A 72,089-nucleotide genomic window follows, 5' to 3' on the forward strand; every position below is an offset into this window, starting at 1 on the left:
TTCAGTGCTTAAATCTGCACTGGACATGTTCAAATCCCAGTTAACCCCAGTTACGTTAAAGTCCCCTAATATTAAAACGTTGTAATTAGAAAAATCGGCCGAATCAGAGATGAGGCTGAGAGCACGACCTAGCGTGGTAGAAGCAGAACGAGGCGCAAATTAATAGTTCCCGATAAGCAAATTTGGTCCTTTCGTGACTCGAACTTTAACCCAAACGCATTCATTTATCTCAAAGTCAGACCGCTGCAAGCACGATAAGGATTTCCGCACAGCCGTAAGTACGCTTCCCCTGAGGGTAGAGGAGGAACCTGTCGAATACCGGTCACATACAAAGACGTGTAATTGAAGCAAAAGTACTCAGAACTAGATTTAGAACTGGTTAGCCAAGTGTCAGTGCTACATAAAATGTCAAAATTCGATGCCAAACCTGTTGTAAAAACGATATCAGACTTTGTCCGCAAACCACGCGCATTGTTTTAATAATGTCGCTCGTTTGATCGATGACACTCGGTCGATCGAAGAATGAAACCGAACTGGACAAATACCGATCCCCTCCTCAAATAATCAATACCAAGCCCTCTCGCTGAAAAATCGCTCTGGGACCTTATAGGAAAGGGTGCCGGAAACTGGGTATACACACCCAGTAAAATAGGGCAGATTCTTCTTAAATCTGACCTGGCTAGAACATAATATTATTGAACATGTATTTAAACAGAGCTTAATTGCAACCATATAAGTATTTTAAACTAAATACATTAAATACGTTTTTTAGACTTGGCACTGGCAGAGACTAATTGTCCACACTGAAGGACAAAGCATAAGATTTGTTTGAATTGTTTATGATAGATGGATTGGACGACGCGTGTATTATGATTATGAATGCTTGCTGAATAGAGTTTCGCTGAAGCTTTTATCACACGGAAGAACAGTCCTCGACTTGGTATTCCTGCATAAGATCATTAATGGTGCCATTGATTCTTCATGGCTTATTAGTAAAATCAATTTCCATGTTCCTTTCCGCGCGACAAGACAGCTCACCTGTTCTGATATTTGCTCACCACGCCGTGTGTCACCTCTTTCTCGTCTACTGATATTACATAACAGCACTGTGCCACCTCAAGTTGACATCACCACCCCGCTGCCTACATTTCGCTGTCAGTTGGTCGAACTTTTGGTCACTTCATAGCGCGTCAGTAAGTGTGCATATCTACCTATGAGTAGGATTTTTGTGTACGAGGTTTTATTGTACGAGTTGGTGTACCTAAGAGGAGGCCGCTCGGCCGTGTTAGGGCACCCGAAAAATAAAGATTCTTATTATAGGATTATTTTTATTAAGTAACTGAACATTCATTTATTGAAAATTGATTAACATGAGTTTGAGTATTTTACTAAGCGTGTAAAGTAACTACACGTGATTTTGAACTTTTTTTCAGAACAAACTAGACACAATCGTGTTGCCCAAGCGCTATATTCAGTTCAGGTAACTTACCTATATCAATTATAAAGAAAAATGTGCGAATAACCGATCGCGGTCGACCTATGTTAAACCGTCTTAAAAACACTTACGAAACCATAACTTGAACTGGAAAAAGTTCAAACATGAAAAATGTAATAGGCAGATTTATTAAGCAGCGGGAATAAACAAATCTCTCTGGAAGCGAATTCGCGCCTACAAAGACATTATACACATGCAATAGACCATTACCGTATTATATTAAAGCTTGCAATGCTTTTAACGATACCCCCCTTCAGAAAAGTTTTCCTTCGGTCCGTACGTCAGACCACGCCTTTCCTGCCAAATCTAGCGGGGAAACGTAATTGGTGTTTATGTCACTTGGCGTTAATTGCGGAATTGGTGTTTACGTCATGTGCGCTGGCATCACCTGACGTAAGCAACAATTCCGTTTCCCCTGAAAATTTAACGAATCAATTGAGGTCACATGGCATAACGAATCAATTGAGGTCACATGCAGTTTTGCCACTAAATTTAGCGTGACATATGACATCGCATAACCTTGCGTCACGAGATATATAGACACCAGTTCAGTTTTTTGATAAGTAGAGCAGGAAGTTCTTGTCACTTGAATTGACGTCCCGAGACATTTACGCCTATTTTTACTCCTCTTCAAAGTATCAGAGAATTTGAAAAAAAAATGTTCTTCACTTTTTCAGACGACGGTTTAATGAGTTTTAAATAATTTTAAGAAATCAGACCTTGTATCCGGCATTTTATGCTTTTAAGTCTTGAGATAAAGGCTTCTGCTAACTTATATTTGCATTTAATTTTGTTCTTTTTTTTCATTTTGTTAAGCATCTTTATAACATTAATTGTAACTAAAAAAGATTGCAAAGTCTTAAATTCGAAACACCCTAGGCAAAGTTTGCTCAAACAAAATAAGACTGTATTTAATTACGGTTAAATATATGCCATCTCTGAAGCAGAATATTATTATGAATTTAAGAAAATATAACTTAATTAAATACATTAAACTATTCTGTTACGAAAGCTTGCAAACAGGAAAAAAGTTATTTGAGAAGACACTTTTCTTAATTTTCGTCTCCCTTTTTTCATGTGTATCTCAACAAGGGAAGACTATTCCCACTAGCCGTTAGTTATATACACGTTTTAAATCATTATCATTACCCAAACATTTGCTTTCTCCAGAATGAGATTCTTTCGCCTAAGAGTTGCCTACCAAAAAACCGGGTGAACTTTGATATAAGCTAGATTTTTTTTTGTGATTCTGTGCGGAACCCAGAGGGCGCTGCTAGACGTGCGGCAGCTTATCGTGCGCGGCGAGAAAACCGAACCAAGGCGGATTGATTTTCCAGTGTGCAAGTCACGTGAGAAAGGATCATACGCGGTTGACTGTCGCACGTCCAAGAGCACCCTCTGCTGCTGGTTCCAAATCGCAGATTAACGTGTGTCAAATTTTGATATTTCATTACAGACAATAAGAAGGGTACATATTTCATTTTCCTTTTTCTAGAATGCTAACGACCCACAGATTAAGTTACACCCATAAGTTGGTAATACCAATAACAGCTATTGCGGCACTTTAACGGTGTTCAGACAGAACAATGAAGGTTGCATTTTTATTTTTTTATTTGATTTTTATATTCTTCAGCAGCAACGCGTAGGCTGGGGACATTCACAAAAACACTACTGCATGAAGCAGCACATATATTTCTTTGAAAAAGCCAGACGTGGAACTCTGTTGACACGTCTTTGGCAATAATTGGTCAACATATATAACTCACTTTCGAATTTGGGAAACTCCAACACTATGGTATGCGAACTCTCACTGGTGCTCCACCATTGACGAGACATGAAGGGAGACTTTAGTTTAATAGCGCAGAATCAATTCACTGTGTTTCAAGTTATGGTGACGTTTGTTTCCTGTCACATTGAAAGTTGGAATATAGTAGCTACATTTTAAGTTTCATCGTTCTTATTCAATTATGGAAAAGTTTGGCATATTTGAATTCCTGAACTCTAAGAAGTAGTCCAATTATAAATATTAAAGTAGTCGGTTATTTACTGGAAATGTTCCAAAACACGCATTAAAAGAAAATCAGATTATAATTCGACATTCCGTCTAGCAGAAACAGATGATGAAAGATTTTAAATCAGTAGGCTTTGAAGACATTGCATTCACTTCTTTGCTTTAAAAAGGTGATATTTTGAACCGATGGTATACTGGACCTTGAAATGTTTTTTGAGTAAATATTTGAACGCTAGGATCAGATTACACATCTCACCAAGAATACAATATTATAATTAGCTTTCTCCGAAACAATTACACACTACTCAGTAAATTCACGAATAAACATACAAGGCTATGTAAGCCGTACTTTAGCTCATACTATGATTATACATTTCCAACAAACAGTACAGAGAGATCAGAAGACTAAGATTTTAATGTTAAGCTGCCCAGCTCCCCAAACGCGAATGTATTTTAACCGATGCGTGAATATCAAAATTCAAACACAAAACGCCTAGAAAACTGCTCTTCAGTCTGGGCTCTCGTCAAAGATGCGAAAAGGTCAGTCGATCAAACAACAACCTTGTTATTTAAGGTTTAGAAATATCGGGGGTTTAACCACATTGGCTCTTGCTGCAACACAATGTTTCTTTCGCCGTGATAAGTTAACATCTAAGTCTCAGATTGAAACTTTATTTCACCAAGTTTATTGGATTTCTGGTCATAATACTGAGCAAAGGTTGTAACCAAAAATACAGATGTGAAACGAGCAGGACTGTACAAACAATAGGCATTGTGTGGCACACGCACGTCTGGCGCGCTTGTGGAACCTTTACATGTCTGTTGTTATTCTAACACGCACTTTAGTTGAGTTATAGAGCTTGTAGTAGACTGCATATATACAAATAATCTTGATTTAAATCGTTAAATGATTACCAAGAAGTATAAATATTTGCGAGATGTCACTTGTTTCATCAAAGAATGTAGCAGAACTGGACAAATACCGAGCCCTTCCTCAGAAAACCAATACCGGGCCCTCTCACTCAAAAAATCACCCTGAGAAATTATAGGAAATAGTAACGGAAACTGAATATACACAACCAGCAAAATAAAGCAGATTCTTTCTAAATTTGACTTAGCGAGAACATAATATAATTGAGCATATTCTTGGACAGAGCTTCATTGGAACCATATTTGCCTCTATTAAACAAGATATAAAAAATTCAGGTTTTCATACTCGGCGTTGGCAGGGGACTTGTTCACATTGGAGGAACAATCAAGTCACTGAACATTCAGTTAGTGATAATTGATAAACATGAATTTGAGTATTTTGTATTAAGCGCGTAAAGTTACAACACATCATGTTGAACTTTTTTTACTAATCAAGCTAGACGAAATCGAGTAATTACCTCCACAAGTATAAACCTGTCTGAAATTTAAAAAAAAAATTGTTCGGATGACCAATTGCGGTTGACCTAGGTTAGACAATGTTAAAACACACTTACGAAACCATATTTTGATTTGGAAAAAGCTCAAACTAAAAAGAAATTGTAATAGGTAGAGGTATTAAGCTTTTGGGATAAAATATTTCTCAGGAAGCGAATTCGCGCCTACTTCGACATTATACAAATGCAATAAACCGTTGCCGTATTATACGAAACCTTGAAATGCTTTTAGCCATATCCCCCCCTCCCAGAAAAGTTTTCATTCGGTCCGTCCGTCTGATGACGGCTTTCCTGCCAAATTTATCGGGGAAACGTAATGGGTGTTTATGTCACTTGACATCAATTGCGGAATGGTTGTTTACGTCATGTGGCCAGACATCACCTGAAGAAAACAATTCCGTTTTTTCTGTAAATTTAACGAATCAATTGAAATTACTTGGCATATACATCAATGTAGTTTTGCCGTAAATTTAGCATGACATATTCTATCACATAACCTGGCGTCACGAGATATATACTCCGATTAATTTTCTTCGCTAAGTATAGCAGGAAGCTTTTCTCACGTGAATTGAAGTCACGAGACATATATACCGATTTTCTTTCCTTCTTCTGAATATCGGTGAATTTGAAAAAAAAAGTGTACTTCACTTCTCCACGCGACGAATTAAAGTGTTCCAACATATTTAAGCGATGAGACCATATATACTGCATTTCATGCTTCATAAATCTTCAGATGAAGTTTGCTGCTAATTTTATATTTCCTCTACTTTGTAAGTTTTAAATTTTGGTAATCTTCTTTATAAAATTAGTTTTGGCTAAAAATGATTGCCACGTATTAAATTCGAAAGTCTCTAGGCAACGATTGCTCAAATCAAATATGGCTCTATTTAATAACTTAAATTTAAGTCATCTTCGAAGCAGAGTTTTATTACGGATTTAAGAAAAGGCAGTTTATTTAATATGTTGAACTACTTTGTTACGGAAGTTTGCAAACAAGACACCTTCACTATGCAGAGGTAAGATATGTATTTGAGAAAGTCTGCGATTAGAAAAAATGCTTCCACCGTAAGAATAAATTTTGGTTTACCTCTTATAAGAAACCGATTGTTTCGTTCAAGTGCTTTTTAAGCTATCAATACTAATTTTTTTCGTGACACTGTAACACGTGAGTAAGGGGAGCACCAACGGTGCTCATTATTCGGAGTCAATTTCGCATCTTGGGATGATCTGAATATCACTTTCAATAAAGTTTAAATGTTATTTAATGCTCCTGCATATTGGGGTGAATGAGGATATAGGACAAGCGGAGTGCTTCCTAAACTACGGTCTCTGAGAACACGGCAATGGAGTAAATAAAGCTACAGCCGACAGCCCGGAGTAAAGTTGCTATCCTATTGTGAAGGCTGTAGCACGATTGCACCGCGAGCAGAATCCCTGTAGCAAAAGCCCGCCTCATTAGCTCCACGTTTTGAAAACCCCGTGTTCAAATACCCCGCACCATATTCCTACTCTGCCAAAAGCCCTTCGTCACTGCCCCCGCCCAACCTCTTTGTGCTTGAGCCACCATTTTTTCATGTCTTAACCAAAACTGTTGAGGGTCCACAAAGGACATTTTAAGTTGAAAAGACAGTAAAATTATGTGAACTTTTACCACTGAAATTTTATGATGACGTACTGTGGCCAACTGCATAAACCTGCATAAGCAGCAATAAACTCCACTGCCATAGAGGTATAGGGTAATTCCATGTGAAACGTCCCAGACGTTACGCTCGACCACCTCCGATTTCTAAAAAAAAAAATTCATGGGTTTCGGTCACAATGTCCGTAGCCATACCCTAAAATAGTTTTGACGAAAAAAAATTTGTGATGACGTGAGCGCGATTTTAATTTTTGAAAACAGCGTGAAACTAGGCATCACTCAATAATTTACGAAAAATCAGCTCTTTGATGAAATACCCAACCACATTTTTTTCTTAAATTTGCACAGTTGTCGGCTTACAATGTGGTTGAGTTTGTGCAGTTTTGTTTAATTTAAATATTTCTAAATAATGCATCATTTTATTCAAAAATAAACATATTTGTTATTTTATTAAAAAATATATAAATGCTCCCGGGACCTAATATAACTGTTTACTGGTTGCCCTCTAGGTATATAACCTATAAAATATATTTTAAACTGCTGAATTAAACACCTTGCAGTAAAACAAAAATCCTGAAGTTGCCAAAAAGTGCGTTTCGACGCGTAAACAGCCACTTATTCCACCCTGAGGTGGTCCTAGTAAAAATACAAAATATGGTGGGTTTGGAAGAACGATTGATCGTCTTTTTACTCTGAAAGTTTAATGAGAGTAATTTTTGTTTAAAGCGAGAAAACAATTTTTGAAGTTGAACTCTCGCACCACTACCCGGCGTCGCTTCTTAACGCCTCTTCCCCGCACAGCACGCCACCTGCGACGATAGCCGAAGCGATTAGGTCCAAAGAAACAACGGAGTTCGCTGCCCGCTTCCCCTCGTCCCTCTTTTCTGGCTGTAAGGGAAGAAACGGCGGGTATCGTGTACTAATCGGGGGTGCCGCCAGTGCGTCGCCATAGCAGGCCCGTTGTGCCCTTTGTACCCGAGGGCGGCTCCTCACACTCCGAAACGCGATGCCTAATCGACGGGCGGCATCAGCTGACGTGGACTTCTTCATGCCATGCCAAAGGTCCCACGGCGACCTCCGATTCCTAAAATAAAATTAATGGTTCTTCACCATAATGTTTGTCGTGCTTCTCTAAAATATGTTTGACGATAACAAATTTCATGGGGTGATGGCGGTTTGAACTCGTAAAAAAGGAGTGAAACTAGGAGTCATTTATTAATTGATGAAAATTAAGATATTTTTATAGAACAGTGGACTAGTTTTATTCCTAAAAACCACATGGTATTTTGATTGCTGTGTAATAGGGATCATGGATATTCGCTTGAAGCAATTCTTTTTTTGAAGTTAATATATGAGAATTTTAGCCTTTTTGAGTTTGGTTACAAACTATCTCGTTGCTGCAGGTGATTAAACATCTTATTGGCAAACCTATGAATATTATGCACAAAAAAAATGTTTCGGGCCGTACAACTAAATATCTTGTGGAAAAAAACAACTTAATTTGTGCAAAATGTCGTTCTGCCGTTTAAAGAGCCGTCAATTCTGCCTTGAGGTGGTCGAAAACAAAAAGTGAAACATAACGACTTTTACAGAAGAGTTTATTGCCCTTGAATGTTTAATTAAACTAATTTTGTTTTAAATACGAAAAAAAGAAACATTTTGAAGTTGAGCTCTTACGTCGCAACCTGGTGTCGTTTCTTGTACGTGCCTCTTCTCTGCACAGCACGGACACGTGCCTTTGTTTATTCATTATTTCCAATGGGTCATGTAAAGATTCCCGCACTGACAATATGGACCGAAAATAATGCCAGAAGCGCAATCTTGGCTTGTGACGATGCTTCAAGCGTCCGAGTTAACATACTGAATCAGCGCGTTTCAGAGCTTTGATCACTCGCCTGTCGCCTTCATTTCGCTCCAACTAAGCGCGAACCCGATCATAGTTCCGCTTTTCACCGCAGCATGCGTGGCGTCTAGAGTTCGCGGCGATATTATCGTGTTTCAGACGTCCACGTCAGCTGATGCCGCCCGTCGATTAGGCATCGCGTTTCGGAGTGTGAGGAGCCGCCCTCGGGTACAAAGGGCACAACGAGCCTGCTATAGCGACGCACTGGTGGCACCTCCGATTAGTACACGATACCCGCCGTTTCTTCCCTTACAGCCAGAAAAGAGGGACGAGGGGAAGCGGGCAGCAAACTCAGTTGTTTATTTCGACCTAATCGCTTCGCCTATCGTCGCAGGTGGCGTGCTGTGCGGTGAAGAGGAGTTAAGAAGCGACGCCGGGTAGTGGTGCGAGAGTTCACCTTCAAAAATTGTTTTCTCGCTTTGAACAAAAATTACTCTGATTAAACTTTCATAATCAAAAGATGATCAATCGTTCTTCCAAACCCATCATATTTTGTATTTTTACTTGGACCACCTCAGGGTGAAATAAACGGCTGTTTATGCGTCAAAACGCACTTTTTGGCAACTTCAGGATTTTTGTTTTACTGCAAGGTGTTTAATTCAGCGGTTTAAAATACTTTTATAGGTTATATACCTAGAAGGAAACCAGTAAACAGTTATATTAGTTCCCGGGAGTAATTATATTTTTTTTTAATAAAATGACAAAAATGTTTATTTTTGAATAAAATGATGCAATATTTAGAAATATTTAAATTAAACAAAACTGCACAAACTAAACCACATTGTAAGCCGACAACCGTGAAAATTTGAGAAAAAAATATTGTTGGGTATTTCATGAAAAAGCTGATTTTTCGTAAATTATTGAGTGCTGCCTAGTTTCACGCTGTTTTCAAAAATTAAAATCGCGCTCACGTCATCACAAATTTTTTTTCGTCAAAACTATTTTAGGGTATGGCTACGGACATTGTGGCCGAAGCCCATGATTTTTTTTTTAGAAATCGGAGGTGGTCGAGCGCAACGTCTGGGACGTTTCACCTGGAATGACCCTATACTCATACGCAGAATTATAGACTTTATCTGCCTAGATGGATGCAAATATATTTTAGGACGACGTAATAATTAAACTGGTGTTTGGTGATGTATTCATAATAAGCATGGCGCCATGAGCTCCGGGTTAAGAGTTTTGAAGTAACCCATTTCGTCGGAGCTGCGAATCCGCGTGTGCTTCAGAGTCGACGAAAGCTTTAGTCCAATGCTTATTCATAAAATTTGTGACTTTATAGAAATATTTTGCCATTGACTGATATTTTCTGCTTGTTCTAACTTACAACGTCACAAGACGTGAATATGGATATCGTACGCCTGAAGGACGGGAAGCTTTATCCATTTATTCCTTACCTGAGTCACGGGAACGATATGATTGTGTTAGGCAAGCTGGAGTGCACCGTTACTCCCTCTTGGTTAAACGTAGAATGCTCCGCCATCGCGCTGAAGACCCGGCGACTTGACAAGTGGGATTCGCGTCATGGGCTTCTGAAACTAGGGCTTTTGAAAGCGGGGCGAAAAGGCCAGGGTATTTGCCGTAGTGTATTTCACACGGGTCGTTTGACATCGGGTGCTTTAGTGCACCACCCATTGTGAAACAGAGCATGAGAATACGGAGTGCATGTTCATCTGCTTCTTCCGGAGGGGTTGCGATGATGTAAGAACCCCGAGCACTTATTGGGTGATTGAAAACAGTCTGTAGACCTCAAAGCGGGTAACATTGAGGTCTACCCACTATCTTCCCAATCAAAGCTAATCAGAGATGGGCATCGTTATGACTTCACCGCAACTCCTGCATAAGAAGTGGACAATTTGACCTCCGTATAAGGGTGCCCGTCCGCCGACTTCGGCTGAACCACAGAGTTCGCTGGATGCAAGTCGAGACGGGGTCTGTTGAAAATATTGAGGCGTTTGCAATGCACTGCTGAAGTAAATTCATAAGTGTCCAGTCCGCAGTTCCACCTCGAAAAGATATCTACTCTGATTGAAGATAAAGTGAGTAGGCAGGCGAGCTGGTTGATGCTCCACATTTTTTGAAAAACAGGAGACGACGGACGAAAAAAGGGGACTACCCACAAAACGTCTCAAACGCAGCTACTAAACTTTATTGGCACAGTCGTTTATATTATTATATAGCTTCTCTCTCACACGTCTCCCGGAATTACACACGTCACTCGGACTTTTAGCCAGGATACACCTCGTCTTGACATCATTTGAAACCACCGCACTTAGAACACAGCATTGCAAACAAACCCCCATTGTCCTAGCCCCCAATGTCGGACTCAACGCACCACACCTTAAGACAAACACCAAGGCCCAACTGGCATCTGGTCCAAAGGCCTTACACTAAAACTAATGAAACAAATATTAAAAAAAATTAAAAAATTATACAGCATTAAAAACTTTCGGGTCGCATCCTGTAGTGTGACAACAATTCAAACCTCCGATCTCACTTCATACGCAGCATTGCAAACAAAGCTACCGCTGTCACAACCCCCAATGTCGGACTCAACGCACCACACATTAATGCAAACACCAAGGCCTAACTGGCATCTAGTACAAAGAACCCACATTGAAACTAATAAAGCAAAGAAAAAAAATATACAGAATCAAAATTTTTCGGGACGCTTCGTCTAGTGTGATAACAATTCAAAAATCCGTACTCACTTCCTACACAGCATTACAAGCAAAGCCCCTTTGTCGCAAAACCCAAGGTGGGACCCAGCGCAAACCTTGACACAAACTCCAAGGCCTAACCCGCATTTCGTACAAGGGCCCCACACTAAAACTGATTAACCAACACACACACACACAAAAAAATTACAGCAGCACATCTCTTGGGTCGCTTTGTCTAATGCGATTGACGGCTGCCTGCCTAATACGATTGACGGCATTAGACGAAGCGACCCAAAAATGTTTGCTGCTCAAATTTTTTTTAAGTGTGTGCGTTGGTTTATCAATTTCAGTGTGGGGCCCTGTGTACGAGATGCGGGTTAGGCCTTAGACTTTATGTGAAGGTGTTGTGCGCTGAATCCGATTTTGGGGGTTGCGACAAAAGGGCTTTGTTTGCAATGATGTGCACGAAGTGAATTTAGAGGTTTGAATTCTTATCACACCAGAGGAAGTGACCGGAAAGTTTTTAATGCTGCATATTTTGTTTCCCTTTTTCTTTATCAGTTTTAGAGTGGGGCCTTTGTACCAGATGCCAGCTAAACCTTGGTGTTTGTGGGAAGGTGCGGTGCGTTGTGTCCGGCATCGGGGTTGTGAGAAGGGCCCGGGCTTTGTTTTTAATGCAGTGTACGAACTAAGCACGGTGGTTTTAAGCGAGATCAAGACGAGGTGTACCCTGGCTTAAAGCCCCAGTGACGCGTCCTGTTCCGGGAGACGTATGGGAGAAATGCTGTACAAATGACTGTGCAAGTAAATCTTAGTGGCTGCGTTTGAGACGTTTTGTGCGTCGCGCTTTTTTTTCGTCCGTCGTCTCCGTTTTTTTCAAAAATGTGTAATATCAACTCTCACGGCTCAGATATCGTAGGTAACTATCCCAAACGGTGACGTCCGGGAACTGGTCAGTACTGGGTATAGCCCATCACACAAGAATCCCCGCATCCCTTACCTGCCCTTTCCCTTCAACCATTTCCCCTTCTCTTCACCATTGCCTTGCGCCATTTTTTCTACAAATATAGGTGCCAAGTTTAATAAATTGTGTTGCCAATCTGGAATTGTGTCAGTTAGCATTTTGTGTCATGTTACTGCAATATTAGAATTGGGCAGTTACTTACACCCCAGTTTTTTATAAGGTACCGTTTTGCCTAGAGCCTGAATGGGTTTTTGTTATGCAAAATAGTGTGGAGCCACTAGAACATCATTGAATGAAATGGTTTCTATTTTTATAGGGTTATCAGCCATATTCGTGGACTTCAACATCACTCATAACCAGGGATGGGCAAAATACATGCAAATATGTATCGAAATACAAATACAAAATACTTCGTCAAAAATGTATTTAATTATAAATTTAATTACATTTACAAAAACGTATTTAAATACAAGATACAAATACAACCAGATGTATTTAGTCCCCTCCAAATACTTTTCCAAATACATTCCTCAAAATTTGCGTCAGCGACTTCAGGGCACAACGGGTTTCTAGGTATCTCATTTTAATTTTGCTTCGCACACTCGGGAGTTAGTGTGCGAGGCTCTAGTAGCGTAATAGAAATATAATCACAAAAAGTGTAATCAGCTTGGACGTAATAAGTGAAAAAAGTACAGATCTTCAAGCAGCTTTTTTTGTCGATTACATTTTGGTATAGACCAACAAAGAACCGAGACGACCAAGACGCGCAGCACTAGCTAGATAATTTTTTATTGTTGAAACTCGCACCAGTTACGAAAATCTGGGCGACCCGCGCATTTAGAATGTTCCAGGCAAAAATATGGATGGAAATCAGGCTGGAAAGCATCACAAGTTTTCACAGGCACTTATTTAGGCAGTCTGCCTGTGAACGTCGAATTCGTGACTATTCTTGCCCTGGACTAGCGGTGTAATCACAAAGTTACTAAACGCTTGTGCTTGATTGAAAGACACTGCATTCGGTGCAGAACGTAGTTTTCTTCCTGCTCTGGACAGTGCCTTTAAAATAAAGCCGGAGGAGGAAAAAAAAAAAAAGCCCCATGGCTGAATAAAGGAGGGAGACTATAGGTCTGTTCGATTCGGCCACAAAGTTCTGAACTAGTTCTGTCCGAGTTCAGATGAGTGCAGGAGTCGTGCAGCGGCGGCGCACGACCAGTGCAGCCGCCGCGCTAGGACTGGCGCTGTGATTGGCTTTCCCAGCGGAAGCGCAGGGTGTCGTCTGCATTTTGTTTGCTCTTGTTTCTCCACGCCACGTCGTATGCTACAGTTAATTAGTCGCGGTTTGATGAGACCATCGTGTTTCCTTAGTTGTAAAGTATAATAACAGAATCTTTTCTGTGAATATATATTTCATTCGAGAGTACTAAAAACGTTTTCTGCACGAAATGTGTTTCTGTCTCCACTTTTAACGGCCGTTTGGTTCGTGTCGTTTCCGTAAGTGTTCGTGTCTTTCACATTCATTTAGCAATAGTAGATTCATTCCAAGTCTTTCGAGTTTCGCATTTCGACGATAGTTTTGCGGCATCAGGATGATTTTGCGTCGGGAATCACTGGCAGCAGCGCGCGGTCTGTACTGGCCACCTCGAAGACGAAGGCCAAACGAGAGCGTTTTGGCCATGACAGTTATCGACCGTAACTTTGGCGTCAAGCTGAAGCGTTTATCTGATTCCCAAGAATGACCTGCGTGGAACTACCAAGCCAATGACGATTCTCAGCGCTTTCCCCAGGCCAGTTAGTGGTCGGCCACAAATACCAGCGGACAAAGCATGCAGTATTATGCTCAGCTGCGGGACATGCGAGGGCCAATGTACTAAATCCCAGACCTCTGCGATGTATCGGAGTGGTCAGTATGCGTCGAAGAGTAACTAAGGGCAGGTACTATCAAAGTGCAATACCTTTCCCCGTGTTTGTAAGGAAGAATATCAACACTGTAAATCCCCACATAGCATATGTAAAAAAAAAAAAAAAAAATTACGTTAGCTAATATTTTAACACTTACTACAGGGAGCCAGCCCTACGTAAGCAGGTGCCTCAAACGCTTTCAGAATATCATGATCAAGCCAATTCCTACCCTCAGTTATGATTTCAATTCCGAGTCCACCGCGGGTACGTTATTATCATAAGTGAGAGGAAATGCAACCTCCGTATCGGCGTTATTGTTAAACATCGCAGACATTTGAGCAAGAGCTGCGAAAAATGGTACCGCGAGCAGAGACGGACGAGGAGCGTCGTCTGCTACCGCCGTCTGCTCTTGTCGTCTGCTTCTGCACCGACGTTGAACTGACTCCGGAGCCGGTGCAAGAATTTGAGAAACTGGGTCCAAACTCGTTCAGAATTGGAATGAATCGAACGCGCCGGTGCAGCGGCCGTGCAACTTCCGGTTGAATCGAATGCACTAGTTCCTGCACGACTGAACTAGTTCAGCCAGTTCAGGCGAATCGAACATACCTTATATCTTACATCCACATGCATAAAAACATGTATTTTCACCCACAAAATTGTATTTAATTACAATTGTATTTGAAATAACCGCGTTTTAGTATTTAAATACACACGTCAAATACATTGCCCAATTTGTAATTAAATACAAATGAAAAATACACAAAGTATTTGAAATACGTATTTCAAATACTTGTATTTAAAATACTGCCCATCCCTGCTCATAACAAACATCGATCTTTTTTGTAGTTGTTCGATAGTGAGGAGTCACCGCCACCATTGGATAATTTGCAGTCTTTTCCCTATGGACTTTGGATATGTTTCAAATCTTGTCCAACATTGAAGAGTCAACATTAAAACATGATTTGATACTTTTGATCAAACTTAACACGCAATAGGAATTGGAATCCTCTCCTAACCTAGTGTTACGAGTGAGTAACCTGAAACTATTCAAAATATCATAGTTTATTGCGGTAGAATGCGGCTGAGAGACCCCCAATTAGTTGGGCGTCGCTGCATGAAAGATAGCAACATAACCGATAAAATAAGATTTATTTAACATTGCCAGTTTAAAACGAGTGCAGCCCGTTTGTCCTATTATTTTTAAATTCTGGAATATATTTGGCAAACCCCAGTTTTCCTTTTTGATTAGAACAAGATTAACTCAGATCAAATGAGTCATTTTCTTGTTGTTTTTTTTCGATCAAACCTGAACTTTAAATATTTAGTTTATGATGATATGTTTGTAAACATATTTAAACTTCACGAATTTGTGTCCTTAAAGTAGTACCGTAAAGAGCAGATCTTCTGTAATTCTTACGACGCTCGAACAAACCTGGGGATAGAGGTCTAGAAATAAAATATAATCTATAAAAATTCTACTATGTATTCTATCTAAAAATAAAATATAATCTCTAAAAAACAAAATATAATCTATCATCATTCATTTTGGCGTGGCGAAGAAGGTGTTTCCTTTTTTAAGGCATACAATAAAATTTGCAGTGAAGTAGGTGAACGGACATAATATATTGTAGTGTTGGGGCGGTGTTAAGCCTGTATTACACACATTAAAAGTTAACTTTTGGTTCACACTAATGCTATTTCAAACACTTAAAGGGAACTCTAATGAATTTTTTTTCCTTTTATGGGTAGACACTGATGACTTGCATTCTAGAGATGCCTGGTAGTGATCTTATCAGAGCTCCCGATGGCAATACTCAGTGCTTTCTAAAAAGACGTTCATTTTTAAGGAAAACACTCGTAATCAGCTAAAACAATAAACACAATGTTTGTTTTAATAATCTCATTGGTGTTAAGGCATATCTAATTGGCATATCGTCATGGCCCTTCGTTGTCGGGTGAAGCCCTATATTTTGAGCATGTTTAATGCCAAAATATTTTGCTTTAGATAGGGTTAAACGCCACGTTTACCGGAATTTAGTATATACAGAAATCGCCATCTCTAACTACTCGGCTTCAGAATTATTTATTATAAGACAAGGTGTTTGCAGAAAGTGGGCTAACTTCAGATCTAAAAAAAATGGGACAGAACGTGTTCACGTTACTGACGTGCCGTGGAAGACCTTGTCCCTAAAATTGTAGTTATTCATTGAGAGTTGCCATATGTAATTTATTCTCTTTTCACTTGAACCAGCGTAAGATTAAGGAAACGAGCAAGCTTAATTCGACAGGAGCAGAAGATCCCAGTGACACTGTTTTGCATCAAAAAACTCTGATATTGAAAGATCGTGCTCTTAGTTAAGATATGTCCAAGAGCAGGACTACTCTTGGTTTTAGATTAATTATTAAATAAACAAGAAAACTTTATGAGGCGTCAAAAAACCGAATGAGCCATTTTAAATGCGGTCATGTCATCATTTACTTTAAATATCTGGTTGCCTAACAAATATTCAATATACTGAGAGTAAAATAATCTATTTATTGTTAAGTATGTACACTTATTTCCAAATATAAATATAAAGCGGCGAATCGCAGGCTACTTTTGTTGTTTAACCTGATTTTTAGCTGATTACGAGCGTAGAAAAAAATCGCCCGATATTTATATACCCCTCACCCCTTTTAGATTTCGTTAATAAATATAAACGGAACACAAAGGACCCTAAGTTAGAATTGTCGTCAAATGTCTGGAGGCACGAGATTTTCTTGCAGCCATGTTCCATCTGAAGATAATTTGCTCGCTCGTCATTTCTCTCGAACATAATCTGTCATCATCCTCATACGAGCTTAAAAGGAATCCGTTGAATAAATAAACAATTACTCTTGCAATTTTTATTGGCCTTCTATATTATGCACAGAACGTTTTCGACAGCTACGCAGGCGTTAACGTTTAACTCAAAAATAAGTCGATGAACATTGCGCATTCATATTTTTCCCATACACGTCTGGGGGCGTTGTTTTTATCCCACTCATTTATCGTGAGTCTACGTTTTCTGAGCAAAATGCACGAATAAAAAAACCTGGCAGTCTTTATGCAAAGGGGGAAACGTAATACAAAGATTTTATTTCCAGCTGCTACTCACATATCGTGCAGCAAAAGCTCGATTTTTTTTAGTCTGCTTTAGGGTGTCAATTTATAACAACCTGTAAAATAGTTCTTACTTGTGGTACCACATCCTAGTTTTCCTAGTTCTTCTCACGTAGGCTGCTATATAGCAATATTTTATTATTTTACTACGTTTTGCAATAAAATTGAAGATCTATGCCTTCGGTTTATTTTAATTTAAATAAAGATTATTTTGAGGAGAAGTGAATATTATGCTTTTGTTTAATTTTTATTATAGCTCATCTGATACTACCTGGTGGACAGGCCAACATAGTAGCATTTGGAGCGCAGCGTTAGGGCGACAGTCATGGTTTTACAGATATCTTCACTAAGCCAACCTGGCTAAACCTGTGGACAGTGTCATTGCGCTTTAGTTTGTGTCCCAGTTTTCCTCTACATAACTTTAGACCGCGTTTCATTTGTGGCAGAATGATATGTTGAAACCGATCCCGATATAACGCACATGCTTGGAATTCTGCCTTCTGTATGTGAATCATGTACTTTGCGGATCCGAAACATTCCTACATACACCAGAAAGAGGTATTATCATTATTCGTGTTGTTCATTGTTAACCGTACTTCATTTAAAGGGCTTGTTATGCATACTAAAATTTACATTTTCTTTTAAACTATCTGTTTAATAAAAGTTTGGAGGTGAAATCATTGTATGAGTTCGCGGTTTTTATCATGTTCAAAACACATTCCACGTGTTGCGAAGTTAGGCAATGGTAACAATAAAGTTCTATTTTTGCAAGGACCTCGGTGTAGAGACTATAGCTCACGTACTATGCAGATCTGAGAGTTTAAATTTTACGAGGTAAAAACTATTTACGGGTGCGAACGATTCAAAGGATATATTGCTTTTTGTTTATATATTGATCACAGTTATAAGATCCGAATGTTTGATTAATAGGAGTGCACAATAATATAGATTTTTATATTGTACAACCCGGTTTGCGAGCCAATACAGGAGGCATTTTTGAAGGTGGGCTGTGTGTGATAATATTTACGTTTGCGTTAGGCACTGAGTGCGGACTTTTCACGGGAATTGACTATCGAAACAAAAACCTTCAATTCTTCTTCAAAATTACCTATAGGTACTCGAAACGGGTTGAGCAATAAAATTCTAAATACGGTAACAGTAATAAATACTGATATATGGTATTAACATTTTCAAAACCTAGCACCAATGACTAAAACTATATAATCATGTATACATCTCAGGTCGCTAAAAGTTAACCGTTACATCAGTAACTCGATTACATTTAGCAAAGAAAATTTACATGCAAGCTAACTTATAAGCCCAATCTTTATTGAATATCAAAAGGAATAAGCGTCCGAGGGTATTACCTCGAATTACACCTAATATAATTTTACAAGAGGTCGTGTCCGATTGTATTTCGAACAGTGCTTTTTGTATCTAGTAAATTACACACACTACAACACGCCAATATTTTTATTAAACATTACAAAATAAAACATTATTTATGCTATACCTTTACCGCTGTCTCCATTGGTCATAACAGTGCTGGAAGCCTTCCGCCGGGATGACTTTCAGGTCGTCGGTTACGCTCTTCGGGATATTATCCAAAGCAAAAAAATGGAGACCTCTCAAGTGGTAGTTGAGTCGGGTAATAAAACGTGGTCGCTTCGTCTGTGTACTTATTCTGCATAAATTTCCACAGAACTAAGTTGGGAGGCATTGGAGTAACTAGGTCCTGGAGAAGTAGCGCCACCTCCTTCTCTTCGTGCTAGCCGGACAAAAACAGATGCAGGCGACCAAAACCTCACAAGGCTATTAGATCATTAATGTACGTTATCATAACAATCGTCATTTTGTCCCCTTAATGTCTTCGAAGCTTCGACAGGGTCGTAGTAAACCTGCCACACCAAGTCCGCCATGAAGCATCATCGTACTGAAGGCGTTTCTCGCCAATATAAACTTTTTCGGCACTGTGCATGCAGTCAACTTCTCAATCACGCTCATCTCCACAGATCTCTTACAATGACATTGTTCTTATTGCCTACTGGAAAATAATAGATATTTTAAAGCGATAACTCTATTCTCGACACTTCGAAGAGATTTCGTTCATTATACCTTGTCGTCGCCATGCAGGTGAATTAAAAAAAAAATATTGTCTTTTCACTTTGGTGAAGAAGGAAGACCACCGAAGCTGTACTGTGGTGGGAATTAAGCAATGGCCGGCCGCAAGTCGGCAAGCCAGAGTGGAAAGGCTGTAAAGGTGGCCGCAATCTATTAACTACGGCGGCAACCAAACAACCGGCCAGCTGGTTATCTGGTTTCCGTCGTCGCTTATAGATAGTGTTAGCTGTCCCGAGTTTTGTGTCATCATTTCTTTGCTGGCGGACACGATACTGGCAAAACTAGCCCTCAACAGCTGCGCTGTGAAAACCTTCTCTTCCTTGCCACGATTAAAGGGAAGTCGGGCTTCCCGCTTCCCTTCCGCCGTGCCGCACAAAGAGAGCCAAGAGGGCAGCCCTCGCGTCCCGCCGAAAATGTACCTTTTTCGAGTAACGAGCGCCTTCTGGGGAGTTCTCTGCGAACTATAATAAAACAGCAGCCCAACATGCCTCCGCCCGTCAAAACACAGTTTCATTCTGCCGATGTATCGGTTTTCAGTGCTTTTTATACCCTATACTACCGATACTAAAAAACAAAGCGTCAAAATAGACTAAATACGCGCGATGATAGATGATGACAATGTTTCTGGCGCCATTTTGGCAGGGCACTGAGTCCCGGTGTCCTGCGAAAATGGCGGCAGAGGGAGTGTACGCCAGCGCAGAAGGGAAAAGGCCCATTGCGCGGTGAAGGTAGAATTATCATGTCGTGCGCTTCAAAGACTTGTTTTCAAACATTACTTGCGTTATGGAAAATCCTACTTTGAGAGTATTCATTTGCTACGCGTAATGCTGAATGGCTTTAGAAACTTCCACCGCGCTTGCTTACTGACTTCACGGATCTCTTGTGGCTTCGTCAGTGACGTCCACGACGCCAACAACGGCAGGTATGAAAATTAAACACGTTGTACCTCCAACCTCTAGTATACGTGACGGCAAGATTCAACCCGCATTTCGTGACCGTGATATAGATATCGCTTTGATTTCTTCGCAATGTTTGACAAAAAATTCGACTTTCTTAAATGCCTCAAAGTAGAGACACCACATGTGGTGACGCTACTTGCAGCAAACGTCTCTATGAGGATACTCGTCACCAGCGAATTCAGATTTCCACGCCAAAAACGGAGAGGTCAAGGAAAACTGCTCATTTCATCAGCAAAAAGGACGACCATACGGGGAGCCTGGTGCGACTTCCCAGGATGCCGTGACTTCAGGTGGCAAACGAAATGGGAGGCGGATTAACGCTGTGTCCAGTCAATCGGGAGAGTCGCGTGAAGTGCCCGTGCCGCAGTGCACGCGACCTTGGCAGGTGTCCAGAGCGAAGAGCGAATATTGTGGAATCACGTCCGCCCGAGCTGCGATTACCACCGTATCAACAAGAGCGCAGCACTTCGAGTCAAACGAGAAAGCCAGCGCATAAGAAGGGAAGCTTGTGCGCACCGCCCTGTTTTTGGCGGTGTAACCTGTGTTACGTCACTTCCGTAAGCAAGTTTTGGCGCCATCGAACTCCCAGCTTTGCACGCCCTTTCAGGCGCGGAGAAAGACGTAGTTCAATCTCAAAAAGAAGTCGCATAGACCGAGATTCGACAAAAAAGGAGGCTTGGGCACCAGAGGAATGCCGTTTCCCTAACAAGCATTGAGTGATGGAGATTGCCGTGTGACACAGGGCGTTTTCGTGGTGTAGCATCCAAGTGCGGGCATCACCGCACACGTCCCGCCATATTCCTGAGCCTTTCAAGGACCTCAAGATAAAACGTTTTATTGAGATTTGGTCTTGGTGGCACAAATTGTGTGTGGAAGATCCCCTGACTGTTACAACACCGCTGAGTCTTGATTTCATTTTTGTTTTTTTGGCACAACGTTGCAACACATTTTGTCGGTCAATTTTTTAACGTACTAGATTTATTTGAGATGGTCTAAAGAATCGCGTAGCAACTATAGCAAATACAATCTTACATCGAGTCTTCTGCAGAGGTTAACCTAATTCCCATGTAAAAATAGAAAATGCAGCATTGCCGGTTATCGTACAGCGTGGCCAGTTTCATAACTTTTCTCTCATGTTTATGTGGAGGTGTCTGGTTCAGCATAAAGGAACTGTTAGGGTAAACATTACTAGCTTTCCGGGCACCGCGAATGTTTCGTGAGGCATAGGGCATAGATGGCATAGGGCAACTTTTTTTAATTGCGGCATTTACGTCAGTTGGACGTTATTATTTAACTTAGTTTAATATCATCATTTCCATACTTACTTCAATTTAAGTTAAATTTTTAGTTGTATAGATGACAGACATTGAAAGAAGACCCCTAAAAAGACAATTTTCTTGTCCAAATTAGGTGGATTTCAAGGTATCGTTTATTAAGGAACTTTCCTGCTACATTTTAAATGGTGCCTGATGTACGAGGCTGCTTATTCTGATATGAGTCACTCATAAAATTCGGTCGCTTTTGAAAAAAAAGATATCCTTGCACCTAGTTCAAACAGGCTTCGACAAGTTCTCAGCGACTGCATATTTATAACGATAACTAAAATTTCGGCATTAAAGCATTCTAAAAACGCCCAAGATTAAATTTTTTCGCGTCCGATTTGCCTACGAGAATCAGGGGCAATATTGCGACAACCCGGTTCTTTTTGTTATTTTGTGCGAAACACCGAGGGCGCCTTTAGACGTGTGACAGATAATCGTGTGTGATGGGTTCAATCGCGGCGAGGGAGCCGACCGAAGGTAGGCTGATTTGCCAACGTGTGAAAGTCGCGTGAGAAGGGATCACTCGTGGTTGTTTGTCGCACGTCCAATGGCACCTGCTGGTTTCTGTCTCGAATAACAGAAATCCACGTCTGTCTAAATTGTTTTTATTTGATATTATAGGGACCATAAGAAGGCTATACATTTATCTTGCTTTTACTGGTATGCTAACGAGCCACAGATCGATTTAGAGCAATAAATAGTTTATAGCAAAACATTTTAGAACACTTTAAGGGTGTTTGAACGGAACAATACAGGTTCCTTTTTGTTCAAAGTTTGCATTTCATAATCATCAGTAGTCCCGGGAAAGCAAGGTACGGTGACAACAACACGACTCCATGAAGTAGAACTTGCACCCTATTGTGAAAGCCAGACGTGGACCTCTATTTGGCTCATCTGGGACAATACGTCGCCATAATATCGCACTGCTTTTGTAAGTCGAGAATTTCCAACACATCAGAATGCGATTTCTTATTAATGCTTCAGCATTACCTTCACATTAAGGAGGACTTTAGTTGAAGAGTGCTGCATCAATTTACTGCCATTCAAGTTGGGTGATTTTTTTTTTAATTTATTATGTTATTTTGAAAATTGGCATAAATTCTCAATATTTCAAAGTGCTTAACTCTAACAAGTTGTCTAATTAGAAATATCACGATAGTAGGTAGCCTTATTGAGAAGGTTGAAAACATGCATGAAAAATCATATACCTAGATATCGACATTCTGCTTCACTGAAAAGGACGATTAATGCTTTTTGAATCATTATGTTTAAAGATATACAACGTGTTCGCGGGTTTAAATTCATAAGGTGATATTGTGGACGGGGGAAATTATATTGACATCTGTAAACGCTTCTTGAATACATATTAAAACGTTTGTAGCGGATTACACATCTCAACACGAATATAATATTTAAGTTAACTTCAATCGAAACAATACCGTATTATCGAGTATATTCACGAACAAAAGATAAAAACTATGTAAGACGTACTTTACCTCACAGAACAACTAAACATTTTGGACAAACAGTATAAAAAGTGCAGCATGTTCTAAAATTATAATGTCAAGCAGCACATCTCCCTAAGCGCAGATAGATTTTCATCGGTGCGTGAATAAGAAAATTTGAAAGAAACAATGCTACTGAATTTGCGTTTCAGTCTGAACTCTCGTCAAATATGCGAAAATATCAGTCGTTCAAAAAACAACCTTTTCACTTGATGCTTAGCAACCTTGGCGGTTTAGCACATAGGTCATATTTGCAACACACTGCCTTATACGCCGTGAGAAGTTAACATTTAAGTATCGCATTGAACCATCAATTCACAACGTATATAGCATTGCTCGTCCCAGTACTGAACAAAGGGGGTATTCAAAAACAAGCTTAGATATGAAACGAGAAAGATTGAACAAACAATATTTTATGGCCAGCGCGCACCCACATCGGACGCGCTTAGGGCAGCATTACATGTGTGTTGTTATTATAACGCGCACTTTAGTTGAGTCATACATCTCGCTGTCGCCGGAATATATTCAGAGATTTATAATTTATTCTCTGAATTTCCAATAAACAATAATGTTTGTGAGATTTCGCTAGCTCATTTTAAATATGTCGCCCCCTCCCTTCCCCAATAAGAGGGATTAAAATAATATTCTAAAGGGCAAATGCATGGAGCACTATTTTTTTATAACATCTCAATCTTGTATGCACTAATACCTTCCTACTCACCTAAACTTTCTCTACACCGGTTGAAAACATTCTAATGTGTCTTTTTTATTCGCCTTTAGATTAAAAAACTATCAGAAATAAACATTTATTACGTATTTCCGTTGAGCACAACCAAGGACTCAAACCATAACCGAAACGGAAAATCCTTTAGAAACAAAATTTTTTCAGTAACCGTAACCGGAATGAAACCGTTTCTTTTTTAATTTATAAAAGTTGTAACCCTAACCGATATTTACCGGTTACCGGCTTTAACCGATATTAACCGAAGATAGAAATATTAGGTTTTCTCAAGTATGACCAGGAAGAGGGATCTTGAAATGCCGTGGCCATTTGAGAGAGTTACAGTCAGCGAGTGGTGCTCCTGGTAATACATTTCCGTTTTATATAACTTAAGCATTAAGAATACTTAGTTGGAATCAGTGGTGTAACTTATAATAAAAAAGTCTATATTTCTAAATCCGCTAGACTCCTACATCGCTACAAAAAGAAAAAACAACGATGTTCACGACATGCTGTGGCAAGAATGAAGAAACGGGGTAAATTGATCATCATGCAGTACTTCCGCAAAAAAAAAACAAAAAAAAAACTGGTATTCATTTAGTATGAGACGTGCCGCTAGTTACGATTTTGAAACAACATAGAAAGAAAAAAAAATGTCACAGGTTTGACATTGGCGTTTTGTGTCATATGTACATATTTACAGTACTCGCATGTGATCGAGCCGAGAGCGGCGGAAGGAACAAGAAACGTTCGAAGGGTTTCCGAGTTTCTTTTATTTCTCGTAGCGAAGACGCTTTTTTGAACCGAGTGGCAACCGCGGGAACTGCCGCGCATCTCAGTATGACAAGAGAAAAAGCCAAGGGGAAGGATGCCTTGTCGTCGAACGCGCCAACGCACTTTTTCGCCAATAACGAGCCGCCCTCGTCCAACAGATAAGGGATGTCATTTCTGCCCTGCATCCAATCATCTATGCCAAGGCCGGTCTTGCCCCACATGGCCAGCAGCCTCGGCAGTCCCTGTCGCAGAACTCTGAACGCGAACTATTCGAACGTCAGCACGGTGGCGCGAGCATTCACGGAGTCGGAAAGAGATCGGTTCCAGCATCGTCGGAGCCCTCCCCCTGCTTCCGCCGGACGAATAGTTTCTACGGGAATAATTTCTACCAGAGCCACCAACGTAATCCTAATACCTCCAGTGGAGCCCCCACCACTCATTCCCGGAGCGAGAGCCCGTGAGGCCTACTACATACTGCGCGACCTCGCCCAAAGCACCAGAAGTGTGTCCCCGATAGATTTCCACAAGATCCGGCGTCTCCGCCCGTATCGGTCTAACTGTAATTCCATGCTCCCCGAACACCAGCACCTCATTTGCGATAGACTGGAACTCTTCCACGTTGTGTCCACAAGCAGCGGGAAGACGTTTATCAAATTCCAGATGTCCAGGCGCGAGGCCAAGTTTTTCAGAAATCTACCCGACCAGCTACCCAACCAGCCTCGTCGCGGGCGTCGCACTTCTCGTGCTTCCGCAAACACCAGCTAGCGCCCAGCACCAAGTCCAAGAGGCCCCCTATTTCTAGGGTGCCTTCATATGCGCTTCGCATAGAGTGATGCCAACTGCCTGTTTCCCTTTCCTCCACCGCCATTTTGTTCCTCATTCTTTCCCCGTACGTTTCCCGTGCGCCGGAAAGTGGCCTTTGTGTCCATCCGAGGGGAGAAATGCTGGAAATGCTAATCCTCCCTCCGTGGGTTCCACAACGTTGCTCCGAACTTGTGAGATAAGGTGCTTGTTTCCGGGAGGGTTATAAGGCCCACGGATTATCGCCGAGACCAAAATGGCTGCTGGTTTGTCGGCGAGTGGTATTACAATGGGTGGCACCACCCTAGCAAGCGCACCCTAGGAAACCCATTTCTAAGTGAGTCCGGCAGCTACCTTAGGTATTCGAGACCCTCCAGTGCCATAATTAACGACACGGTTTTCTCCTCGACGCTCCTGGACGTTTTTCGCGTGAAGGACGTTCTTGCCTTTGCTTTTTGAGAGGCTGGCGTCTCGGCCGAAATTGACTGTGCTTGATCTTGGACCGAAGAAAACGGCCCATCGGATCCGAACTCGACGGCCACCACCGCCGAGCGTATCCTGGAGTGGTTCAGCAGGACCGATAGTGTCATCGAGCCCCTAGCCGATGTCGGCTCCTTCGACACCTACGATAACGAGGAGGAAAACCACACAAACACAAAGGAACACTACAGACAAGCAAAGCGACGACGAAGACTCCGAGTTGGACCTGGGTAGCAGTGCCTACAAGTCGAAAGCGACGGGAGCTCCGCCGCCAATGCACCCGACCCAGCAGGCTCAAGTCGACTGGGCACTGTTTAGTGACGCATGTAGTTTTCACGGGCCGCCTTACTTCGACGTACTTTTCATTCGCTGCACGAAGGCTTCTTGATCCACGGCTTACACCCCTCTTCTTGACCAGATGCCCAGGATTGATGCCGCCGTAAGCAACATGTTGGTGTCATCATCGAACGCTCCTCATGTGATCCGCGCCTCAAACACGTCTTCCTCGTATCCAAGTCAGCTACCGCGAACCGCTTTGTCCCGTCGCGTCGAACTTGCTCCTTACCTCCTGTCGCCTCACTCCCGCCTTCCTCCGTTATCGAAGGCCATCAAAATGAACCCCATCCCATCGCATGCGTATATGGTGAGGCTCCACCTTGCCGAGGCCTTTTACCGTATCAGGCTTCATCCCTCCTCCCGTGTCGGTTTGTCATTTTGAAATCATTTCACTTTGAAAATTGGAATTAATTTTCAATATCTCAAAGTGCTTAATTCTTGCAAGTAGTCTAATTAGAAATATTAAGAGAGTAGCTGGCCTTTGTGCGGAGGATGAAAACATGCATAAAAAATCATATGGGTGGTTCCATCTGAAAAAATGCAAGAAAAAATATTGGGTTTTCAAAAAATTCTGGAAAAAAATATATGCTGTGGGCCAATTCTTCATTAAAACGAAATGGGAAGCGGTTTTGAAGAAAAAAATTTTGTTCTCGAGTTATGATATTTCATTTTACCGAAAGCGGATTCTGAGATTTTATAGATTTTTAGAGGTCGCACATTTGAGAGTCCCGCTGCGCTCATATATGGGCCGCACCGCTATCGAACTTTTTTCGCTCGTTTTATAGGTTAGGTACATTTTTTTATTCACAACTGAAAAAGACGGCCTTCAATATTTCTTAAAATAAAAATGGTCAAACCTAGTCCATTTGACAAATACTGGCCGAACTTGAGTGATTATAACTTTCGTGTTGCTCAACGTTTTGGCATAGACAGCACATCAAACGAAAGCTTAAGACATTTCCTATTTCGTAAAAATATAATCAGTATTGTTAATCAGGTGTAATACAGTGAAATAAACCTCGGAAGAAAAGAGGAATCGCTAAAGGTGCAATATTCAAAGCCGATTTTCGTTAAAAAAACATTTTTAATTTTTAATTTTTTTATTTTTTGTACTGCCACCTCTTAACATAGTCTTGAAACGTAGATAAAAATTAGAGTGGGTATTTCTTTTTATGCAACGCCATGCGTTTAAAAACATATTTTGCACTTTGCTATGCATGGCAATCTGGAACGTTAGTGATTGTTTTACACGGCTGTATATTATTTGTTGACATCTGACCCATTGTATTTACGTATTTGTAGCAGAAATGACACGTAAGCAGTGTGTTGTGTCTATGTGTGTCAAGCAGAACATAACATGGTATAACTAATCACAACATACGCGTGCTGCGTGTTTGGGCAACCTTACTCTGCACGTCTCCACATATCTAGACAAAAAAAAAGCATTTCCAAGCTATCTTCATATTTCACCTCCTTATAAGCATTACTATTTAAGTAGTAGTAATCTAATTGAATTGTTTTTAAGTAGTGAGTTTTCATGTTTATTATAATTCAAGTGAGGTTATGTTTGCGGTTACATGGCAGCAAAAGAGGCTGCATTATCAGGAAGAGAAACGGCTTAAAGCCTACCCACACTTGCACCCTATCCTCAACGGATTCGCGTGCGGCTATACTCCGTTCAACCCTAAGCCGACAGTGCGGCGGAAGCTATGTTTGCCGGACCAATTAATGGCATACCTGTTATCGCTTGACCTCGCGCTCTGCGCGTGAGTACGCGGAGGAGGGGATCATCAGGCGGTGCAAGGCCGACAGTTAACTTCCCCAACGAGCATGCAGCTTCCACCGCACTGTCAGCTTACGGGTGAACAAAGTATAGCCAACGTATTCGTAGCGTCTAGCGGGGTTCACAACGCCGCAGTCTAATGACGCTTCGAGGTCGACGCCTTTGAGCCCGCTTCGGCGATCTTCCCCTCTCAATGTCTCCGAGGGGAGCGGCCGCTAGACCTTGACAGTTGCTTAAAATGCGATGCATATGGATAGGCCTTTACATTTACTTTGTTTTGTGTGACGGTGTCCCGCTGTCTCTTTGGCAAGGTCATTTGCTGGCCAATGCCTGGGCCACCGACAGCCCCCGTGGACTCCGCACAAGCAAAGTTCCTTTCTCATGTCGCAACAGCTACGAGCCGCTGAGAGGTGGCTGACAGCTGAAGCAAACATACGGAGAGGGATAGTGGCGGTGTTGTAGATTTACCAAAGAGGAGTTGGCCGTTCCGTCGAGCCGGGGTGAAGTTAAAACACTTATAATCCTCTAATGGCGGGCCTACCCGCTGGGGTTGCGGCGGCTTCTCATTTGCCTCCTTATCCCTTTTCTCTCTCTTATCTCCCAACCGGCGGTGACTTGTGACCCTCTTGTTCCCCTTCTCCAGGGATTATTTTCATCATTCTTGTCCAGCTCGCTTGCACCTTTGCATTTAATTGCATTATAATTACAACATTTACTCGGTTTTCTCTCTCCTCAAAGCATTATATCTCTCCATATGCTGAGCTGGTTATGCTGGTGGTGGCGTTCTGGCAGCTCAGAGCCAAAAACATACCGCCTTTTTCCTTTTCTCAAAGCTCAGTTACGCAGTGTTGCGTCTGGGAGGGTGACGACCTCAGGTGCGGAACCAAGAGTCGGGGCTGTGGGCTCGCTGCTAGCATGGCCCCGAGAAAACAGGCCTGGAGTGGGAGTACTGAAGTATAACTTTTATATACAGTGAATATACAAGTGGCATGGTCGACTGGTTAATCGACTAGCGGCAGTCAGCAGTCGGCGACTTCGGGCTCTCTGAGCCCATGTTATATAACCCTCCGATGGCGAGAAGGCCCGCGGAGCGAGAGAGAAGCCTTCCAGGCATTCACATGGTGTTAGAAGTTCAGAAAGGTGGATGCAATTTCCGGGTGTTCTTTTGCCGAGGGCAGATGATGCAATCCCTCCACGTTCTTGCCCCGCTTCGGTGGCTGATGCAAGGGGTCGACGCTCTTGCTGAAACCCAACACCGACGGACGCACACACACACTCAGGCACGCACACGCACGCCGGTGCTTCTCCTTCCGAATGCTGGCGGTCCCAGATGGTCTCGTGGCCTCCAAGAGATGTTCTTTTTGTGGTTGGAGCCTTCCTCGAAATCCACCAGCGGCCCGATGACTCAAGGGTCGGTCTCGTGAATCCGAACGTGACTGTCTAGCGCCGTTGGCGAGCGCCGGGGCCCGTCGTGTCAATAGGCTTTGCTGCCGTCGGCGACAGGTGAAGGCCAGGTCCGGGGGCCTTTCACAACAGCAGTCAGCTGAGCTGGTCCTGGCACCGAAGAAGGGACGATGACAGGCACCTTCAGCAAATGTAGACTGTTTTTCTCTGATTATGCCAGAAGGCACAAAAGTAAAATTGAATACCAGCGCAATTTCCGCAAAGTGCCTGATCTGGACTTCGAATTGCTAAAGCAGCTACTTCCAGCTGAACAAGCGGCATCTGTCAACGGGGACGACAGCATTTGCAAGAACTGGTTTGCAATCCCTACTGAAAAAAACCATTTGGCGCCCATATGAAAATAAACGGGTCCATACCGGTAACCGTTTAACCATACTGGTCACCAGTTTGTCAAAGGGGTCGCCCGTATGGCTCAAAGGGGTCCCCCGTATGAGCCATAACGGTCACCTATTTGGCAAACGGGTCGCTCGTCTGGGCAAATGGGCGACTCGTTTGGGCAAAGTTGTCGCACGTTTGCTCAAACCGGCGACCATGTTGCAAACTGCACCGGTTTAATCAAACGGCTCTCCGGAGCCCGTTTGATATTGAACGTACAGATCGGCGGCGTGGGCACGCCTAGCGTTTCAGCCGTGGCAGCCAATGATTTCCGGAAGGCTGGGAGCGCCGGTTCATCGATTTCAGATCGTCCGCGTAATGCAAGTAATTATATTTATATTTCAATTGCGCTGATTTTCGATTATACTGCAACTAAAACTAACACCTTTTTTTTTTTTTTACGTAAACGCGCGACGTTGGTGAGCCGATATTTTTGACAAACCTTTAATACTTTGTCCATCTTTGTTGCCTCAATTTACTTATTCAGCTCGAGTCTCTCTCGCAGAAGACGCGACCGCGTGAAAGAATGTACGTCTAGACTCCGTTTCACTTTAATTCAAGACGCAGCGAAGGTAGCACGCGTACACGCGGCTGCAAGAACATCGAGCATTGCGAGAGCACGCCCGCCGTTGCAGAACTCAAACTACGAGCTTGCGCTGAGTTCTTTCTTCGCTTGGGCGCAAGCCGAGCTTCTGGCAGCCCCGCCGCCATTTCCAAAGTTCGAGCGCGCGCGCGCGCGCGCGTTTGTTCTTCGGGACTACAAAAACGCATCTCCCTGGAATGCCTGGAGAGAGGGAGAGGGGCTGTCCCGGTGGTCCCAGCGCCTTGACCTCGCCCCCTCCCTCCTCTCTTGTCACCCCTGTCACGTGACCCACAGCAGCGCGCGAGCTACACGCTGATAAGCATCGAGATCCGGAAGGGCGCGCCTTGCAGCCGCTTTTTTCTTTGTCTGCTTGTTGTCAGTTGCTGCTCGAAGTTCGCTCGTCCTACCTGCTTCAATCTGTCGCCTAACCCTGCGGTCTTATAGGGACGCCTCTCGACAACGTATTGGATGTGCACCAAAGCTATCAGTGTTCGAAAAGACCCACGTGTATGTCGGCAACGAGCGATTCTTCAAAGAAGTCGCAAATTCTCGCGGTTTGGTTGGGTTCGGCAAATGACAGCCTGTGCGCCGCATCTTGTTGAAACTTCCAAGGAGCCGTTCCCTCTCGTTTGTGTTTGTGTGGTTGTCCTGCTTTGACCGTCTCGACAAATATCACGGATTACCTCTTTCAAGTCCGCTATTGTTATGGTAAGTGCACTGCAACCTACGTGTTGGCAACGATTGACCGTTCTTCTACGCGTACTCTTCTAAATTATCTAAAGAATTATGCAGCGCCTATTCGCGCGGCAGCCAGGAGAATAATTTCCCCGAAAGTCTACCTGTATAGTGTTCACAGATCGCTTGCACGTTTGTACTTGTCTACAGAAGAGGTAATAAACTTCGAGGAGAATTGAAAACAATCTTTTGTGTCGGTTTTCCTGTCCACTTACAAGCACCTACGCGAGTGTATTTGTTCTACGTGTTTTCTCCATGTTATAAATACGTTTATGAGTTTCGGGACGTCTTAAATATGTTTAAGATAACCAACCTCCCAGACGATACCCATTTAGGGCTAGCGCATAATTTGCCATTTCGAAGGGCACGTTCAAACGTGTGGTCACGTGTCATGTCGAACGGGTACTCGTACCATACGGCACCCGTATCAAACGGGCACCTGTATCAAACGGGTACCGTTTCGAACGGGTACCGTTTCCAAACGGGTACCCGTATCCCATAATCACGTTTGATCCAAACGGATCGACAGGTTTGATTCAAACGGGCGACCAGTTTGCCACCCGTTTGAATTTCAAATGGTTTTTTTCAGTAGGGATGTTCAAGCGCGACCTGCAAGACTTCGTCAAGGAGCAGAGGAGACTTTCACTGAGCGGCGCCGCAGTTGAGGAGGAGCAAGCCATGATCGAAGATGTGAAGGAAGTCATCAGCGCAGCAAACGTAAGTGTGACACCGTTGAAACTGCCGTCCGCGCTGAAGAAAGATCTTTCAGATGAATACGTAGAAAGAAAGCTATCACAAGCAACAAAAGATTTCTCGAAGAAGATCGGCCCCCGCCTCAGTGAGGTTTATCACACAACAGAAAGCCCCGACCTGCAAAATTCTTGTTCGTCCTGCTCTCAGTGGGCATCCAACATAAGGTGCAATTACGTGAACAGCTCGTCCTTACAAAAAAAGTGCCGAATTCTGACTCTGCTACCCTCCGGTTTGACGAAGAAAAGAGTTATGTCTCTAATTCCCGAAGTCACAACTTATCTTCTGGACAGATCAAGAAAGCCGAAAGCTGAAAATGGTGTGTGGGCGATCGGCGACGCCTATCAAGGCCATCCCGTAAAGAAAAATTATGTGGCCCTCGCACTGAGCTACTATACGTCCGATGACAAAGACTGTACAAGGGCAATCCTCAATACGAAAGATGTTGTGACGCTGTACTCAGACGGACAAAAGACCCTCGTTGCAAAACGTTTTTTAAGAACGTCTGTCCGTGAGATGTACAAAAAATGAAGACATCTCGTCCAGAAATCAAGCTTGGGTTGACAAAGTTTTACGCCCTCCGACCAAAATGGGTCATGAAACATCCCGTGCACGAAGAGTGCGTTTGCATTTATTGTGCGAACTTTGCCCTTTGTTTGGCGGCATTATCAAACGCAGGCGGAAAAGATTTGAGTCTAAAACACGTCAAGAAAATTTGCCTGTGCTAAAACCCATCGGAGGAGTGTCTTCTGCTCAACTGTAAATCGTGTCCGAAAAAAGATAGTTTCCCTACTGAAAAAAACCATTTGAAATTCAAACGGGTGGCAAACTGGTCGCCCGTTTGAATCAAACCTGTCGACCCGTTTGGATCAAACGTGATTATGGGATACGGGTACCCGTTTGGAAACGGTACCCGTTTGATACAGGTGCCCGTTTGATACGGGTGCCGTATGGTACGAGTACCCGTTCGACATGGCACGTGACCACACGTTTGAACGTGCCCTTCGAAATGGCAAATTATGCGCTAGCCCTAAATGGGTATCGTCTGGGAGGTTGGTTATCTTAAACATATTTAAGACGTCCCGAAACTCATAAACGTATTTATAACATGGAGAAAACACGTAGAACAAATGCACTCGCGTAGGTGCTTGTAAGTGGACAGGAAAACCGACACAAAAGATTGTTTTCAATTCTCCTCGAAGTTTATTACCTCGTCTGTAGACAAGTACAAACGTGCAAGCGATCTGTGAACACTATACAGGTAGACTTTCGGGGAAATTATTCTCCTGGCTGCCGCGCGAATAGGCGCTGCATAATTCTTTAGATAATTTAGAAGAGTACGCGTAGAATAACGGTCAATCGTTGCCAACAAGTAGGTTGCAGTGCACTTACCATAACAATAGTGGACTTGAAAGAGGTAATCCGTGATATTTGTCGACACGGTCAAAGCAGGACAACCACACAAACACAAACGAGAGGGAACGGCTCCTTGGAAGTTTCAACACGATGCGGCGCACAAGCTGTCATTTGCCGAACCCAAGCAAACCGCGAGAATTTGCGACTTCTTTGAAGAATCGTCCGTTGCCGACATACACGTGGGTCTTTTCGAACACTGATAGCTTTGGTGCACATCCAATACGTTGTCGAGAGACATCCCAATAAGACCGCAGGGTTAGGCGACAGATTGAAGCAGGTAGGCCGAGCGAACTTCGAGCAGCAACTGACAACAAGCAGACAAAGAAAAAAGCGGCTGCAAGGCGCGCCCTTCCGGATCTCGATGCTTATCAGCGTGTAGCTCGCGCGCTGCTGTGGGTCACGTGACAGGGGTGACAAGAGAGGAGGGAGGGGGCGAGGTGAAGGCGCTGGGACCACCGGGACAGCCCCTCTCCCTCTCCCCAGGCATTCCAGGGAGATGCGTTTTTGTAGTCCCGAAGAACAAACGCGCGCGCGCGCGCGCGCGCTCGAACTTTGGAAATGGCCGCGGGGCTGCCAGAAGCTCGGCTTGCGCCCGAGCGAAGAAAGAACTCAGCGCAAGCTCGTAGTTTGAGTGCTGCAACGGCGGGCGTGCTCTCGCAATGCTCGATGTTCTTGCAGCCGCGTGTACGCGTGCTACCTTCGCTGCGTCTTGAATTAAAGTGAAACGGAGTCTAGACGTAATTCTTTCACGCGGTCGCGTCTTCTGCGAGAGAGATTCGAGCTGAATAAGTAAATTGAGGCAACAAAGATGGACAAAGTATTAAAGGTCTGTCAAAAATATCGGCTCACCAACGTCGCGCGTTTACGTAAAAAAAAAAAAAAAAAGGTGTTAGTTTTCGTTGCAGTATAATCGAAAATCAGCGCAATTGAAATATGAATATAATTACTTGCATTACGCGGACGATCTGAAATCGATGAACCGGCGCTCCCAGCCTTCCGGAAAACATTGGCTGCCACGGCTGAAACGCTAGGCGTGCCCACGCCGCCGATCTGTACGTTCAATATCAAACGGGCTCCGGAGAGCCGTTTGATTAAACCGGTGCAGTTTGCAACATGGTCGCCGGTTTGAGCAAACGTGCGACAACTTTGCCCAAACGAGTCGCCCATTTGCCCAGACGAGCGACCCGTTTGCCAAATAGGTGACCGTTATGGCTCATACGGGGGACCCCTTTGAGCCATACGGGCGACCCCTTTGACAAACTGGTGATCAGTATGGTTAAACGGTTACCGGTATGGACCCGTTTATTTTCATATGGGCGCCAAATGGTTTTTTTCAGTAGGGTTAACTCTAGAATCGATATAAATCAACGAAGAAGACGAAGTGGAGCTGGCAATATGGGTATTTGGTGAATTGATTAAGAAACATTTGGAAGGTACTGCGTTTCTTAACGAAATAAGAAAATGGGCAACGAAGTACATTCCCCACTGGATCATCCGACAAACCCAGAGACTTGCAATATGCTTCGAAAAAAGCCAGATCAAGCCGCGTACTGCCGTGTTGCAATTTGGCTTCGCAGAAAACTTGAGTGTTGTTCTTCCTCGAGCCGTACAAGGTTTTCATTGGAAAAATCAAATGGTTTCTATCTTCACCTGCGTTGCCACAACACAGCAGAAGACACACCTTTGGAGTCATCACTGACGACATCGTACATGATACAGCACACGCATTGTTCGCCGTGAGTGCAATTGAAGAGTGGCTTGAAGAAAATATTCCCGTGTTTCTGGAACTAATCTACGTATCCGACGGAGCAGCAAGTCATTTTAAGAATAGGTTCCAGCTGCACGAGATGGCGAAAAGGAGTGAAGTGACCACGTGGATTTTTTCTGCTACAGGACATGGTAAAAGTGCATGTAATGGCGTGGGTGCAGTGCTCAAACACCAGGCATGCCTACACAACCTCAACTCATCGGAACTAGAGACAATCGGATGTGCGGAGAACTTTTTCGGGTGGTTGCCGCAAAAGTACCTGAAATCGTACTTCTAAAAAGTGATGCAACTTGCCTGAAAGACTACCGTAACTTAAAAAAAAAGACTGGAACGCTGCAAGCCCCGTGAAAGGTATTCAGACATGCCATCTGTGGGTCAAGGCTGAGAACGAAGACGGGTCTGTTAACTAAATCGTGAAAGTGAAGTATTAGCCAAGTTACCAGACTGATCCCATTGAACGCTTTTGAGGTTTTGTATTGTTCGTATTAGTGTCCATACTTCCATTGCACCTGCACAAGTTCTTTTTCAAAGAAATATTAAGATTAGAAAAAAACTAGTCGATTGTCATTGGCCTTAGCGAGTGGGGAGAAGCGGCCACGTTAGTTAACTTTTATTTCTCCTCGTTCTACAGATCGACGTGATCGACCTGTCAGTGGTTTGACAAGATTCTTTTTTGTTTGTCACATTAGCAGTCTTTACAAAACCTTGTAAATGTTGTACCTATAAATTTGTAAATGCAGCTGTGCCAAGTTTCAGAAATATGTTTTGCTAAAAAATTGCGTTTCACATTGTTTTTAAGTCTTTAATGTTGAATTGCACCAATAAATGTTCATATCTTGTATTAAACGTACCTTTCATGTATCAATTCTGCTTAAATATATGCGAAATTTTAGTTAATAAATACAATAAGTCAGATCTCAACAAATAACAGAAACGCTTGGCGTTACATCAAAAAACAATATACGCACTCTAATTTTTATCAACGTTTCAAAACTATGTTACAAGATTTCGGTGCAAAAAATAAAAAAAAAACAAATTGAAAATTTTTTTTTTTTGAATATTGACTTTGAATATTGCACTTTTAGCGATTCCTCTCTTCTTCGGAGGTTTCTTTCACTGTATTACCCCTGATTGACAATACCGATTTTATTTTCTCGAAAAAGTCAATGTCTTAAGCTTTCGTTTGATGCGCTGTTTATGCCAAAAGGTTGAACGAAACGAAAGTTATAATCACTCAAGTTCGGCAAATATTTGTCAAAGGAACTAGGTTTTACCATTCTTATTTTACGAAATATTACAAAAATAATTTTTTAATTGTAATTACAACATTGTACCTAAAGCATAAAACAAGTGAAAAACGTTTCATAGCTGTGCGGCCCATATATGAGCGTAGCGGGACTTTCAAATGTGCCACCTCTGACAATCGGCAAAATCTCAGAATCCGCTTTCGGTCAAATGAAATATGATAACTCGAGAACAATTTTTTTTTCTTCAAATCCGCTTCCCATTTCGTTCTAATGAAGAATCAACCCACAACTTATATTTTTTCTAGAATTTTTTGAAGACCCAACATTTTTTCTTGGATGATTTGAGATGAAACCACACATATATATCTAGATTTCGACATTCTGCTTCACAGAAACAGACAATGATAGCTTTTTGAATCAATAGGCTTTTAAATTTACAAGGCGTTCGCGTGTTTAATTTTATAAGGTGATATTTTGGGGGAATGATATATTTACATCTTTAAATGCATTTTGAATAAATATTAAAAATATTGTAGCAGATTACACATTTATACACCAATATAATATTTTAGTTATCTTTCATCAAAACAATACCGTATTATCGAGTAGATTCACGAAAAAACATACAAAACTATGTAAGACGTACTTTACCTCATAGAACGACTAAACATTTGAGAAAAACAGTATGGAAAGATCAGCAGGCTCTAAGTTTATAATGTCAAGCAGCTTATCTCCCTAAGCGCAGATAGATTTTCATCGGTACGTGAATAGGAGAATTTGAAGGAAACAATGCTACTGCATTTGTGCTTCAGTCTGAACTCTCGTCAAATATGCGAAAAGATTAGTCGTTCAAAAAACAACCTTTTCACTTGATGCTTAGAAACCTTGCGGTTTATCACATAGGTCATTTTTGTAACACACTGCCTTATGCGCAGTGAGAAGTTAACATCTGAGTCTCGCATTGAACCATCATTTCACAACGTATACAGCATTTCTCGTCAGAATACTGAACAAAGGGGGTATTCAAAAACAAGCTTAGATGTGAAACGAGAAAGTAGGAAAAAAAATAGATGTGGCGCGGCACAGGCACGTCGGCCGCGGTGGGGAAGCATTACATGTGCGTTGTTATTCTAACACGCACTTTTTTTTTTAATCATAGAGCTTGTAGTCGGAATATATTCAGAGATTCATAATTTATTTTCTGGATTTCCAATAAACAATAATGTTTGTGAGATGTCGCTAGCTCATTTTAAACACGTCGCATAACTGGAAAAATACAGGAAAGAAAATATTATTCTAAAGGGCAAATGCATGGAGCCCGTTTGGCACTATTTTTATGTAACGTCTCATTCATATCTGTAGTAATACTTTAGCACTTACCGAAAAGTTCTTTACACCGGTTCAAGACGTTCATATATGACTGTTTTATTCGTCTTGACATTCAAAAGTGACCAACAATAAACAATAATTTCGTCTTTTAGTAGAGAACAACACACAAATCCGAACCTTTTTAATAGAAAACATAGTGTGTCCACCATAGAATGTCGAATTTTAATATTGAACAATTGAGCCCTAAAATTCAGTGGTGTTGAAAGTATCAAAACACTTAAAAATAAACTAAATCCACTCGGAGATCTCCCGCGTGACGGTCGCGACGGCGATCGTCACGCAGGAGATCTCTGCGTGGAGCCCTTTTATTTACATGGTAGAAGTTTGTACGACCGATAAATCCGGTGTTGTCAAGTCCATCAACTTGTCGGTGACCTCTACCAGCTGTTCAATCCCGAGGTCTCTACACGACGCCAAAATCACGCGCACGTTGTGGGGCAGACGCTCTACGACCAGGTTCCGCAAGAACGAATCGTCGATTATAGATGTCTTCTCACCCATCAGCTGGTGCAAGCGACGCAAAAACTGGGCAGGTCGGTAGTCACCAAGTTCCTCGGTGGTAAGGAGCTGTTGTAGCCGTCTTTCCTCAGAAGCTGTTGTGCGACGAATTAGCTGAAGCTTAAGGGTGTCGTAGGCACCTCGGTAGTTATGTCTGGTTGAAGGCTGGTGACGATGTGAGGATATTTGGTGCGATCAGCACTGATCTTCTGAGTCACGAACTGCGCTTCCCTTTGTAGAAATCACAGTTCGCGATTTGCAGGCCAGTAGGGTGGGAGCTTGAGTGCGACGACGGAGATGCCTTCGACAGTGGTCGCTGACGTTGTGGAGTTGGCAGAAGCATTTTCTTTTTCGAGGTTAATCTCAGCGTTTGAGATCGGCTCTTTTGTTTGTCCGGATCACCAATGTGGATACATTGGTGATCCGGACAATCCGGATCACCAATGTATCCACATTGGTAATCCGGATCCGGATTCATATTATTATGAAATCTTCCAAAAGATTTTTGGAAGATTTCATAATAATAACAATATTAAAACTGCGAGCGACTTTCATGCGTCCTAACCAAGAGCTGCTCACAAGGCGTTTGCTGTCTTCCCTTCGCTTCCCTCTTGGCGTGGGGGCGACTTTAGGTTTTTAGTCCACCCTTACGGGGTTCTGACCGTCTGGCCGGTATCCGGGCCCCCCGAGCTGGTGTCGGGTATCCCCGGTGCATGGCAGCTTCCTCCGCGGCTTGGTAAAGCGTGTTGTGGGTAAGACGCAGTGTTGTACGGAACGGCGTTCCTGGAACGCAATCCTTTTCGGAGGAACGAAGAAACGCCGCCGTTCCATTTTCCATCAGTGGAACTGGAACGGGAAGGCGTTACTTTTTTTACTGGAACGGAAGAAGGAACGGCGTTCCTTTTTTTTTCGTCCAGTGGGGTAATTTGTAGTTTATTTCTAAAATGGAAATTATAAAAAGTATAACAACAATATCATTACGAAGAGCAGGGTCTCGTTAACTTTTTTTTACCTATCTTAAGGCATGCTTGTGCAACCGCGTGCGACCGTGAGAGACAAGACCTCTTTTTAAGCAACTTATGACGGCGAAAAACCTGCTCCGCAGGTTCTTCGCCCAGCAGCCCAGCAGGTCCAGCAGCGCTCTGGTCCTACACCGTCGTAGAAGGCTTAAAAACCGGTATTGTCTCGCTGAGTCGTACTCGGTTGCAAGTATGTGAATGGCACTTTAAGGCGCGTTCACACACTTGCAACCGAGTCGGACCGACCGAGACGAGACCGGTTTTTAAGCCTATTGCGACGACTTAGGACCGGATGCGCTGCTGTGGAGCTGGTCCTAAGACGTCGCAAGAGGTTTAAAACCGCCCTTGTTTCTCTCGGTCGTACTTGGCTGCAAGTGTGTGAATGGCGCTTTAGGGTTTATTTTGTGAAATTTTTTCTTGGTAACAGTTAAGTGCAGGAAAGCTAATGGACATCGATACATTTTTTTCAGTGGCCGAGACTGCAGTACAAAAAACCAAAACTTTTAGTCGAAAGAAAAAACACAGAAAGAAGGACGTCTCAAACTCAGTTACTTCCTTTGATTCAGCGAATCCTCATACAGCAGAAATCTAACGCCAACTACAGCCATCACTAAACTTTCAGAAAGAGACATACAGTGACAACAGAACAACACGTGACCAGACATCAAACGCAACATTGTATCCCGAACATTGGTCACTTAAAGTATACACAAAAATTAACCTTTATTTATTCTCCCGTTGTCCCCCACCTTAAAACAGAACAACAAATTCTAACCTTCAAGAAGGACTGGCAGCTTTCAAGACTGGCCTTCCAAAAACCCTACCCTTTTCTCCATTTGCTCGTCTTGCGGACAGAAACATCGAGTAGCAAGTGTTGTTAAGTTCGAACTCGGAACTTTGTTAGATTGAAACGTGTAAGATGGTTTTAAAACACGCGTGCAACACTACATTTGGCTCGTCTGAATTGCCCAGCCAAAGATGAATGTGGCCCAAAGCTGAAGTTTTTAAACGTGAATATATCAAGGAATGAAACCTTCCTTCCATTTGTCTCCTTCTCCTGTCCTTCCATCACGGCATTCAAACTCGTATGTTGCCAATTGATGGGATAGATTAAAAAACACAAAAAAAACTCTGTTTGATCCAATTGAATATGGTAATCATCAAAATACAAATCTAATTTATGTGCAGCGGTACGTTCCATTTTTTAAACTGTAACGGGAACGAGTTCCTTTTGCACAAATGGAACTTGTAACGGGAACGCGTTCCAAAAATCAGAAGGAACGAGAAACGAGCTTTCGTTCCTTTTTTTTTGAGGAACGTGTACAACACTGGTAAGACGGTGTTGAGGCTACAAGCAAATATTTTACAAAGGGGAATAGATTCCACTCCACTCATTTGCATTAGACACAATTCCCACAGCACCGAATCAAACCCTGACGGAGGGGAGGTCCAGGTCAGTGAACACGCATGCACATCAAGGTGTTCGCGGCGGCCGCGGCGTTGTCGTCGTCGGATTTCTCTCCGCCGCGCTGAGACGTTCTCTTTTTTTTTTTTCAGATGAGCTATTATTATAATTAATCGCAGGCATTGCACGGCCACAGGCTATGGTACGCCGGTGGTTGGTGCGCCAGTGCGACAACAACGTCAATTGTTTTGTGTTGTATTTGTGCTTCGATTTTGGATATAATTTGGTATTTAGATGTGGCAGTAGTGGGGTCCGTGTTTTCGGTTCGCGGCTGCAAGTACCGCACAGGACAATGAAAATACGTTTCCTTCTTACGTTTTCCTCGGTACCAAGGCATTCAAGTCTACAGCTTTTATTATCTCCTGTTTATCATTCTGACCTAATGTCAATAAAAAATATCATTGATTATTTAATTCTAGCTGCTGGAAATGGGCAGTTCGCTGCAGGTCTGGAAATATTGACCCCATTTCCAAGGAACGCATAATGTAGTCTCTGCATAAAAAGCGCGCGAGTACCGATCACTTCCAAGGAACCGACTACTGGTACCCAAACATGAAATGTCAGGTGTAAGTATATACACACAGGCATTGTCGATAGTATAGCCCTTCGTTCTTAATATCCGAGTCGACAGTTTAAAAAAGTTAGTTTCGTGGACTGTTTCTTAAGATTGTCAAACTTCGACGTGCTCGCGCGGCACAAACTCCTTCAAGCATCGATACTCCCTTCATCGGCAGCACGTTTCACGAAAAACTTGTTTCATCGACAGCACGCTTAGAGTACTCTCGCCCCGCGTGCATCACCTGGACCCGCGTCAATCTATGCCGACTACCCGGCTACGCTACTTCGCGGTGGCAGACAGGCGCCTCATTAAAAAATGTTGCTGATTCGCACTATCAATGAAACGTCGTTCGATAAACTGATTACAACCGTTCAAGCATGAGGCTTCTGGTGGCGGACGCTTTATGTCCCCGTTCTCTGTTCCAAAGCCTCCCGAGGCCGCACTATTGTACAATAGTAAATTCAACCTTGCAGACTAAATCAAAAAGAAGCGACCAAGACGTCTGTCGTTCCGATCTGAACGGCTAGACATCACTCAATGCAGGAATCCTGGGAATGTCGCATGTGGCCAAAAACATAAGTATGTTTTAAGCTGATTATATTCTCGTCCATTAGACTTCTCTGTTTGGCCCTTTGCGTACGCTCGTTCTGATTATCTGATAAAAGATGCACTCCACTTCCAGCACCCCAGTTGAGCCTGACCACTCAAACACGATGTTCCGAGCACTACGTGAACATGCGGCCTGCAACCATGTTTGACGACGTTACGTCGCTCTGTTATGCAACACAGTCGCAGCGTGTTAGGCTTTACGAGATCATTTATATTTTTTTTTTCAGCTTGAAAGATAGTTTGACACTTTTTATACCCCTGTTCACATTATCTGATTCAAGATGCACACAACTTACGGCACCCGTGTACAGCCTGACAATTTTCAGTCATTCAGTAAGCACAGCTATGCTAAAGCATGTCTCACTTAACTCCCTGGAGCCATCTGGTGCCCATACATCGGTTTACTGAAAAGCTAGACTGCCTTTTTGACTCATTTTACTCATCTAAATAAAATAGACTGAAGTCTTACAAGCGTGGACTCAAAGGCTTATCGCCGCACTTGGAACTGAGGAAGGAAATGGAGGCCACCTTCCGCGAGTTGCGGCTTCTTAGCTCCAAAGTCAAGAATCGAGCTTGTTTTAAAGCTTGGATAGGGAATATTCAGTGTCCGACGTATCTGGTAAGAACTGAGCGATCTTTACGGTTTTAAGTTACTGTTGTTAAGAGGATTAACACAGGACTGCATCGAAGATTTCTTCTCGATTATTAGATTTAGAGAACAAATAGCAGCAACCCTGATGCATTGAAGTTTAGTCAATAAAGGGTGTTATAATGAATTTGCCGTAATCAGCTGACAAGGGAAACAGTGAATACGACTTAAGCGAATTCATAGTGAAGAAAAAGAACAACGAATCAAAGCTTATAAGGCTCACCACTTGGAAAATCTCCCCAATGAGCAGTCAGCCAGCACTACTTTTCGTTATGGCATGCTTCGAAGCAACACAGTAATGTATCTAACTGTATGGGCATGCTTCATGTACATTCTCCGGCGATATGAAAGACCCACTGGGAGCGCGTGGCCGAGGCGGTGGCTGGCGGGGGCGCTGCGAGCGGTCCGGACAGTTCCATTCTGCTTCGAGGGGAGGACGCTCACTCGGCACTCGGCACAAACTGATAAGCGCGTCTCGCTTTATCTGAGCCCGAGTGAGCGTCCTCCCCTCGAAGCAGAATGGAATCGCCCGGAGCGCTCGCAGCGCCCCCGCCAGCCACCGCCTCGGCCACGCGCTCCCAGTGGGTCTTTCATATTGCCGGAGAGTGTACTTCACTTGAGAAAATGTAAAGAAGTTTTGAAATGAAATCACAAGTCAGTTTAATCAGCTTATGGCGGTACACTTGCTCCTATGCACTTTACTTTGGAAAATGTAAAGAAGTTTGGAATTGAAATCACAGGTCAGTTTAATCAGCATATGAAGGTATACTTGCTGAGTGGACTGGCAACGTGAAACTGAAGCTAAAAGGTAAAATTGTCGTCCCACCAAACCTGAATGTATGCGGACCATGCTGCACCTTGTTTGTGGACACGTTCCTAGAAGTGATCTTTAATGCCTTAATGAAAACCGAAAATGAAGGCATTCGCACGAAGATGAATAAGAGAAACAAGATGGCCCTCAAAGTACTGCACATGTGGAGTGGCAATGTCTTTTTTTCATTTAGTTCTAGAGTTATGTAGCATTTGTGCAGTAGTGCCAAATGTTGGCCTTGCTATTACCTTCAGCATTGTATACCCGTTGATGAAATGTGCTTGTTTACTCTTAAATATTGTTTTTCATTACACCATTGAAACTTGAGCAACAAAATCCTTTTTTTAGACTCCAAAAATAGTTCGAGAATGAACTATTATATAGCTATCGCTCTTTCTAAATGCAGTTGTCCCTCTTTTATCTGGGAGAATTTCCTCGCATTACCCCGCTTTTCTGTTGGTGCAGGTAGTGCGTATCAATAACCAATAGTATTTCCATATCATTAAGATATTAAAGGTTCTAACTCATCAGATTGCATTACTTTCAGGAGGCCTACATATCAACATATTTCTTGTAGTGAAATCCAATAAGCTTTGACCATTTTATTCAGACGTCGTTTGCTTAGCGCTTCAAATAATTTAATCTCAAATAGTAAATCCTAAATGAGCTTTCTTTTTTGAACCGAACCTATGTTAAGCGAAACTGAAATGGCCGGGAATGTTTTTACATCAGTAGGAATTTTAAAGAACGTACGGGGACCACCTGCACGGTAAAACCGTTTTTCGTAATATTAGCAATTACAGTTTGATACGTTTATTCCAAACAATGCATACGATATACTACTAGTTTCAGAAAACATTAGTTAAGTTTACGTTTCTGACTTCGGTTTTTAAAATAAAGAAATAAAAACTCCACGGTTTACGTTTATTTTACGGTTATTTTACGTTTTGTGGTCAACTGACAATCTGTTATTTTCTGTACTGCGTATATTTTTTCAGTGACGTGAGCAGCTAGCATGGTGTAGTTTTGGAATTCGTACCCTATGAATGAGAAACAATACTGTTCTTCCTTTTGAGTCGCAGCCGGTTGTTGGTGAGCACAGCATTATATGTATTTTTTATTTATAAGCGTATATGTGTATCAAATAAAATAACAAAGATAAAAATACACATAATCGAACGGCCAATGGCGCGCCCACAGGGCACGGCCCTTGTAAAAAAAAAAAAACCAGCCTAAAAAAAAAAGAATCACCATCATCATTATCATCATTTACCGCCCAATAGCCGAGACCTCCCCCACGATAGATGCCTCTCGCCAAGCCCCCCAATTCAAAAAGAAAACGTAAAGTTCGTGGGACATCCACCCATTCTACCTGGGGAAAACCCAGAAAACCCGTCCGCGCCGAGGCTATTGTATTTTCAAGGAGTGGAATGTATTCCCCCCAAAGTATTTGCTACAAGCTTCTAGAACGTTTTCTGAGAGGTCGTCGTTTTCAGCGTATGGCAACATGGTGTCTTGTGTAGTTGTGGCTTCCTACCGATTCGAGACTCAATGGCGTTATTTCTGTTGGCTCTTGCACCACGGTGTTGTACGCGAATGTTATGTAGGGTAATCTGGCACCCCACCTCTTATTTGTACCTCGACGTTCATCGGCAGCATGTCTGCTAAAGTTTTGTTAAGTCGCTTGGTCAAGCCCTTGGTTTGAGTTTTGCATGCCGTCGCTCTGCGGTGGCCTGTTTGACTGAAGTGTACAACGATTTCCATTAACTCGAACGTGAATTCTGTGCCTCGATCTGTGATGACGGCTTCAGGGGCACATTTGCGCAGAAGAATGGCAATTACGGAGAAGAGAGCAACCTTTACAGAACTGGTTTGGAGAAGGTCTGCATTTTGGCTACACGGGTTAGGCAGTCGGTAGCCACCATAATCCATTTGCGGCCGGATTCAGGCGTAGCGGTAGGGCCTAGCATATCAATTACCACTTGTTAGAAGGGATGTGTGGGGGGTCAACGAGCTTCAATTGTCCAGCACGCCTTGTAGGCAGAGTTCTTTTAGGTCGGCATTCTGTACTGGTGCGCACGTAGTGAGGGAGATCGGTGGCAAGGCTCAACAATAAAAGCGTTCCTGAATTCTTCTGGGAATGCGTGTAATTCATATATATTCCGATGTTAATTTGTCCTGTGCTGCTTGAGGGATTTCCTCGCGGGGTGCTGACGGAACCAAGAGTAAATGCTGTGCCTTGCTAGGTGTCGAATATATAAATATATATATATATATATTTTTAAGAGCACGTTGTTTTCCAGAGGAAATGCGGATATGCCGCGCGTGAAGGTACTTAGAACTACGATGATTCTGCCTTCAAGGCAATCGATGAGGTTGCTTAGGTCGGGATTAACTTGCAGTTTTTGAGCGAATGTTCTAGAACTGATCGCACTTAGGAAGTCATCTTCGTCATCCGTGTGTCTGGTGGCGGGTCAACTGGCGCACGCAAAAGGCAGTTGGCGTTTAAGGGTTTCCGTCCTAACTCGTACGTAACAGTGAATTCGAATTCTTCTAGTTTCGGGCTCTAACGTGCGAGACATCCGAAATGGTCCTTTAATCAGGCAAGCCAACACAATGTACCATGATCTGTGATTACATTGAACAGTTTGCCGTATCGGTATGGTAAATTTATAGATGTCCCATATGTTGCAGAGACCTTCCTTTTCGGTTGTGGTGCGTTGTTTTCTGCCCTGAAGAAGGAATGACTTGCGTAGGTGGAAACTTATTTATGTCCGTTCTATTGTTGAATAAGAAGGGCGCCGAGACCCACAAAGCTGGCATCAGCATGTACGTCTTTATGACTTTCTCGTCTAGTGGGCCAGCAGCGGGGGCCTCAAGAATCGCACTCGAAATGCATCTATTGGTTTTTGTTTCCGGGTGAATGGGACATCATCATGTATCAAGATTATGACAGGCTCTGAAAGTTGTCAGAAGACCTTTGCAAAACGCCGATTATAAGCGGAAATTTTAAGAAACCTATGAACAGATTTCTTGTCAGATGGGTGAGAGAAACGCGCATTGGCTGCAGTAATCTCTGGATTGCGATGAACGCCGTGCTCCCACTCACGATGTGTCGAAAAAAAATTCTGATTTTTCATAGGCGAAGCTGCACTTTTCAGTTTTTACCATCAGTCCTGAAGACTACATTGCTTCGAGTACCGTCTCGATTCTTCAGAAGCGCTCATCGAAATTCCTAGAGAACACGGGAAGTTCTTCGAGATAAACCAAACAGATCTGCCATTTTTGTTCTGCCAATACAGTTTCCATAACTCTTTTGAACATTGATGTTGTTGAGCAGAATCCGAAGAACATAACATTAAACTTATAGAGTCCGTCTGGGGTAATAAAAGCTTTTTTTGTCCCGCACCAGCGTTCGATCCTGCTCTTGCGCCACCATCGACGCCCGCGACGCTTTATTGTTATCGTCTGTTCCATTTTATTTTGGACACAAGCTCTCCCCCATTAAACGTTTAGTTTGTTTAATTTTTAATTGACTCATCAATTGTCATTCGTGATATCTGGTGGAGGTGCGGGAAAAAGCTTTCTATGCCCGTGGAGCGTACGCCTCCGAAGACATCCCGGCGAAGTGAGGTGCTCAGCCCCGGAAGCCTACCCTTCGCAGAAGAAGCCGACGCCCGAACAATCCGCCGTACCACAGGCCAATCCCCGGAATTCGGACCGCTGAAGCAGAAACAGAAGAAGAAGGCCGCCAGGATGACCACTCCACCCGTCGTTGCCCTACCCGTTGCTGCACGTACGCCTGTGTCCTTTTATGGCGAGCCTTATGAAGACGTCCACGACTGGCTACGGCAGTACAAGCGAGTGACCCAGCACAACCGATGGACGGAAGAACAGCGCCTAGAGTTTTTTCATTGCGTTCGAAGGAACGGCCAGGCACTGTTTCGAGAATCGCGAAACTTCTCTGACCTGGTGGATCCCCAGCAAGGATACTCTGAGGCAGACTTTCACTAACCAATATCGACGGGAGAGGGCCGAGGACCTTCTACGAATGAGGACCCAGGGAGCAGGCGAGACGATCACCAGTTTTGTAGATGTTCTCCGCCTCGTCGCTCGCGCCGACACTTAAGCCACCGACGAAAAGAAACTTCGGATCCTGATCCGAGTCGATAAGGATGACATTTTCGGCGGCCTTGTCCGCAACTTCCCAGCCACCGTCGAAGATTTAGTCAAGGAAGCCGAAAACATCGAACGTGCCCTTCAAGCACGGGCCTCCCATTACCAGCGACTTCCCGGCGTCGCAGCTCTCTCGACTTCCAGCTGCAGTGGCACGGACCTCCGCGAGATCATCCGGCACGTAATGCGGGAGGGAATCAGCCAGCCTCTTACTGGCTGCCGCAAGCCCGGATTCACCCTCAATCGCCGAGATTGTCCGGGGAGAAGTTCAGCTGGTGCTGCAGTCACAGGTTCTCGTTAGCGACGCTCCCGAACCACCGACGCTGAGCCATGCCGCAGCTATACGACGAGCACCGCCCCCTGCTCAGCCGTATAAGGCGCCACCCCAACGCGACTCTCCACCGCCGCATTTTTCCCGACGCCAGGAAGATCGGTCGAACGCCCACTCAGAACAAGCAGCGCAACGAAAGACAGACGTCTGGAGGACGGCCGGTCGACGCCCGTTGTGTTATCGCTGCGGTGAAGCCGGTCAGATTTTCCGTCGATGCCCCTACAGACAGCCGGGGCTGCCCGGGTTCCACGCGAACGACCTCACGACATCGAGTAGTACCTCCGACGATCGCCATTCTCCATGCCGCCCCTCCGTCGTCAATCCCGCTCACCGTCGCCCAGACGTTCAGCGTCTCCAGCGTCACGACCCTGCCGAGAGCCTGCCCCGCTGCATCGCCGGGAAAACTAAGTGCGGCAACACCTGGAGGTGGCGCTGCCGGCGACGACCGAAGCAAAGAGCCTCCAAGAACGACGGAGCGCACCCACTCTTCCGACGCTACGCATCACAACGACGCCCCTGCATCACTGTCCAACAACCTAAACGTTATTATCGACTTGTGGACACCAAAGCAGACTACTCAGTCTTGAGTGGGAGGCTCTCTCGCCGCCTGCGAAAAATGACAACGCCGTTGGAAGGGCCTCAAATACGAACCGCCAGCGGGCACCTCATCACACCAGTCGGGAGATGCACTGCTCGCGTCAAAATCCAACATCAGACGTGCCCTGTCAAGTTCGTCATTCTGCAAGACTGTGCGAGGGACGTTATCCTCGGAATGGACTTTCTCAGCGAGTATGGCGCCGTCATCGACCTCGGAACACACCTCCACCAGAATGTCACGAATGACAATTGTTGAGGCGACGAAACCTTAAACAAACTAAACGTTTAATGGGGGCACACTTGTGCCCAAAACACAAAGGAAACAAAGGATAACAATGGAGCGTCTCGGGCGTCGATGGCGCCGTAACAGCAGGATCGAACGCTGGTGCGGGACTGACTGCGAAACGCCACGCGGAGCCCTTTATGTACACACGTTGACTTCTGGAACAATCGACCTAGAAGGTTAGGCGAGTACAGCGTTGGTACCTCGAACAAGCAACAGAGTTTTCGAATGTACCAGGACAGTAATTTGCAAGAATTAGTAAAACATGCGTCGTCCCTAGGAATCGAACCCTGGCTCTTCACGTGGGAAGCAAGCACGATAACCGCTTGTCCACGGCCGCGCTGCCTACTGGCCAGCTACGCGCGCGGCAAAATATGTAGCTCGCAAACTGTTTCCAACCGGTCAGTTAAAGTTCCGGTCGCAACTGATTCTAGCTGAGTGAAAACTGGAACTTCCACACAGGCCAGTGATTTGGGGATAATGACTGGAACGCCTCCAGAAGCATGAGATGTGCAAGGCCTGTGCTTTCTAAACACGTAAAAAAAAACCAGAAATTTCTAAAGGAGTCTGCTTGAAGCGAGTTTCCTGGGGGCAGAACGCTATGAACTGATGTCATTCAAGCATAGAGTAGACATCGTCATAATTGCATATCAGCCCTCTGCAGTTCCACTGAAGAATTCTCCTGGCTGTAGCCGATAGCGAACTTGATGTAAAGGCTTGATTCAAAAGATTAGACTTAGCCTTTTTGTTGCACTAGTCACATTGCCGTGCCTTAAGGACGAGGGATTACTGCTATTTTCTCTTTCTGTTTTTTTTTTAGTGGTCTGCCATTTTATTTTTTCTTGGTCCGATGAAGGACCAGAAGAGTTGGCAGGGTGGACTGCTTCTTGTGAAGACTGCTTCATAGGAGCAGTTTTGCCACTGTTTGTTTTGTCAGAGGCCCGCGGTGCGAGCTTCTTTCAACGACCGGACCCAGCCGATGGCGGCTTCGATGTGCTGGGTTGAGCGTAACCCACAGCTGGGTTTCCAGGGTTTTTCGAAGTGGAAGCAGCACGTGGGCCATGCTGCTCCTTAGGCTGGTTCGCTGCATCTATTGAGACGGAGCGATGGCCTCGCTCCTCCTTCCGCGCAGACGACCCACTAGAACCGGCCCGCCGTTCAGCCGGCAGCTTTGCCTGGGAGGCAAAAAAAGCATGTGTACTCCCAGCGTTAACTGGGGCACACGGCTTCCCCATGGTTAGGTTTGGGGCCTGAGGAGGGCCCACCAAGCTTCTAGTGAAAACTGAATGGCCCTAGATTCCATGTGCCGTACAGAGCCCCTGCGCACCGCATGAGATCATGAGCCACTCGAGATGTGGGAAAACTTTTGTTTTGCATCAGGGCAAGAAATGTTTTCTTTCGCTCTGAATGTTAGAATCATTTTCTCTCCCCGCCACAAGGGGCAGCTCTGAGAGTATGTTGGATAAAGACCTTTGAAGTTTGCACAGCAAACCTAATTCTCTCAAATGACGGCAACATGATTGTGGCTGCCTCAAGTAGCACACGTCTCCCTCCCCCCAGAGCTGCGCGACTGACTCTTGACCAAAACGCTGGAATCGGAAGCACCGCTGTGGGCTTGGAACGTAGGGTTGCACACGACAGTTCAAGTAACCAGCTTTGACAAGTACCGGAAGCGTGTGACGCTCAAACGTCAAGGTCAAGCGTCCGGTCTTAAATTCAGTGCCCTCACGTTTGAAAGTGATGCGTTTGACTGAAACCATTTTAAATGCTCGTCGGTCTTTCGAGATTTCATCCTCAGTAGTCGTAAGGAGGTCATCGTCCGAGATGACCAAACAAACCGTGTTCAGCATTCTGTGCTTCCTCACTATGACCTGCAGATCACAAAGAGATGACATCTTCAAAAGCGTCGAGCTCTGCGACTTCCTTGCCACTTCAACAAATAAATCTCCGGAATGAAGTTTGTTTGCTCTGTATTCTGCACCAATGTTACTGTCAAGGATCTTTGCAACCACAAAAGGTGACAGTTTGGAAAGAGGTTGGTCTTGGTTTTGGGAGTCAATGACCAAGAGTCTCTGAAATGTTTCGTCTTCATGATTTTTAGCAATGACAGAGTGTTCAGGACGCTGCCTTTTAGAGGTGTTTCCAGAACCGGGGGTTTTGGTGTGAGAGGGAGCCATGAAAGGCGAGGGAAATTCGGAATCGGCGGTGCAACGCCCAACACCGAGCCCAACAAGCGGTTAGGTAACGCACCATAGCAAAAAAGGCATTAATGGAGACGTTACTCTGACAGTGCTGCCCCGCAGGGGGCACCTGTGAAAGCAGGTGTTTGGAGAGTGGAGTCTCCACGTACCCCGAGCCCCGCAGGGGGTGCCTGCACCTTAGGTGCTAGGTGCTTGGTGAGTAGCGTCACCACGGACCCCAGCCACGTGGGCCACCATACCCGCACGCAGGGGGCACCTACTTTAGTAGATGCTTGGTGAGTGGTGTCACTACGAACCCCGAGCAAAGTGCGTTCGCCCACCCACGTCTGGCTGTGCGTGGCTTAGCCCGTGTCCGGGGAAAAGGGGACCCTGGTGGTTGAGCTGAGCCCGGGGTATGTTTGGACCCTTTGGGGCCCCCCGGGCAAGGCAATACACCGCTTCGACCGCTGCTTCTCGTAGACGGGTGTCCTGGCTTGGCCCGAATAGGATGATTCAGTCAGTCGCCTCTTCTACACTCTTCTTCCTTCTTTCACTTTTCCTTCCACCTCTTTCTCTTTTCTCTACACTCTCTTACTTCATTTTTCACCTTCTTAGGCGGCAAGGGCCAACCTTGAGTGGAAACAGGTCCTGTCCCTGCAACCACACTAGGTTATAGTGCCCGGGCAGCACTGGTAGTGTAATTGTGTCAGCCAAGCCCTTCTTGCTATGGCACATTACCTACCCCCTTGTTGGGCTCCGTGGTTGGCGGTGCACCCGGGCACTGAACTTCCCTTCCCATCTATATGGGTTCCAAACAAAAAAACACTGATCGGGCCCTGAAAAGGGTCCGCACCGAAGTAAAAGACCATCCTGCACAGCGTATTGAATTTATAAAGTTCCCAAAGTTTCTAGTACTTCACTCAGAGGACGAAAAGCCTCTTGCAAAATTATCCCCCTTTCTCGTATCAAAGGTGCTTGAAGGTATTATTGGAATAAATTTTAATGCCAAAAAGATGGCATCAGGTGACCTTCTTCTCGAAACTAATACAAAACAACAAAGTGAAACTCTTATAGCTTAGAACTCCGTCGCGGATTACAAAGTTAGCGTAACACCTCATCGCAAGCTGAACACCGCACAGGGAGTCATCTCTGAGGATGACTTACTTGAAAGATCTGAGGCAGACATCGTTGAGGGCCTCTCTGGCCAAGGGGTGGTAGCTGCGCGCCGCATCACCATCCGTCGAGACGGTGTTGAACGGAAAACCAAACACGTCATTCTGACCTTTGATTCGACCACACTACCAGAAATTCTGAAGGCCGGCTACTTAGGGTGCCGTGTACGGCCCTGTGTGCCGAACCCTCAGAGGTGCTTTAAGAGCCAACGGTTCGGCCATGGGTCACGGAGCGGTAGGGGAGCCGACACTTGCGCCAACATTATAATGCAATTAAAATGCATTATAATGCATTATGTTTGTACTTTGTCCCTCGTGTTCCCCTTCTCCAGGGATTCATTCCGTCATACTTGCGCCAAGTGCTCCAGCAGAGAGCATGTTGCTGACGCTTGTGAGAACAATCCAAAATGCGCGAACTGTGACGGTCCGCACCCGGCATACTCCCGCTCCTGTCCATTGTGGAAGCAAGAGAAGGAAGTCCTTACTCTAAAGGCAAAGGAAAATATTCCCTACCATGAAGCAAAAAGTTTTTATTTCTTGGCGAAAGGCGGATATGCCGAGGTCGTGCGTAGGGGACGTGCACGGCCAGTAATGGCATCGCTGGGAACCCAGACGTCTCCAGACGGTCTGCGAATCCAGGCAGAGTCCCCATTCAAACCCGTGAGAACGGTGCCAACGGCACCACGTTCCAAACCCAGGGAGGGCGCTGGCCCGTCAACATCCACCCCAGAACAGGGGTTGGTCCCCCTGCCTCTGTGTTCCTCCGGGGCCGGGGCCAGCCACCCCGAACCACTGCCCCGAGGAAGCCCGGTGAGACGTCGAAGCAGTTGACCCCTAAGGGTCAACTGACGACACCACCGGAAGAGTCCATGGAAGAGTGTGGGCTCAGATCCAACGACGAGGCTATCCTCTCGGGATCGGAGTCCTCCCTCGCTGCTGCCACTACCTCTAGTGGGAAGCGGAATGATTGCGCGAAAAAGAAAAACGATCCAGGCATAAAAATTGATTTTAAACCTTAGTAACCCGTTTTTACCCATTCTTTAAGTTTATAAGTTAAAGTTTATTTTAATTTTAGCACTGCTATGAGTAAACAATTGGGTATCATGCAATGGAACTGCCGCGACCTTCTTAGTAATATTGACGACGTTAATTTTTTTCTCGATGAGCTTCACCCTGTGTCACTCCGTTTACAGGAAACCTATCTGAGTGACAAACACACACAGGTCTTACGCCGTCACCATGTTTTTAGGAAGGTTTCTCCTAACCCTTCTTTCTCCTAACCCTTCTGGTGGTGTCGCAGTAGTAGTGCAGACCGGGGTTGTGAGTGCTCAGGTTCCTCTACAAACACCACTCGAGGCATTAGCAGTTCGCGTTCTCCTTGACAGACTCATCACCCTCTTCTCTCTCTACCTGCCACCTAACGTTCCATTGCAGCTCCACGAGCTACAAGTACTCATAGATTAGCTGCCTAAGCCTTTTTTTTTAATTTTAGGTGATTTTAACGCCCACCACCCTTTGTGGTGTAGTGTTCGTCAGGATTCCCGTGGTGGAGTTATAGAACGACTTTTATTATCCTCCGGGCTCTGTCTTCTGAATAAAAAGGAGCCGCGTTTTTTAGTGCTGCTCATAACATCTTTACATCAATAGACCTTTCCATATTATGACCAGCTTTACTTCCGTGCTTTTCATGGAACGTTTTAGATAATCCATTTGGCAGCGATCATTTCCCCATAATTTTAGAAAGCTCAATACCCCTTCCTTCGCTTGTGACCCGCCTTCCAAAGTGGAGGTTAGAGAAGGCTGACTGGGCTCTTTTTGGTTTAAATGCCGTACTGGATCCATCGCTCTTTCGCAGTATGTCCCCCGAGGAAGCGACGGTGTTTGTCACTGAATGTCTAATTAATGCTGCTGCATCTTCTATTCCTCAAACATCCGGTGTCCTACCCCGGAGATGCAAACCCTGGTGGAATGAGGACTGTACTGTCACTCGCAGGAAACAGAACCAGGCATGGGGTATATTTTGGCGTTATCCCACTGCTTTTAACCTGATTGAATTTAAAGAATGTAGGGCCAAGGCACGTTGGACACGGAAACAGGCGAAGAGGACATTATGCAAAAAATATATATCTTCTCTAAATAGCTTTGTTCCAGCTAAAGAAGTGTGGGATCGCCTGCGGAAAGTTCGAGGAGATTACCAATCTTTCCGAACTCCTGTTTTCTTCCCCCTCTGTATCGCTGCAAAATCATGCAAATGTTCTCGGGGAGCATTTTCAGCTTATTAGTAGCTCCCCTAATTTTAGCGAAAAATACAAGAATTTTCAGTCGACTGTTGAAAAGCAGCCCATCTCGATGTCGGAGGGTGGTTCATATTTTTACAATAGACCATTCACAATGTGCGAACTGAAGGTTGCTCTTGGAGCAAAGAAGCAGTCTGCACCAGGGCCAGACAGACTCCACTATGAAATGTTGAGGAAACTGTTCCCTGAATCTTCAAACGGCCTGTTAACTTTTTTTAATCATCTATGGCAAGCCGCTGCCTTTCTTCGTTGCTGGAAACATGCCCACATAATCCCTTTTTTGAAACCAGGGAAAGACCCTTCCGTTCCTACAAGCTATCGCCCCATCGCACTCACAAGTTGCTTAGGGAAGACTTATGAGCGGCTTGTGAATCGTCGTCTTGTCCATTTCTTAGAGACTGAGAATTTTTTTATGTAAACCAGTGCGGCCTTCGAGAGGGACCAGCGACCACAGATCATTTGGTTCGTCTAGAGACGGCTATACGTGAGGCATTTGTACACCGGCAGCATTGTGTCTCAGTGTTTTTTTATTTACACAAAGCATATGATACCACATGGAGGTACGGAATACTTCGTGGTGTGCTGGGCCGCAGGCTTCAGTGCATACAGAGCTTTCTCAGCAAAAGAACTTTTCAAGTCCGATTGGGCTCCACACTGTCAGATGTTTTCTCTCAAGAAAATGGTGTTCCTCAAGGAGGAGTGCTGAGCGTTACCCTCTTTGCTGTAAAGATTAACAGTCTAGCTAAGGTTATGCCATCATCAGTAACTTACTTTCTATATGTGTATAATGTGCAAATCTCTGTGTCTTCCTGTAACCCCTCCAGTTGTGAACGACAGTTGCAACTTACAATTAATAGAATGTGTAAGTGGGCAGACGAAAACGGCTTAAAATTTTCTCATGAAAAAACAGTCTGCGTTCCTTTTTCGTTACGCCGGGGATTGTCTCTTGATCCTTCCTTGCATCTTAATAGCATTAAAATATCAGTCCAGGAAGAACACAAATTTTTGGGTGTGATTTTTTACAAGAAACTTACCTTTGTACCCCATCTGAAAACTTTAAAACGGAAATGGTTGATGTCATCAAGCATCCTAAAGGTGCGGTCGCATATGTCGGGTTGGTTCTGATAGGCGCTGTCTCCTGCAACCTGTTACCTACACACAATGTTAGCTCTTGCAGCCAAAGAGGGGTGAAAAAGGAGTATGAGACGTGAGAAAGAAGTAAAAAAAAAGGAAATGTAAAAGTGAAAGACAGGAGGGGAGAGCTGAAGAAAAGGCGACTAGACTGAACCATCCTGGCCGGGCTTTACCAAGACTCCATCTTCGAGTAGCAGGGGCCGAAGTGGTGTATTGCCTCGCCCGGAGGGTCCCGAAAGGTCCAAACCTACCCCAGGCTTGACTCGACCACTAGGATGCCCTTTTCCCAGGACACGGGAAAGGCACGCACAGCCAGAAGTGGGCGGGCGAACCCGCATGGCTCGGGGTCCGTGCTGCCGCCACTCACCAGACACCTGCTTTCATAGGTGCTCCCCAGGAGGTCTATATTTAGCATCTTAAGCTCACTGAGCAGAAGGGAATGCAACACGGTATTGACAGCCTTGAGAAAATCAGGAATTTACTATATGTTTGGCCTCCCTTATCAACTTGAGATGACAAGTCATAAAAAAATTCGAAGAGTTGCGTGGCACAAGAGAAGCCCTTACAGAAACTGTGCTGTAATTTAGATAGTAAAAATACATATAATATATTATATCAGTGTATAAATTATGTTCTATGATCTTGCATTAGATCAAGGTCAAGGAAATATGCCTTATTTTTTTCATCTTTCCAAGAACCAGCTTTGCGAATAGGAACTATGTCGGGCGGTCTTCCAGTCGTTTGCAAGAAACCCACAGATACTAGCTTCGCATAAATTAAACTAAAAAAATATATAGAGCGGAATCAGATGAGCACAGCGCTTAAGCACGCGAGCAGGTATGCCATCTGGGCCATTTGCCTTAGTTTCGTCGATACCTTTTAGTAGCATTTCGATACCACTCATGCTATGTTCGACTGGCTGCATTTTTGGAATTGGTACAGTACTCACGGGTGAGAAAAAAATACAGTTGTATTTGGGTAAGGAAGGAGATTGAAGGTAAGTATTTAGACACGAAGCTTTTTCTGTATCATCTACAATTACCTGCCGGTTATAGGTAATTTCGTTTATTCCTGCAAAATCGGTGCCGCATCTCTTTAAGCAGTGCCAAAACATTTTGGACATTGTTTTCATCCTAATATTTACTCTACAAATATAATATTTCTTTTCACTTCTTATAATCATATTGTATTCCGAAGTTACCTCAGCAAGTTCCTCTAAATAAATGTTTTTTTGTTTTTTTTTAATCAAGCAAATGCTTGTCTACGTTCTATTAATTATTCCGAGCACACGTGAAGTCACCCATGTTTTTTTTTGTTTTTTTTAAGCATTGCCGAATCTACGCCGCGGATATACTTATTCGTAAGCTTAAGTAACACCTAAAATAAAAAGAAGTGTACAATTGTTTTTAACGGCGAATTAGAGCGCAGCTTCTGAGGAGTAGGGGGGAGGGTCCAGAAGGGAAAGTGCGCCCCTCTTCCTCTCCCACTAAATATAGCGGGGAAATTCTTCCGCTAAATTGAGCGGAAACATTTTACCCCCAGACGTCACCCGTGACGCCATATACGACATCACAGGTGTCGTCACACATGACGTCATGAGGATAAATTAGCGGAAATATTTACCGCCAAATATAGCGGAAAACTTTTACCCACTAAATTTAGCGGTAATACTGGGAACGTTAGAGGCATGTGACGTGACGTGACGTCAGATGTCACGTGTTTCTGTAATGACATTACACGTGACGTCAAGTTTGACGTCGCGAAGGTAACGTCGCGACGTCACCTCGTGACCCTCGTGACTTTCGTGAGGGTATTTTCGTGAATTTCCGGGGTAGTGCCTCACGTCGAAGTTGAGGCAGCCTTTTCCGCGATGGAAATTCTTGAGTGTGCATTGGCAAGAGTCCGCGCATTGCTCACCTACATGGTGTCCTATAAAGAAGCGAGCGAAGTGCCATGGCTGAGGTGTTGGTATTCCGAAGTGAAGTTCGTCAGCAGGATATTTAGTTGATCTTTCCGAGACGAACATGTCCTCTCGCAACTGATATTCCTCGATGAAGCAGCAGAGATCTTTTATTTTTAACAACTTCATCGCAATCAGTTGGTGCATTGGCTGTGATAGAGAAGAGGATGGTTGAACGGGGCGGTAGGGTAAATGTCCTCGTCATGTAGCGTAACCCTACTGAAAAAAAAAATATTTGACATTTAAACGGGTGGCAAACTGGTCGACCCGTTTGAATCAAACGGGTGGCAAACCTGTCGATACCTTTAGATCAAAGTGATTATAGGATACGGGTGCCCGTTTGATACGGTAGCCATTTGATACGGGTGCCAGTTCGACTAGACACGTGACCACACATTTGAACGCGCCATTCAAATAGGCAAGTTATACGCTAGCCGTAAATGGGTGTCGTCTGGAAGGTTGGTTATCTTGAACTTATTTAAGACATCTTGAAACTCATAAGCCTATTGAAAACAGGGAGCAAACACGTAGAAAAAGTGTGCTCGGGCAGGTGCTTGCAAATGGACAGAAAAACAGACACAAAACATTGTTTTCAATTCTCCCAGAAGTTTATTACAACTTATTACGTAGACAAAAACAAACATACAAGCGATCTGTGAAATGTGAAGAGGAACTCTAAGCTTTTATACAACTGAGAAGATTGCAAAGCAAATAAAAACCGAGGTTCTTTGGAGAAATTATTCTCCCGGCTACTGCGAGAACAGACGCTGCATTATTCTATAGATGATCTGGAAGAGTACCCGTAGAAGAATGGTCATTCTGTTGCCAACTAGTAGGTAGCAATTCACTTACCATAATAATAGCGGACTTGAAAGACGTAATCCAAGATATAGGTCGACACGGTCAAAGCAGGACAACCACACAAACACAAAACCAAGAAGGAGGCTCCTAGAAGTTTCAAGACGATGCGCCGCACAAGCGGTCATTTGCCGAATCCAAAGAAACTGCAAGAATTCCTGGCTTTGAAGAATCTCTTGTTGCCGATATACGCGTATGACTTTTCGAACACTGATAGCTTTAATGCTCATACAATACGTTGTCAAAAGACATCCTAATAAGACCGCAGGGAAAGGCGGCAGATTGAAGCAGGTAGGGCAAACCAAGTTCGAACTGCAGCGGACAACAAGCAGACAAAGAAAAAGAAAAAAAGCGACTGCCGACGCGCGCGCTGCCGGATCTAGCTATGCTTATCAGCGTGTAGCGTGCCCTCCTCTCCCTTGGATCACGTGACAGAGCTGACCGGAGAGGAGGGAGGGGGCGAGGTCAAAGAGCAGGACACCGGGACACCCCCCAACCTCTTCTCATGCATTCTATAAAAAAAGAAAACTTGCGGTCAGATTTTGTGGCAATGCACTCAATGCTAGCGGAGAGGGTGCACCAACCGCTGTACACGAGCTTTTTTCCTCTTTTCAGATTGCAACAGAATGCTGACCGCAAGCGTTTGCAGCCTCGGAAATCAGGCGTATCGCGCGCATTTCAGCACGCTTGAACGCTGGAAATGGTGCCGGCCAGAAGCTCGGCTTGTGCCCGAGCCAAAAAAGCACCCAGCGCGAGCTCGTAATTTGACTGCTGCAACGGCGAGCCTGCCCTCGCAATGCTCGATGTTCTTGCAGCCACGTGTTCGCGCGTTACCTTCATTGAGTATTGAATTGAGGTAAAACGGTGTCTTGAAGTATATTCCAAATACTTTACTAGGGGGAATACATTCCACTTCGCTCATTTGCATTATACTTCGTTTCGCCTTATCTGCGGGCGGGGCCGGGGCTAAGAGCGCGAGACCAGCGCTTTTAGCGCTTCTCCCCAGCTCGCGCGCTCGAGCAAAGCGTGAACGCGCGGAGCTTTCGTGCTCGCGCTTCCAGCTTTGCCTTCGCTCGCACGTGGGGTGAAACGAAGTATAGACAGAACGCCTAAAGCGCCGAATCCAGCCCTGATTAAGTGGAGGTCCGCATCAGTCCACGTGCATGTGCACGTGGATGTTCGCGGCGGCCGCAGCGGTGTCATCTCCGATTCCACCTAAGGGCTCATTCACACTGGGAGCGGATCCGCGTTCGCAAAGCGGTTGCGAACGCGGTTGTATAAGGATTCAGTACAATTGCACGCGCACACGATGACATCAAATGCGCGTGCAATTGCACTGGATCTTTATACAACCGCTTTCGCAACCGCTTCGCGAACGCGGATCCGCTTCCAGTGTGAATGGGGGGTAAAGCCCCTTCATGTTTCAAAAGTAGTGCAAGGTGCGTCGATGCACGAGGCACGTGCAACGTGCAACCCTTGGGAAGATCATGACGGCACAGCGCAGAAAAGTATTTGGCGCAGCACTGAGCTAGATTTTAGACGCCATGTTTTTCCTTGTGGCGCGCGGCATGTATCTCGAGCGTTTCCGCAACAATAAATTTGGTATGTAGAACAAACATCATCATTATCATCATTTACCGCCCGATAGCCGAGACCTCCCCGACGATAGATGGCTCTCGTCAAGGCCCGGAAGCCTGTCCGCGCTGAGGCTATTGAAATTTAGAGGAGTAGAATGTATTCCCCCTAGGGGGGTAAAGTATTTGTATATTCTTTCACGCGGTAATATTCTCTGCGAGAGAAATTTCAGGTGAATAAGTAAATTAAGGCAACAAAGAACGTCAACGTTTTAAAGTTCTGTCAAGAATATCGGCTCGCCAACGTCGCACGTTTACGAATAAAAAAATGTCTTATTGTAGTAGCAGTATAAGCGAACATCAGCGCAATAAAAAGAATAATATATTACCGCGTGCATGATCGAGAAGATAACTTCTCCATTAATCTAAAAGGATTGTGTATACTCTTACCCCGAGCGTAATATATAACGAGGCCAAAATGCCTGCGCCCTAGCTCTTTTCCGAACATTCTAGGTTGAGTAGTCGAGATGACGAGCATAGTAGATAAAGAGCCGCGCGCTGTATCGCGGAATCATTCAGTGATTTTCACTCGCGAAAGCCAACTCTTACGACGACGGGCCGTCGCGTACTTCTGCCGCCGTCGATGCTCGCTCCTGCTTTCTTTGCGTGTGTTCTTTTTTTAGAGCTTAGCTTTTAGGCGCAAGTTACCAGTATAAGCGGCGACGCTGCCGACGTCACCGTCGGCGTAACAGCGCGTTGCATTATCGGGTGTCTCTTATAATGGCGTCACACTTTACGTCAGTGTTACGTCAAGAGAGAAAAACTTTCCATTAAATTTGGCGGGAAAAATTTTCCGCTATATTTAACATGGAACAATATCCGCTAAATTTACCGGGAACATTATCCGCTAAATTTAGCGGGAACGTTTCCCGCCAAATTTAGCAAAAAACATTTACCCTCGTGTTATCACACAAGACGTCACGTCACGTGTGACGTCATGAGGGCAAAATATTTCCGCTCAATTTCAGTGGGACATTTTTCCGGTAAATTTAGCAGGGAATTTCTCCGCCAAACTGAGAGGGAACATTTTACCCTCGTGGTGTCACACGTCCCCTCCGTACCCTCCCATCCTCCACGTCAAGAGCTGCGCTCTAGTTCGGCATTACAAAGGATTGTAAACGTCCTTTATTTTTTAGTGCGCAAGCATTAGTTATCCCATGGAGCTAATCACGTGTTTTCTGTTCACCGAAAACGGCCCCTAACTTCCCATTTGCTACGACGCATCATGTGGCTCTATAGCAACGGCGTCATCGTCTCTAAGGAGCCTGCCGAACTGCTGGCGGTGCAGCGGACAAGGGAAGGGGGAGGGAGGTTGACGCGAAAATGCGGTGGCCTGTCGTTAGCAAGCGCCGCTCCGTCGTATGCTCACGGACGACAGCGTCCTTGACATCGAGAAGGGCGCCTAGAAGACAACGTCTTGAAAAACCTGTAGGACGACGCCAAGGACGACACCGTCCCTTGCGCCGTCCTTGAGGTCGTCCTAGAGGTCGTCCTACACGTCGTCCTCTAGGCGTCGTTTTCGACATCGTTTAGACTTCGTCCTGGAGGTTGTCTTTCACGTCGTCTTATTTGTTGTCCTAGACACGTTTTGACATCGTCTTCGATGTCGTCCTAGACGGCTTTCTTGATTGGTCCGAGAAGTTGTTCTCGTTGACGTCCTTGACGGTGTCCTGCACGTCGTCCTTGAGGTCATCCTAGAGGTTCTCCTACACGTCGTCCTCTAGGCGTCGTTTTCGACATCGTCTTAGACGTCGTCCGAGAGTTTGTCATTCATGTCGTCTTATTTGATGTCCTAGACACGCTTTTGACATCGTCTTCGATGTCGTCTAGACGGCTTTCTCGATTGTTCAGAAAAGTTACACTCGTTGACGTCCTTGACGGTGTCCTGCCCGTCGTCCTTGAGGTCGCCCTAGAGGTTGTCCTACACGTCGTCCTCTAGGCGTCGTTTTTGACATCGTCTTAGACGTCGTCCTAGAGTTTGTCTTTCATGTCGTCTTATTTGATGTCCTAGACACGGTTTTGACATCGTCTTCGATGTCGTCTAGACGGCTTTCTCGATTGTTCAGAAAAGTTACACTCGTTGACGTCCTTGACGGTGTCCTGCCCGTCGTCCTTGAGGTCGCCCTAGAGGTTGTCCTACACGTCGTCCTCTAGGCGTCGTTTTTGACATCGTCTTAGACGTCGTCCTAGAGTTTGTCTTTCATGTCGTCTTATTTGATGTCCTAGACACGGTTTTGACATCGTCTTCGATGTCGTCTAGACGGCTTTCTCGATTGTTCAGAAAAGTTACACTCGTTGACGTCCTTGACGGTGTCCTGCCCGTCGTCCTTGAGGTCGCCCTAGAGGTTGTCCTACACGTCGTCCTCTAGGCGTCGTTTTTGACATCGTCTTAGACGTCGTCCTAGAGGTTTTCTTTCACGTCGTCTTATTTGTTGTCCTAGACAGGTTTTTGACATCGTCTTCGATGTCGTCCTAGACGGCTTTCTTAATTGGTATGAGAAGTTGTACTCGTTGACGTCCTTGACGGTGTGCTGCACGCCGTCCTAGAAGCCGTCCTAGTCGCCGTACTTGGTGTCGATCTCTAGGACGTCGTTCTATACGTCGTTTTCAGGAGTCTCCCAGAGGTCGTCCTAGACGCTGTCGTTGACGTCGTCCTCGACGGCCTCCTAGACGCCGTTCTTCACGTTGTCTTCGATATGCGCAAGGCAACGCAGATTCTTCATTACAGAAGCCGTGAAGACATTAGCACGTGTAGAAACATTACTTGAAAACGTTTCAACCGCGGGATTATAAGGCATTCGCATTCCTACACGTAAGCAGTCTTAATGTCCTCCTGTATTTCGTTTCGTTTCTGGAGCAAGTTCGCCCCCAATAAATTATTAGTTAAATCAATATCTTTCCCTTCTCATTTTTGTCATTCCTTACATTTTGATAAAGGTGTGGGGTAGCGCAACCTATACGGCCTACTCCTACGAGAGCCCGCAGTGCGAGCCCACTTCCTCAGCAAAAGAAGACTTTTTGGAGGAGGAATACGATACACGAGCAATCCGTTGCACACAATGAAAGGCCCCGGAGCTTGGTCCCCTGCCAGCCGAGAGCAAGACCAGCCATGATCACCCCACCCATCTTAGTCCGATCTGTCGCTGCACGTACGCCCGCGTCCTTCCACGGTGAGCGTTTGAAATACGTTCAGGAACCCAGCGAACCAACTAAACTGCCACGAGCTTCATTAATCGCGTCCTGCGCCTGAGAACCCGCGCCAACCCTCAGGCGACGGACAAAAACCAGCTTCGAATTCGTATGTGCGGTGTAGCGAATGTCGTTTTTGATGGCTTTGTGCGCAACCCGCCGACTGCTCTCGAAGGTTTATCACTGAGGCAGCGAACATTAAGGTCGCCCTCTACCCAAAAGCCAGCCACTACCAGTGTCTTCGCGCCGTCTCTGCCTCTCGCCCTCTAGACGCAGCACCCATGAGATCCGCAAGATCATCCGGGACGACATCTAGTAGGAACCTAAGACACTACTACCTGCTGCCGCAAGCCCAGCTTCGCCCTAAATCGCCGAGGTTGTCAAGGAAGAATTGCAACTAGCGCTCCAGCCGAGGTTCTTGCCGATGCCGTTCTGGAACCACCGGCACTGAGCTAAGCGGCCGTTGCGTGTCACCCGCCTTTCAGGTTGCACTCGGTGGCACTTCGATGAGAGGCCCCTTCGACACAGTACACTCCCTACCAGCAGTGACGTGGGGCTCGAAAGACCGACGTGTGGAGGGCTCCAGCCTGGCGTCCACTATGTTTCCACTGTAGTGAGGCTTACCATGCCTATCGCTCCTGCGACAACCGCCAGCTAGAACTCCGAGGTCTTGAGCATAGCGATTCACTTACAAAATAGGGCGAGCGCCCTTAGGTCATAAATGAATACCTCCGCCGGTCGCCATCCCCGGGACCGTCTCTCCACCGCGGTTTCCGTTCGCCGTCCCCTCTTCGTCCCACTTCGCCTCTACGCAGATCCCCCTTGAGAGCCTCTTCCCCCTTTTTGCCGGGAAAACTAAGAGCGTCAAACTCTAGAGGTTGAGTTGCCATAGGCCAACAACGCAATGAAACTCCAAGAACGCGTAGAGCTCCCACTCTTGCGACGCCACGCATCCAAATAACGCTACCGCAACTGCACCCAATAATTTCAACGTTTTGATCGACAACTAGGAAGTGTCGGCACTCACAGACACCGGATCAGATGACTTCGTTTTCATTGGGAGACTCTCTCGATGCCTCCGGAATGTGACGACGCCATGGTAAAAACGTCAAATACGAACCGCCGGGGAGAACCTTACGACACCGGTCAGGAGGTGTGCCGCTCGATTCGAGATTCACAGCGAGACCTGCCCAGTGAAATTCGGCGTTCTACAGGACTTCGAAGGGGACGGTATCCCAGGGCTAGGCATTTTAAGCAACGACGAGGCTGTCAACGGCCTAAGAGACAATAGGTTGGTGATTCTGAAAACCCGTTCCATAGCCGGGTTCTCGCCCACCACGTGAACCTGCCACCGCCGTTCGAGCGTTCTTGTTCTCAAATGGGCCGATGCAGCCACGTGCGGAAAGCTCTCCAAGAGGGTAGCGTTCAACTGCTCCTGGCAAGAGTAATTGGTGTTCAACGAAGCATTGCGGACTGTGAAGGAGGACGTGAAACTGTTCTGGTGACGATCATTTGATAGAAGTCTCAGCAGCTAACGAAGGATACACCCGTGGGATGCATCGAGCAACTTCGAGCGTTAGCCGCCATGCCTGCAGTCTCCGAAGATCCTTCGCGTCTCAGTCCAACAGCAGGCCGTCGTCACAGATCAAAGTCGACCTCAAGGTGCCCCATACAGAATGGCGACGGCTAGCTAAACTTCTCAGCGAGTTCAACGGGTGCTTCGCGCATCCACAGGGGTGCGACAAACGACGATAGCAAAACACCGCATGGTTACTAAAGACGACGTACTGCCTATTCGCCAGTCGCCGTACCGGATTTCTCTAAATTAGAGGGAGGTGATATAAGAACAAGTGCAGGAAATGCTCGACGACAAAATATTCAATCCTCAAGTAGTCCATGGGCGTCCCAGATGTCCTTGTAAAGAAGATGGACGGAACATTGACCTTTCGACGACACCCTAGATCTGCTCGCCGCGCTCGTTATTTTTTGTGAATGGACTTAAAGAGCAGCTACAGGCTTTTCGAAGTCGGCAAACAAGATTGCGAGAAGACAGCGTTCGTTATGCCAGATGAACTGTAGAAATTTGAAGTAATGCCCTACGAACTATGCACAGCCCCGTAAATATTTCAGTGAATCATGGGCACAGTGCTGGCTGGCCTGAAATAGCAAAGCTGTTTTGTCTACCTCGACAACATCGTGGTATTTTCAAGCGACTTTGAAAGGTACGTGAGGCAACGTCGGGCCGTGCTTCAAACCATTAAGACCGCCGGAGTGACACTCAAGCCGACGTATTGAGGGCTCGCCTATGGTGAAATGAAGTTTTTAGGCCATTTTGTGAGTAACGAACGTGTACTGCTTGACCCTGCGATGAAATCAGCCGTAGCCCAGTTTCCTCAGCCAACAAAAAAAAATGACTTATGGAGATTTCTGGGGCTTTCAGACCAGTATAGACCCTTGGTTCGGGACCTTGCCAAACTTTCCGCCCCGCTGATATGTCTTACGAAGTATGCCGTAATGTTCGATTCGATAGAAGAACAACAGCGGGCCTTCGACGAGCTCAGATTAAGAATCCAGACGCCTCCGATTCTCGGCCACTTAGACCAGTTTGCATCCACGAAATTCACAGGGACTCAAGTAATACAGGGCTTGGCATGGTGCTCGTTCAACCGCAAGACGTTCAGAAGGAGCAATTGCCTACGTCAGTCAAACACTCTCCAAGGCAGAGAGCAATTACTCAGCGACCGAGAAGGATTGCCTTGCCATCGTCTGGGAAATGCACAGGTTCCGCCCGTACCTGAACGAAAGCCCGTTTCGAGTAACCACAGACCGCAACTCGCTTTGTTGGCCCCCAGACCTGAAGGATAGTTTATGACGTCTCGCGCGGTGGCGTATTCGATTTCAGGTGTAATCTACGAGTCCGGCCACAAGCACAGCGACGCCGATTGGTAGTGGAGAGTACCAGTCGAGTTAACGTCTGAGCGCGCCCACGAGAGCGACGACGACGACGTTTTTGTCGGCGCGGTTACCGCGGACATGGTAGCACTTGAACGAGATGATCCTGAGTTACATGCACAACTTACACACTTTGAGGGAGGGGAGAGTGCAGTTCCAGGTGTCCTCGCACGTGCCGTTACAACCTTTATTGTTCGAGAAAGTGTGCCGTACAAAGAAAACCTGGGCGGAACATATTCAACGTGCCTGCTGGTTATCCCTGCGAGTCTTTGAACGGAAGTCTTCCAAGAGGGCCGTGACGATCCGACGGCGGGTAACCTGGGCAACACTAGAAAGCTTGAACAAAGTCTAGAAACATACTACTGGTCCAAGCTCTCGAAGACTGTCTAGCTCTACGTCCGATAGTGCCGCGAATGACAATAACGCACGAAACCACCGACGAAGTCGGCAGGACTCCTGCAGCCGATCCCTCCGCCGACTACGCCGTTCCACAGGTCGGAATATACTTGCTTGGACCGTTCTCTCCATCGACGCAAGTAATCCGGTGGATGGTCCTCGAGACCGGTTACCGGAAAAGGTGTGCCGAGAGCAAAACGATTCTATTGGGCACTGCAGTGGAAGCCACCAAGTTCTTCGCCGAATTCATCGTCGTCAGGCACGGTTCCCCCGAAATACTGATTAAAGACCGATAATCGTTGTTTTTTGCAGAGCTGACTCAAGAGATCCCCCGGCTCAGCCACATCAGCCAACGTTGAACGACGGCATACCATACGCATAAGGACGGGCTGACGGAACTGCTAAACAATACCATCGCCGATATGAACGCCATGTACGACGACCTGGAGCACAATACACCGGGTTAAGATTCGCGCCTACGTCACGTTTGGCTACAACTGGGAACTTCAATAGACCATTTGATTTGCACCTTTGGAGCGACGACGGCCAGGTGGTTGATCAACTGGCCGAAGGAGTGCTCCAGCTCGCCCGACTTCGGATTCAAGACCAGCAGCGTGTCGAAGCTGGCCGCTACATCTTTAGTCGCCGAAATGTTCGTTTCCAGCCCCGAAACAGGATGTGGACACCCATTCGTCGCCATGGCCTTAGCGACAAGCTATTGAAACGGCACTTCGTACCGTTCAGTGCATCCCAAAATTAACGCCGCCACTGCGTTCCCAAACATCGAGCTCCTGCCGGCTACTTATTATTAAATTTGTCAACAAAACTTTGGGGATGCCTTCGCAGGATGGGATAGAAATCGGGAACCCAAACATTCTTCGCATAGTTCAATCGGTCGCCGTAGGGACTGTCAGAAACGGCAAACGCCGTGGCGGCGTTAAGTTGAAGGCGCACTGTACAAGATAATTCGTCGCCTCGGGGAGCTCAACTACAAAGTGGTGCCCGGACGTTTGCAAACATCATCACGACGCCGACGACGACCTGATGTAGCTTACGTAGTTGGACTCAAGCCGTTCTACGCTCGGTAGGACTGTGAACTTTTATTGTTGAAGAGGACATTTTTAAGTGACCATTATTATGTTTTGTTTTGTGGTGCATCTGGACGGTGCGTTCTTAAAGGGGTGAGTAATGACGAGTGCATAATAGAAAAGATAGCTTGTCCGGTCATCTAGAATGTTCTCGTATACACTTACACGGAGCGCAAAAGATAAGGAGGCCAGAGCGATGCCCAGTAAATCTCGCCCTAGCTTTTTTCCAAACATTCAAGGTCAAATATTTGAGATTACGAGCATGGTGCATAAAGAGCCCTGCGTAGTAGCGCTGATTGATCTACTGATTCTTTCTCGCGATTTCCAGCTGTTACGCCGACGCACTGTCGGCTGCTGCGGCCGCCGTCGAGGCTAGGTGCCGCTGTCTTGACGTGTGTTCTCTTTTATTTTGTGTGTGTGTGTCTGGTAGAGGTTCAACCCCATCTAACCTTCAGTTATATATGTTTACTTTTACCACATCGTCCGTCATTCGTGAATGTATCTAGAGAAACGACAGGCCGTCCTACTGGCTTCTTTAAAACCTCCTGAAACCCCCAAAATATTTTGAAATAAAAAAGAATTCATTGAACTTTGTTGAGTGCATGGCCCACACATTTTCGACGCGCGTTTTAGCTTTTTTTACAATTGGATCAAACGATACTGAATGTGCAACAGATTGCACACCAGGACTAAGCTGTTACAAAACGGTGGGTGCATGATAAATACGTTTCCCGTACGTGAAGCATGAATCAACATATTTCATCAATTGCACTAATACGGGTTCCTCGACTATAGTAGTATAGCTTACTTTTGGTGAGAGTTCTTCAAACAGTTTCGAGGGACTGTCCGGCACAGGAATAACTGGCAGGTGCACCAGCGAAACTATGTTCTCTGCGAACAACCAGGATTTCTTTACCAGCTGGCAGGTTTCTGGTCAATGAGTTCCGGCATGTAGGAATCTGCTAAGCGGCGTACAGCCTGCCGGTGGTGGCAGGGGCACTACTGCAGGCTGTCTAACTTCCAAGGTGACACACTCGCCATCTGAGAGGGCTTTCGTTTTCTCTGCAGGTAGGAGGTAGTGCAACAGCTGAAACTTGAGGTCCAGCAGTTGCATGACCTTCTTTGTCGAAGCGCAGAGTTGAACTTGATCCGCTTTGTAGAGGAGGCAGGAGTTGACAACTCTTACATCGATTATCAAGATGATGGTCCGAACAGTCCAGTTTCTTGTCCGCGTTGTCATTAAATAGAAAGTCAACATTCTGTCGCAGAAGTCGACACCCACATGAAAGTGTTGTACTGAGCAACAATTGGTGGTCTCGTGACTTTGGTTTGCTTCCTGTCTTTCTTCGAGGGGCGTGTGCATTCGTCAGTGGGTTGTATGCCAACATGGGTGGATGCAAACATGATCGGCTTGTTATCATACAACCACGCGATCGCAATATTTCACAAAGTCCCCACACACTGCGAAAGACTGCCGCGTCATTCGGCACGCACGTTTTGATCACTTTTAATTTTCAGTGACTTCGACAGCCTCGACTTCAAGATAGTCCCAGTGACTCACATTTTCTTTTCAACTAATCATTCAAGAAGTGAAATGCTCGCGAAGTAGCGGTCCAAAAAACAAAGACGATCTCTTCGGTCAGGCTTTCGGTCAGCTTCAAAACTACCGAAGCACCGATGCCGTGCTTTTGGTCTGACCCAAGGCTGCCTTTTCTCTGAAATATGTCAAAGTCTGCGATCAGCCCTTTGGGGCGAGCCAGAACAAAGTTTTTGAGGCCAATGGGATTAGGCTTGCTAGATACAAATTGCTTGATATAGCCGTGGCCTGTAAATGGAACTATCTGTTCATCAATGCACACGTTTGGGGCGCGTGGCAGACTCAGGCAAGCTATTTTGATGACATCAAGGGGTGGGCGGACCTTCCGCAGTAGGTCAACCTTTTTTTCGTCGGATACTGCAAGATCGTTTCCGACCGGTTGGATCACCACTGAGAGTAGCTGTCTCTTGAGATTCTATCGGCGATCGCAGTAACGGGGGTTTCTCGACTACAGTAAAGTCTCACTTGAGGGCACCCCAGGCAGCTCATATGAAGCGTTGCACCAAGAAACGCTTTCATTTCCCCGGGAGAATTAAGTGATCATGAGTGCGTTGGAGGAAGGATTCCTCTGTCATTTCGTGCGTGACCTCAAAAGCGTGGTCATTCATGTACCTGGAGAAATAGTCGTCTGCTCGCCAACCTTACCTTTTATCTGCTGCAGGAGGTGATCGCTGTTGAAGATTGGGTACGAGAGACGAGTAATGTTCTTTCAACAACCACTTTTCCCGGGCGACTGGTAACTGCTGGGACGGGATTTCGGCTTTGACATCAGTGTCAGACTTGTAGTGGGTAGCGTCACCTTCTGCACCTGTAAGGAATATACCATTCTTTACTTAAAAACCGTGTATACATCCAAAAGTGCTTATGCAGTATAACGGATATAACAGATATACTCGCAAGCCTGTGAGGGATGCGCAGTTCTGGTTGTCATCAACGGTATCTTCCGTGTCGGAGAGCTCCAAATCAGAATCGTCACAGTTTCGTTCAATTTTCTCCAGGAGAGCAGCAGCTGAGGATTTATCAGGATCTAAAAAAGTGCGTTGTTTACGTTCATTTACTTCCATAGTGGCAGTGAGGCCAATCTGACGCTTCAGCACAACATGAATGTCAATAATGAGCGTGGTCCTCATGTGCAACACAATGAACATCGAAGTTCACGCGGGAATGATGCAAAAAAAGCCTTTAACATCCCACCACCCACATCAGAAATGACTGGAAACTTTCATGAGTTCTAAAGTCAAAATATTCAGCGAAAGGCTACTAGTTTACAAACTCCACGAGCTATATTCCTTGGCGTGGACGATAGAGCGACTTCGCCGAGAAAGTCGCTGTTTTTGTTGTTCAATTTCAACAATTCCTGTGCCTCTAGTAGAATGACACACCACCTGACGGCGACACCTGAATGTGCTCTTCAATGCACAGGCGGTCGTCCTTCTCTTATTAAGCAATCCTAATTACAGGGACTAAGAACCTCGATGTTATATGAATTGTACGCAGGGTCTCAGGAAGTTAAGGAAGAGCGGTAATGCTAGAGCCCAAGAAGTGAGGCGCGACGTGCAAGCAGCGAGGCGCGAGAATGACGAAAAACCGAAATCCTGGTGACAGTACGCCGGCGCGCTTGAGCAACAAAAATGATCCTGCAGCAATATATATATATATGTATATATGAATAACCTGACAAATATTCTACGTTTTTATTGTGGTTGTGTAAACTGATGAGAGAATTATTTTCTTTTTTGAAATTGCAAAAACGGAACTACACATAGAGGCAAAATATTACCCAGTGAAACTTTGGCAATGGCTGGAAAAAGTCAAATTCATCTTAATTTAATTCAAACAAAGTGCATTATACTTAGCCCCATGAACAAGCAAGACCCATTGAAAAGTAATTATTACCCTATATTCCAGGTACAAGAGTGAAAGTTACTTGGTGTTTGGTTTAACGAGCAGTTTACCTAAACAGTTCATGGTACTAAACATAGAATTAATTTGTCGAAACGGGTAGGTTTAATTAGACACCATATTGTTTTCAGAAAATGCTATTTTACGCACTGTTCTACTTGAAATTTTGTTATAAAGTTATTTTCTTCGCAACAACAATGACGGACAAAAATGGACAATATACTCATCAGAAAAGGTTTGGGATATTTGGAAAAACTGTCCTGGTAAAGTGAACAAATTTATAGTAGTCTACTTGTTTTCAATTACGAATTACTTCAAAAAAGTTCATTTTATTACTTTAAAGTAGTGCAAAATAATGTACAAAATGTTTATAAAATGCATGCAATCTACACAACACTATAATTTAAAATATACAAACTAAAATCTCCGAAGAATGAACAGATAGCGGAGAAGAAAAAGTAAATTATTAAGTTTATTTACTGCTCAATTTTTTTCACAACGATGCCTACTTGTATTTATTATTTAATAAATAAAAAAAAACTCAAAAGGACGCCCCTTTGCAGCGGAATAGGTTTTGGGAAGCAGGATTTAAATCTTTCTTGATCTACGCTGAAGATGCGGTGAATGCTTTGGTACCAACATTGTGATATTGATTTATTTCGAAATACTTCGTGTTAAATATTGTTTGTAGCAGCGTATCTGAAAATATTGCTTTGTGCCCTAATTTTGAGACAATCATTTTGGGGTTTTGGATGAACCGAATTTTTATTCTAAACATAGAATAAATTTATTTTGTAACATGACACATTTTTTTACAATGAATGTGTTTAAATACATTGTTTTTTTCCTTTTTATGCAAAAAGTGACGATAACATTATCTTGAACAAGTTTTAACCTTTTCATTCCATTTTAAAGAAGTATGTTTATTTAGTGCGCATAAATCTGTCAACTTTTTTTTTCTTCTCTTTGTGTGTTTGCTCTTCTTTTATGCACTTGCTCTAATCTACGAGAGGTGGCTTGCAGCAGGTGCGTCGCTGCATAAGTCAGGAAGACACGCCTATTGTCTC

This window comes from Ixodes scapularis, unplaced genomic scaffold, assembly GCF_016920785.2.
Source record: "Ixodes scapularis isolate PalLabHiFi unplaced genomic scaffold, ASM1692078v2 PGA_scaffold4__175_contigs__length_147842914, whole genome shotgun sequence".
Classification (NCBI taxonomy): domain Eukaryota; kingdom Metazoa; phylum Arthropoda; class Arachnida; order Ixodida; family Ixodidae; genus Ixodes; species Ixodes scapularis.